The sequence below is a fragment of the Apteryx rowi genome, unplaced genomic scaffold, assembly GCF_003343035.1.
Source record: "Apteryx rowi isolate R43461 unplaced genomic scaffold, aptRow1 scaffold_1096, whole genome shotgun sequence".
Classification (NCBI taxonomy): Eukaryota; Metazoa; Chordata; class Aves; order Apterygiformes; family Apterygidae; genus Apteryx; species Apteryx rowi.
Genome location: NW_020447304.1, coordinates 20,993 through 80,405, shown reverse-complemented (window position 1 = coordinate 80,405; position 59,413 = coordinate 20,993). Strand labels below are relative to the sequence as shown.

General features: G+C 44.3%; 1 protein-coding gene across 6 annotated transcripts; it reads right to left on the bottom strand.

The window, feature by feature from the left end:
* Positions 1 to 16,011: 16,011 nt before the first annotated feature.
* TRA2B (transformer 2 beta homolog) lies at positions 16,012 to 40,387 on the bottom strand. 6 transcript variants are annotated; one of them, XM_026073141.1, is made up of 10 exons: positions 40,269 to 40,377; positions 32,909 to 33,186; positions 32,520 to 32,653; positions 27,763 to 27,925; positions 26,341 to 26,529; positions 24,481 to 24,596; positions 23,128 to 23,211; positions 18,194 to 18,256; positions 17,316 to 17,389; positions 16,012 to 16,424 (listed from the first exon to the last, which is right to left on the bottom strand). In XM_026073141.1, exons 4-10 carry the CDS (start codon positions 27,793 to 27,795, stop codon positions 16,414 to 16,416), a joined length of 570 nt encoding a protein of 189 aa, XP_025928926.1. In that variant the 5' UTR covers positions 27,796 to 27,925; positions 32,520 to 32,653; positions 32,909 to 33,186; positions 40,269 to 40,377; the 3' UTR covers positions 16,012 to 16,413. The 6 variants fall into 6 exon arrangements, with proteins under 6 accessions (XP_025928926.1, XP_025928910.1, XP_025928936.1 ...); XM_026073125.1 differs by lacking the exon at positions 32,909 to 33,186 and having other exon boundaries at positions 40,269 to 40,387; XM_026073151.1 differs by lacking the exon at positions 40,269 to 40,377 and adding an exon at positions 39,977 to 40,259 and having other exon boundaries at positions 32,520 to 33,186.
* Positions 40,388 to 59,413: the final 19,026 nt, after the last annotated feature.

Here is a 59,413-nt window from a genome sequence, read left to right as displayed (position 1 = left end):
CCCTCGGTGCCCGCGGGCGCCGCGGCGGGGCCGTGCCGTGCCCCGCAGGTGAGGGCGCGGCGGGCGAGGTTTTCCCCTTCCCGAGCGGCCCCGGCCCTTCTGCCCAGGCACGTGGGAGCCCGTTTTCAGCCGAGCGCCCGCGGCTCGTCCGGGCGGCAGCACTTCCACGGAGCCGCGCTGCCCCGCGCGGGCCGAGCTCCCCGGAGCGGAGCGGAGCCCCAGGCGCGGCGGTAGCGCGTCTTTGTGGCGCCGGCGGCGATTTCACGGCGGCGACTCATCCCGCTGCTCGCCCGTCCCGAGAAGCGCGCACTTTCGCTCAAAGGTTTCAGGCGCGTTTGGCCTGAACGGGGGGGTCAGGGGAGCCACGATCCCCCCCCCCGATGTGACCCCCCCCCCAAAAAAAGTGGGGCTCAAAAGGGCAGGCACAGTGATTTCAGGTCGTTTCTTTGTAGTGGAGCAGAGCATGTGCTCTAGGAGGACCAGCGCTCTCCGCCGGGGGCATCTGCTCTCCGAGCAGCGGCAGTGTGCTCTCTTCCTCCACAGCCCCAGCACCTTTGCTTTTAAACTCATCACACCTCATTCCAGCGGGACCTCGCCTTGCTGTGGTGCGCTGCTGTCAGATCGTGCTCTGTCCCCGTGGGCTACAGCCGGAGGAGTTCCTCCTGGGAGAGGGAAACGGTCTTGCTCGGGAACCAAGGTGAAGAAGGAGCAAAAGTCTGTGTTCAGTGTGCTTTTTCGGAAAGTGAAAGTACTCCAACCTGCCTTCACGGAGGACTGCTTTGCCTTTCTTTGCGTGAGTTTTGGGAGGGAGTCCTCCCACTCGCATGGATTTTGGCCCACATCTCCTGCTTGGGGGGGGGGGGGGTCCCGCTGTGCCCGTGTCAAACCGGGGAGAGAAGGAATCCGTGTTTCCCTGGGGCTGGTAGCGCTCCTGGAGACGCCAGCACTGCTGCTGGCCATTTGCTGCTGAGCCAGAGGGACACAGGCAAATTAAGAGAAGAACTTAAGCAACAGAACCGAGCCCGTCATCCAGAAGGCTTCTCTTTATTGCATGCAGCTGCGGCCATTGAAGAACTCCTGAGCCAGTGCTACTCGGACATTTTAGCAATGAGTTTTGCATGTTCTCAGCCATGAGTACTTCTAGCCACATGGTACAGGACTGCTGTATTTAGCTTTTTTTAGGCATGCCGCTCATGGTGGCTCTGCTTAAGGGTATCTCAAAGAAGCAAGTGACCAAGAGTTTGTGCCATATGTCTGCCTCATCCCAGTCATTCCTGTTAGCGCTGGATGCTGCAGGTTAAACAAAATAGTGAATCTCATGCAGTCAGCCTTGCTCTGTGTCACTTCTAGGGTCAGTGAGTTTTATTAGGACGTGGTCGTTCTTTCCCCTTCTCCCTCACACTGTGGGAGAATGGATCATGAAATATGCCTTGATTTTTTTTAAGGTCAATGCCAGACCTTTCTCTTTCTTGAGAAGACAAAGATAAATGTTCATGGAAGTGTGTCAGGAGTATGACTGGAGGCTAAAATAAGGTGCACAAGTAATATTGGACCAGTGGGAAGGGATCAAGTATTCTTGGAATGGGGTATTGTGCCCTGTGCTCTTGAAGAGCCAGTAATCCTGGCAGGGGATTAAGGGAGATAATCTAATTCCCCAGATTTTAAGATGCATTGCAGGACAATTAAGAGCAAAAATCCCTTCTCCTGCACTCAGTTTCACAGCTGCTGTTCCCATGCTGTTGCAGGCTGTCATGTGAAGGTGCCGATGCGCTGGATGGAGTAGGAATAGCAGTGACGGGTGCTTGATACCATGCACATAGCAAAAATAGATGTGGTTGGACTGCAATGATGCAAAGCGAGAAGAATCCTTTCTCCTCCAATTTCTTCTTCTTTGCTTTCACTGCAACTTCTGCTGGGCTGCCATTTAGCAGCAAGAATGGAGGTGCATCTGTCCCCAGCCACAGGCTGCACTTTTTTGGGGTGCTTCTGGGGTTGAAAGTGGCCCAACACATCTGGTACATCCCTCTCTCCTGTCTTCTCCTCCTTTTGTGTTGAAGCTGGTGTGGCAGGACTTGGAGACAGGAGGAGGAGGTCTTGCGGAAACAGTGTTTAATATTGTAAGAGTCAACTATTGCTTTTTAAGGGTGTCATACAATCACAGAGCTTTTGGATGTAAAAGCCAGTTCTGTCACGGCTCATGCTAACCTAGCATCACAATTCTAGTGCATTTATTAAACTGGAAAAAAAATATGTTAAATACATATTTTTAGATTGTCCAGCCCAAATACTTACTGCATAACAAGCTCACATCTGTTTTATTCCAGGAATAACGCATTACCTCAACATGTTGATAGTGACCCTTTAAACAAATTGTTGCCCTAATTCAGGTCATTAATTACTCTTCCTCAGTGACAAGCTATTGACAGTAACAGGGCAGAGAGCTACTGTTCTTTTCACTGAGTGAGATCATTTCTACTGGGAAGTAGCAGAGGAATTACCAGAGGTTTATTGAGTAATTAGTGTCCACAGATTGCAGTATTCATTTACGACTTTTATCTCAGTCTTCTGTAGTAGCAAGATGTAACCATTATGGGAAGTCATTGCATCCCACTCACTATCTCCAGCAATTACATATGTGATCTCCTCCACATCTCCCACCATTTTTGGTTTTGCAGGAGGAACTGGATATCTTTCTTCAGATTTTCTTCCGTCCTCACAAATCCATTCCTTCCTCTCTTTTCTAGAGTTTTTGTGGACCTTGCAAAGTCCAGATTGATGAGATGCTGTTAAATAAAAACCAAGTAAGTATGTGGTTTGAGCAGCAGGATTTAAAAGCACTGATAGTTGGTGAGGCAGCAGCTGCATAGGAAAGGCTCAGGGTAAATGATCCCAAAGCCAGTGTAGGACACAGCAGGAAAGGCAGGTCTTCTTCTGGGATGTGTTAAGGGCAGCGCTTAGATAGGATGTGCAATGCGATCATTCCTCTCTACTCAGTGAAAAGATGTAAAGATGTAGACACATAACAAGGCCAGGAGGCAGCAGCAAGAATGATAAAAAGAGCAAAAAACGTGCAAGCAAGGGAAGGTTGAAGGAGAGTTTGTTTAGTCTAGAAAAGAGATGGCTGAGGAGGACAAGATAACAAGCATGTTGTCTATGTGTCTGAAGGGCTGCTTCAAAAAGGCAATTAGTCTGGATATTAGGAAAAAACTAACTGTTTGGTTGATCAAACACTGGAACAGAAGGAAGTGGTGAAATTCCTTTGCAAGAGGTTTTGGGAGTAGGTTAGACAAATGTCTGGTGTGGGATTACAAAAGCTACCCTGGTGGAGGGGGCTGGCTTGAGAGATCTCCTGAGGTCCTCTGCAGGTTGCATTTTGGGGACTGTGGGCACAGGGACACGTCTGTCAGGGTGGCTGGAGGTAGACATTCACCCTCAGAAACACCTCTGGGCCACGTGCCTTGTTTCTGGCATTAGAGAAGGTGAAGGGAGGCCAGATTGATCCCTCAGGGAAATGAATAAAGCAAAAGCCTAGGAGAGAAAAGGACTAGCAAACTAAAGAATACTTGTATGCTCTTGCTTTCCAGCCCTTCTTACTATCAGTTAAACCGCTTTATGTTGAGCCCGTATAAATATGGGTTTCCTTTGCAAGACTGTCTTGCAGTGGGCAGGTTGAGGGCAATCAGTAGGTTTTGCCCTGATCCGGGACCCTTTTTTGATGGACTGGTCTTACTGGGGCCTGCAGTCAGGGTACTGATTGGGCTGCGTTTGATGAATGCTTTAGGGGGAACAGTGTCCAGGGATGGGAAATGAGGAGGGTAGAGATGAGGCACAAACAATGACTTTTGAGCTGCCTTCCACTTGCCTAATGGATATTTGTCCAGGGGTGGGCAGAGGTGAAGGTGGGTTGAAGACAGTTGTCTCATGGAAAGAGCTGGGGTTACAGCATCTGACAGGCAGGGAAGTCAGGGTATGAGGCGGGCAAAGAACAAGTGCCTGATTGGGAGGGCTCTGGAGAGGCTGGAGGGCCTGGGGGAACAGGGCGTACGGTGAGCTAGGGGCAGAATTTAGCATGGGTATGAGTTTTGCAGAGAGAGGATAAGCTTTTATGGGCAAAATTTGTCTTGTGGGGTTTTGTGTTAAAGCAGCATCAGAAAGGAAGTTAGGTTGGGGCAAGATGAGCAGTGCAGCTCATAGACCTGGCAAAGTTTGGGGCTGTGAGGGGCTGAGGCCAGGCTGTGCAGCACAGAGGTGCCAGCTGCATTGGAAGCCCATGTGCTCCGGGGGTCTGGCTGGGGCTGTGGTCAGAGCATTGAACCCAGCTTACAGAAATGGTGTTTTGGCAGGCTTATTTCACTGTAGTTAAGAAGCGTGCAGTAAATGTGCACCAGACAGCAGTCTACACACTCACTACTGACTGGTGGGGGGATAGAGTGGGGTTGGAAGTGAAGCGTGGAAGTGACTGCGAGCTGGATTGCATGGTGTGAGTAATTAGTTGATAATGAAATGAATGAGGTTTTGGGGAGACTAGTCTTCTCCTGATGGCTAGTCATCTCACAGAGGCAGCAATGTTGAAAAAAACTGCTCGGAGAGGGTGGGGGAGAGTAGCTTAAGGTATGACATCCAGTTTGGGGGACCACCCTTCAGGAAAGATGGGGACCAAATGGAGTGTCAAAAAGGGAGAACTAAAATGATCAGAAGTTGTTTTGACTACAGAAAAGAAATGGAGAGTGCTGTCGCCTAGAGGAAGGGATTGATCTGCTTACCTTGCCCTCACCTGATGAGGTGAGAAGTGATGGACATAACATGGAAATTTGTTTGGGGATCCCACACTGGATCCCTGAACTGGAGCATCCATCCCCAGAGGGTGCTGTGAATAGGTCAGAGAAACGTCTGCCAGGAACAGTGGGGATGGTTGATATTGCCTCAGGACAGAGAGAAGGTCAAGGTGAAACTGCAAGGCCTGGAGGGCTGGGGAGGGAGGCTGGCTCAGCCCCCTGACCTTAGGGCACAAGTAAGCTGTGGAGCTCCTTGCCAGCAACACTGTGGATGCTGAATATCTACTCGGGTTACAGCCTCCAAACCAGCTTTTCTGAAGGAAATCCTAATCTGTTAATTGTTGGAGGCTGCAAGCATTGCTTGGGAGAGGCCCAGCTCTATCCCTGACCTGCTGCTGGCCAGCGATAGAGACACTGGTGGGGGAAGCAGGCTAACTCACACTGTTAGATCAGGCCGAAAAGACAATCTGATAAACTGATCCTGGCCTCAATTTCATAAACTAACCTGGCTTTTCATAAGCCATCCGTCACATTTCCATCCGTGGAGGATCTCCAGAAATTGTAGTGCGCTTGGCAGGGATGGCAGCTATCCCAGCTCTGGGGAGAACTGCAACCAGGGATTTCCTCTGAGAGCCATCATGGCAGGATCAGAGAGGTCCACAGTGAGAATCCTTCACACCTGGAGAGGATGTAAAAATATTCATGGAAAGATGAATGGGAAAGTTGGGAACTCACTATTGCTTCTAAAAGTGTCATCGGTAGTTACTCTCTTGTCTCCTAGAGTATCTGGCTCCTGGTGTCCTGGCACCCCTGCTGTAGGTGGTCAGCCATAGCATATAGCCATATAACTGAATCTTATAACATAGCATATAGCATATAGCCATATAACTGAACCTTAGCTGCATCCAGTGCTTGCAATACAGCCTGCCTTTGCCCAGGTTCAGATATCTTCTGCTTTGCCTGTGTTGAAAAGATACGTGTGTAGGTATACTCAGGCCTGAAAACTGCTGTGCTTCAGCACCATAACGGCAAGAATTACAGGTGCTGGTCACAGGGTGAATTCACCATTAGCTCGCCCAAATCAGTGCAGAGCTGATGTTTTACCTTTCCAGGCAGTCAACAGCCACAAGCATTAAGAGATCGCCTTGGGATTCACCCGCAGGTGCTAGTATAGAGTATAGTCTGTCCAGTCTATTGGTAAAACCCACAGGGGTGAAAAGCATGGCTTTTCTGCTGATAGACAAGGGGAACAACATATGTCTGGTTGGTCATCACCCAGAAAAGCGGCACTACATTGCTGTGCAGCAGTGCTTGTGTTTAGCCCCAAATCAGGTCGGATAAAACCAGCAAACTTCAGGCTCCGAAAGGTGCCAATGCAACACGCAAAGCTCAGACACCTAAATCAACCACTGCTGTGTGGGGACACCAAAGGGAGCTATAAACCCCCCAGCTGTCCTTCCAAAAAATCAATCACATTATATTAAATCAGCTTTCGAAAGCACCAAGAGTCTTAGTCACCATGGTATATTCCTTGCCTGTGAATGAGGCAGGGTTGTAAGTAAGGGCATGCAACCCAGGGGTGCTGGACAAATGGACTGTTTGGTGGGCTGAAAGTTGTCTGGACTGCCAGGCACAAGGGGCAGAAATCAATAGCTCGACCTCCAGCTGGTGGATGGTAAGGAACAGAGTGCCCTGAGAGTCAATAGTGGGGCCCCTGCTGCTGAACATCTTTATCACTGACCCAGATAATGACACTAAATTAGGGGGATTGGCTGACGCAAGGAACGACATAGTCCTGCACCTGGAGTACAGTAATCCACGCATCCAGATACAGAACCACCTGGCGGAGCAACAGCGCTCTGGAAAGGACCTGAGAGTGATGGTGGGCACTGAGTTGAACACAAGCTGGTAGGGTCCTCTCATTTCAAATTTGGCAAAGGTAACAGGGCTGCATTAGGAGTGGTGCCAGAAGCTCAAGGAAAGCTGTTAACCCCTGTGCTTGGTGCTGGGGAGGCCACCCCTGGAGTCCGTATTTGGTTTTGGGCTCCAGTTGCAAGAGGGAGACAGGAAAACTGGAGAGGGGCTGCAGAGGGCTGCTGAGATGGGCTGGAGCTGAGGCCATAGGGTCTCTGAGGAGACGGGAGGGAGCTGGGCTGCTTTGGCTGGCAAAGTGGAGGCAAAGGGGAATCTAGCAGCAGCCACAGCTAGTTCTTCCCACAGTATTTTAACCAAGTCTCTAAAGGCTGTTGCCTTTAGAGGCAAATTGGTCCTCAAAATCATTTGTTGGAAGTTTCGGTGACTGTACTGGACTCCTGAGATGATTTTGACTGATCCCACTGAACCAGGGAAAGCTGTCATGTCATGTCACCTGTGAGGTTGTGGGCTGGGTGGCCCAGCTTTGCTCACCCAGGCGTGCCGTGGCTGTGAGTATCTCCAGTTATGAGCTCTAGTGGGATCCTTGATTCCCCAGAGCTCCTAATCCTAAGTGGTGGAGCTGAGCCCTTGCAGCTCTGGGGCAAAATTATTCTCAGCCAGCAAAGTGAGCTGGCATCATGACAGCTCCTCTTTGGGCTGCAAACCTTCTGGTTTACGAGCCAAAGGGCTCTAAAACCCACAGACAGGTTTCAATTTTACCTTGGAAACCAAGGAAAGACAAGGGACAGCAGCAGGGCAATAGTATCATGGCCCCCACACATCTCCTAATGTCCCAAATGACTGCTTTGGTCTTGGCCATTGAAGTTGGGCACTAGCAGCCAAGAGGATGGTACACATCAACCCCTTACATATCTTGCTTAGGAGGAACATGCCTTGTATCTCTGAACAGCCCAGCTGAGCCATCCCCTGGCCTGAATCATTAAGGACATCCTTTTTTCACTCATTTGTCACACAGGAGAAATCTCTGCAGAGCTGCATCTAATCACTGTCAGTCTCAACTGTGCTTGTTTTCAGTTGCAAGATGTGAAGCAGTGACTTGTCCTTCTGTGCTGGGATGTGCCTCTGAAATCGGAACTGTGGATGAGCCATTGCCTGAGCGGCAGTGTCAAAAAAAGCCAAAAATAAACTCCAAATCACTTTTTCTACCCCCAGGTTCTGACACTCTTCCTGAAGCAAAAGACCTCCAAAAACCCCGAGCCAGGAACTCACTGCCAGGGAAGAGGCACCCTCAGTTCCCACACTGAGATGTGGAGGCTGAAGAAGGCAAGGGGAGTGAGGCAGAGGTCTGGGAACAGCCTTGCAAAGTGATCTGGGGACTCATGTCCAAGTGACCAGATCTGAGCCATCTCTCCTCCAGGCTCATTCATTTCCCCGGACAGCAACCTATTGTGTTTGTGCAGCACTTCCCAAATGAAAAGGTCCAAAGTTTCTTTACGAAATGACTTTTTTTTTTTTTTTTTAGTTTTGACAAAGTCACAGAAGTGACTTCAGGTGCCAAGAAGCACTACAGAGAGAAATCTGTGTTTGCAGGGCAGCTCTAGCCTGCTGAAGGAACGACAGTTAGGTTTGCTTTGTCTGAAGATGGCTTTATTCCATATATTTATCCCAAGTAAAACATGTGCCTGAGGAACAGTATCTAGGACCTGCAGGCTCAAGATACAGGGAATCCAACATAGCCAGGAATAGAGTTTGAGTAACTTGGCTTTGATTTTATATTCTAAAAACTACTGCTGCTGTAACTGCCCGAGTGTGTAACGAGGGATGTTTTTTGGAAGTAGTGATAAAAACGTCTCTTTCTCCCCCCCTCCTCCCAAAGCTTTGTGTATTTTTAGTTGAGTTATATAATTTCAAGGATCATGACGGTGACAGTTACTGCGCTGGTAACACTCCACTGAGTCAAGATGCAGCTCAAAGGAAAACAAAGCTTTGCCCATCTCATGCTGAACAGGGATGTGATTTTGTAAGGATTAGAGACAGCGACAACTCTGGGAGACTTCCCGGGGTTCGTGCTGCTGCGTTCTTTCACTTGCTGCGTGTTGGAGATGAGGCAATGCACCACTGGGATGGCCCGGAGACATCGTCCCACTGTTGTTCTTAGGAGCTTCCTTGAAACAGTATTCTGACTTTTACAGACTTCCTAGCAACAAAACCAAGCAGCTGCTACAGAAATGATAGAAAAGCATCACAAAATTAGCTAAGGTCATCAGTAACAGTGCACTTGATTGTGACTGTAAACTAAGTAGTATTTTTCTCAAAGCTTCATTATAGTTGAAGCAATCCATCTTAGCAGGATGGACCTATACATCACAAACAGCATATTAGTTCCTCTTTGAGAAGAGGACACTGTTTGAGAACACTGTTTGCTATGACACAAGTGAAAATCTATTAAATCACTTTCAAGGCTGCAATAAAGCAATATTTACGATATTTGAAATCAAAGAAGTGGTGTACATAGAAATTCAAACCAAGGTGGTTTGAACACAGTGTGTCATGATTTAGAGCTGATGTCTGCAAGCAAACAGCACACGAAAATGGGCTTCCTCCTATTTGCTCCACCCCAGCATGCGTTGCACACTAGAGCATGCTGCAGATAAGGCATCACTTAATTTCGAAGGTTGCGTAGCAAGATTTTCTAATCAGTTTTCCTTATCTGCCTGAAGCTTTTCAGATGGCTTTCGTGTCATCAGCATTTAATACTTAGGAATGCTGAGGTGGAGGATAATCATCTTGGCCCTGTAGCTTAAAGAATAACTGGTTTCCACTGATTACAAGTCACATTTGTACAGTAGCTGAGCGCTACTGAAACATAACTTTTAAGCTTTTTGAAGATGGGAATGATGGACAGAGACTAGCAGTGATGATGTACTAATAGTTCTTTCATAACATGTTCAAAGTTTTGATGGCTATTCTAATACTAATACATGGGGCCAGCAGCCAGCATGCCCAAGAACTGCAGCTGAGTTACCCTGAGGGCATCGAGTAGAGGGGGTGGGTGTGGATAGGAGCCATAAATACATTTGTACCATAAAGGTCACAGCAATTTTAGGGCAGATCAGAACACCACATCAGACCATTTCCCACCTCATGTCCACTTTTGGGTCACATCAGAGCTCTGTCTGTAGCTGGGCAGGGCAGCAATCTGCCCAGACCCAGATATTGGTAGGTCCAGACAGTTCTTAGGGGATGACTTCAGGCTGGTCAGCCTCACCTTGATCCATGGGACAGTGATGGAGTAACTAATGCTGGAAACCATTTCCAGGTACATGAAGGACAGGAAGGTGATTGGGCGTAGTCAGCATGGTTTCACAAAGGGGAAAACATGCTTAACCAACCCTGTCGCCTTCTGACTGGCTTGGTAGAGGAGGGGAGAGCAGTGGATGTTTTCTACCTTGGCTTCAGGAAGGCTTTTGACACTGTCTCCCGTAACATCCTCATGGGCAAGCTGAGAATATATGAGCTAGATGAGCTGACAGGGAGGTGGATTGAAAGCTGCCTGAATGACAGAGCTCAGAGGGTTGTGATGAGTGGCACAAAGTCTAGTTGCAGGCCAGTCAGTAGTGATGTACCCCGGGGTCAATACTGGCTCCAATCCTGTTCAATTTATTAATCGAAGAAATGGGCAGATAGGAAACTCTTGAAGTTCAATAAAGAAAAGCGCAGAGTCCTGCACCTAGGGAGGAATAACGTCATGTGCCAGTACAGGCTGAGGGCTGACCTGCTGGAAAGCAGCTCTGCAGAGAAGGACTTGGGAATCCTGGTGGACAACCAGTTGACCATGGACTGCATTAGGAAGAGTGTTGCCAGCAGGTTGAGGGAGGTGACAGGACAGGAGGCAACGGGCACAAACTGAAACACAGAAAGTTCCGTCTGAATATGAGGAAAAACTTCTTCCCTGTGAGGGTGACAGCGCACTGGAACAGGTTGCCCAGAGAGGTTGTGGAGTCTCCTTCTCTGGAGATATTCAAAACCTGCCTGGACGCGATCCTGTGCAACGTGCTCTAGGTGAGCCTGCTTGAGCAGGGGGGGTTGGACTAGATGATCTCCAGAGGTCCCTTCCAACCTCAACCATTCTGTGATTCTGTGATTCTGATCCTTCCCCTCTCCTCAGGCCTGCTGAGGCCAGCCCTAGAGTATTGTGTCCAGTGCTGGGCTCTGCAGTACACTAGAGATATGAAGGTACTGGAGTGAGTCCAGCAAAGAGCCACTAAGATCTTTAAGGGACTGGAGCATCTCTCCTGTGAGGAAAGGCTGCGAGAGCTGGGCCTCTTGAGCCTGGAGAGGTGAAGACTGATGGGGGGGAATCATCAATGCCGATAAGTATCTGAGGGGAAGGTGCAAAGAGGATGGCGGCAGACTCTTTTCAGTGGTGCCCAGTGATAGGATGAGAGGCAACGGGCACCAACCGAAACACAGGAAGTTGTGTCTGAACAGAAGGAACAACTGTTCTCGTGTGAGGGTGACAGAGCACTGCAACAGGTTGCCCAGAGCGGTTGTGGAGTCTCCATCCTTGGAGTTATTGCAAAGCCGTGTGGACAGGGTGCTGGGTAAGCTGTTCTAGGTGAGCATGCTTGAGGAGGAAGGTTGCACTAGAGAATCTCCGGAGGTCCCTTCCAACCTCAACCATTCTGTGATTCTGTGACTCAGGGTGACTAGGCCTGGCAGAAGCCAGAGCAATGTACAGGGGCGAGGAGAGGCTGGTGCCCTTGTTGGCACTCTTGCCAAGGGCAGTAATTGCTCTTTATTGGGGAGGGAGAAGCTTGTCGTTCTGTGGTATCTGCTCTGCCCTCAAAGAGGGGTCCTCTCTGTTGGACAGTTTCTGCTTAGCCTGTTTGCAGCAGGATGCCAGTCCCGCTGCAGCCATTGAAGGAGCTGTTCTGACACTTCTGGTGGTCCCAGTGCTGTGGCCAACGTGGGGAGGCCCCAGTGTGGAGGCCATGGGTTAGTGGGTGGAGAGCTCTCTTTTGCTTGTGTTGACATGTGGTTATGGTGTAGGGTCTATATGGAAGAGGACCTAGGGAAAAGTCCTCCTGGTCTGAGGAGACCAGCACTGACTTGTTGTGGAAGCACAGCGTTAACCATGAGTTTTCCTCCAGCTAGTGAGTCCTTGGAGCAATGGCCTTTACTCGGAGCCCTTTCCCCACCTTTTCTGGATGTCTGCCCTAAATCCAGAAGCCCAGGAAATAAAGTTGCTGCAGACAGGGCAAGGCTGAATTCCAGAAAAGTCAAGTGTGGCTGGTTCAAGTCACACTGTTGGTCTATAGAACAGCCACACTGAAGAGTGATCAAGGACTCAACTGGGCTTGTACTGATAGGACACCCTCATTAAATCTTGTGTGCAGAGGCCCCTACAGCACAATTCTCAGCAGCTATCTCAAGCTATGCCATCCCAGACAGAGATCCCAATCCCTTCTTGTGCAACCTGCAATGTTGCATTTGCCAGGAGTATTCTTAAAATGTCTGGCAGACAGGTTCATTTTCAGACTGAGGAAGTCAAAGAACAATTCAAGAAATCCCTCCACTGTGGCCACCTCATCATGGGAGTTGAGGTTAGAGGAAGGTGGAGAAGGCCTCTGTGAAAATGGGACTCCTGAAATATGTTTCTACAAGCAAATGCTGATTCCTGTTCCCCCCTCACCTACCTCATGTCCTGTGACTAGTACAGAGTCTAGCATAGTGCACGTGACTGAGAGTCGAAGGGTGCAGCCATGCTGATGAAGTGGGTGTGATATGAGGAGATACAAGCACAGACTGCTACTGGGATATGCCCCCAAACCCCAACCATTGGCAGAAGCGTGGCTGCAGAGCCACGAGATAACGGCTGAATGGAATCCCTTGCTACCTCACTATGAGCAAGTTATACTGGGTAACCTGGAGCAGCACCTGCACTGCTGCAAGGGAAAGACACTTTGCTGCACTCAAATAAGTAAATTTCGCTGCAAAGACCAGGATTCATTAAGACTGGTTTTCCGCTGGTGTATGTCCCAGGTCACCAACCACCCTCTGCTTGCTTTCCCATGGTTTTAGGAGTTGAGTATCTTTGAAATCTGACACTTTGGTCAAATGGGGCTGAAATTGGCCAATGGATTCTGATACTCCTGTGGAGACTGGTGGTGCAATTGCAAAAGCCTTGCCTAGTTGCTTTAGTAGCCAAAAACATGTTGGTAGGGACTCCTCACCCAGCTGACACCTTGGCTTCCATCATGGCTCTACAGGTCTTAATCCATTCCCAAAGCAGCTCTTGACCTGCACAGCTAGAACTACACTCTTAGTTTTTTTTATGTAACCTTTCAATTGTTTTGTTTCCACTTGCTTTTAAAATTTTCTGTTTGTTTTAGTCTTCACAAGAAAGAGGGTCAGCAAGGGCCACAGTATTTCATATCCACCCTAACGGATGTAGCTTTGATTGCTCTGCAGCACAGGGAACTGCAGCTCAGAGGTGTAACCCAATGAACATTGCTCCAGGGGCTCACATTTGTATCACCACCAGCACTTACAGAACAGCAGCTGAATGTATTTTCTCATCAAATCATACAGAAGCTCATGGCTGCACTCCTACCATTGCAAGAGCACAGACCTAGCAGCATCCATCCTCCAGTTTTGGCTGAATCTATTTGACGAGCTGCCTTTCCGTGGGCATATGTCAGCAGAACAATTCCTGAAACAGTCTCCAATTTCTTCAGGCATTCTTCTTGGCCTTGTTCTCTGCAAATTCCAGCTGATAGCAGTGTGTCAGACAGCATTTAACAAAATTACAAAAGATGCGGATGACCTTCCCACCACAAACCATCAGACTCTGGCCTACCTCTTGAGCCTGTTGAGAGCACAACCAGTTAACTACATCCACACTTTCAGTCAATTATTTCATTAATCTGTCAGTGAAAAGTAAAAGTAAAGTAAAAGATTTCTCTGTGCTATTCATAATTCCGCCCAGGGAATTTCTACTTCAGATTGCCTCTGTTGGTAAGAAGAATGAAGCTTAGCCTCCTTTATGTAGTTTCCTTTATTTCAGACTGCTTTTGCAGCAAAGGCCAGTGCTGAATCCCACACAATGTGAATTGTGTTTCTGTCTGTGACTTTTCCTATACAGATTCTACAGTCTGGGCTCATTCACAAATACTTCGCTGAAATTTGTATGGTTTCTCTGTAAGTTAAGGATATGCTTCTTTTGCATCTATGAATTTCAGTGGCAGACTATCAGGACATCCAGCAGTGATTCAGACATGTTTTGGAGGTGTATCATATACCACAATAATCTATCATTTCTGTTTAACAGGGTAACATTAAACACAGCGGGGTATCATCTGACTAGCAAGCGTTTCTAGACTTCATAAACACTTAGAAGGATTCAGCAGTAGGAAACACCCAGATGAAGCTCTCCTAGTTTATGGCTAGGGCAGTACTGGGTCCTACATTTTTAGGAAACGTAGCTAAATCCCAGATATGCCTTGAAAACAAATTTTACAAATAGCCAAGGAACAATACAAATACACCACCTCTGTTCTTCTAAAAAGAAGAAATCACCTTTTGATTGCAAACATTCTAACCCTTAGGAGAAGCTGTGGTTATTTAGGTTAATGTTCTGCTGTCACTTCTTGCAAACTGGTAGCATATATCCCTGGAAAACTGCATGGGGCTTAAGCCATGCCCTGAGAAAAGCAGAAGGCTTTTTCTTCAATTTAGCTTCTTATTCTATAATCATGTTACATAATGAAGACATATTGTATGACCTGCATCAACATATTGCAGTTGCCTTCTGTACTCTTTGCTGAAGAAAAACTTCCTTTCATACATAATACAGTTCCACAGCACTCAGTGAACCAATTTAACAACCTGACAAAAAAAGTCCTCTCTTGGCCCATGTTCTTCCAGCTTAACTGACATTGGTACTAGCAGTCACTGGACTTCTCTACGACCTGCTTTCATTTGCAGAAAGGCAGATGCTAACCCAGCAAGAGAAGCTCATGTGGCTCTCACAGCACATGGATCCATCCTTGCATGGATCTGATAGGTACCACAGCAGGTATAATGAGGTGAGGGCAGGAGTAGGAAGGATGCAAGCCCTCTCTCTTTTGGCAGCAAAAAGCCATTAGATGAACTCAGCTGCCAGGAACAGCACCACAGATTGTGAAATACTGATTTTCCTAAAATCTGAAGTTGCTCGCCAGAGGACACATGTTCTTGAGTCTACATTTGTCAAATCCTCTTTAATGAGTCAAAGGAAGTATAAGATCATGACTAACAGAATGTGGTAAAAGAATTAACAGATCCCCCACCATACACAAAGGGGGAAAGGTCAGTTCTACTCAGTGATTCCAGGCTGCTTGGGGAAGAATTTATCTGCATGCTAATAATGCAAAATGCAGCAACACAGCCCTAGAACAGAAAGAAAGTTGCACTGAACAGGGAACACGCACAGTGACTGAGTTGTAATGGATAAATGACTGAACATGAAAACAGGCAAAGTCCTACAAGCTCCACAGGGTCAGATGAAAGTTTAAATGGGAAGACAAAGTTGGATAGGGAGAAGATATTACTCCTGATTGCTGTTAAACATACCTACTGCTAAAATCCTGTTGTCAGTTCTTACATTCACAGAGTAAAAAGAGGCATGGATTACAACACAGTAGTCACGGTCTGCAAGAACTTTTCTTAGCAATATTATGGCATATTGATGTTGTTAGTCTTCTCTCTGTGCAGCTAAAGCAGGTCCAAAACAAGGTGCTTTGCAGGCAAGGTTAAGCCGTGAAAATGCTTGCCACAGGATCCTTTGACTGCTATTAAGTTATAGGGCAACCACAGAGGTTTATTGCCTTCAGCATTTTACTCATGTATGCAGAGAAAGATGTACTTTTTAAAAAGAAGGGTTTGTTTGAGGAAATAAGAAAAAAGCAAGTAGCCTAAGTGTTATTTTGTTGCCTTCTGTAAGCGTGTGGATACCTAAATGAAGTCCTCTCCCACTTCTAAGCTCTCCCCACCTTAGTCAGGTGATGCAATGTGTTAAAGCTCATAAATCTCAAACACCACAAGCCTGCACAACATTACCAAGAGTTTAGTCTTGCTCCAGTATTGCTGAATGATGTTTCTTGTTCCTGCTACCGTACAAGTTACATATGGATGTCTCCAAACACTGGGTTACTATACCTGAAGGCACTACATTTATAAAACAATTACCAAAATCACAGCAATACAAAGTTAATTTGTGTGAATTTTATTTCTGGGCTTCATGCTATGCCTTCTGGAATACTGTGTAAAAAGGTAGTGTTGTAGAACTTTTACAACCCACATTTATACTTGGCAAAGGTAAAGTAGGAAAAAAAAATTTTTTTATTTTTTTCAACTTTTTGAAAGTGTTTTACACAGGTTTTGATCTTCAGAATACCTTGGAATCAGTAGAAAAAAAACTAACTGAAGTTTGTTTTTACAATAGAAACCTTTCAGGAGTCAAAATGGAGACTAAAAAAATACATGCAAAACATACTCTTCAAAACACAAATTGAAACAAAGCACCAAACTACACAAATATGCAGAATGAAACAGCATTTAACATCACAGAAAGAGTAGTCTTCATAAAAGGTGTAAAAGTCACCTATTCACTAGGCACTGTTCACTTGTTTTTAAACAGAAGAGACAATAAAAATATTGTCCACAAACTTGCAATTTCAACTCAAAGGCTGCAGCTAGAAATTCCTCTACATGTCATGCTTTAATAGCGACCTGAAAGAAAAAAGATATACACACCTATTAGATTTCCAAGTATTGACAGATTTTAAAAGTTGTGTGAATTCACTGATATACCTCAAACCTGCAACAACAAATTCAAGAGCCTAATGACTTGTCTACAACAAAATGCAACAGTACAATTCTACCAGTAAGTTCCTTTGTGTAGAAAAACCCCAAGACATCTCATATGCACAGGGCTGATACTTCAGCATATGAAGAAAAGAATTTACATTCTAACTTTCTGCCAGTGGCCGAGGTTGGTTTCTCTATTTATCAGCAAAAGCAGTTGCACTTGTTTTCATTTGAACACACAGAATAAACATGAGAATACCACCTATCCATTATACAAATAGCTTTAAACCATGTAACCATTACAAAGGAAATACATTATGAATGTTGTACTTTGCACTTCATTAACTTTTGCTATCAAAATACAGCTTTATATTCTATGCAGATAAGCAATTTGGAAAAAGTAGTACTGTATGGACCTCAGATTAAGTTAGCCTCCTCTTTAGCAAGTTAAAGTTGGGAAATTTACTTCCAGCACTAGAACATGCAGAGCTTGACAATTTGATATTGCGGTCTTAGACTTAAGCACACTGTCAACATGCTATAAAAAGTGCTGTTGTAACTTAGTTCCCAAGAGAGATATAGCTTCAAACTTTTAAAGTGACACTACCTAGTTTAGTTTTTGCAAACTTGCTGCTCTGTCCTCAAGGTAGCCATTTGCTCAGAGAAACACATTAAAGGAAACTGTTGTTAAAAACACCCTCCCCTCCCCCTGAAGTCAGAATAGTTTTTAATGCAGACAAAAGTTCAAGGAAGAACTTCAGACAAAGAAAAAGTTTACTTTTTATTTGCTAGCTCTAAGATAAGATTACTCACGAGGTGAATAGGACCGAGATCTGGATCGAGATCTGTAGCCCCCTCGGCTGTAGTATGGGGATGGCGATCTTCTCCTGTGAAAGAGGACAAACACAATCATTTTCTTTGTTAATGCCTATAGCAGACAAGTGGCAGCAGCTTTATATGGATACCTCTCTCTATCCCAATCCTGGTATCAACGAGTACACTCGCGAAAGCTAGCAGAGCACATAAAGAGCTGATAATATTTCTACTGGATAACAAGGAAAACATTTGAATTTTCTTAATATTCTTTTCATGAGCAACTAGTCACAGTAATATTACTTTGGACTAGTAAAAGAAATAAGCTCTTGCATTCAATTTGACTACATGAAGGTTAAAGTCAACAGCATCCCAAGCAAGCAGAATAAATGAAGTCTTACCTTAACTCTGAATTTAGATATTTATTCTCAGATGGAGAGTTGATCTGAACAGCACTCTGCTACATCCAAACCCATYCCCCAAGCCCTAGGAATCCCCTCCCATCTAGGCACTCCAAGTTTTGTTTTCCTTGTCTAGTTCCACTAAAGTTTCCCTTAATAGTAATTCAACCTCCCCCCAACCCACCCCCACACATTCAGCATATTAACTTCTTGAGGGAACCCCCCCACCACCACAACCACAGGTTTTCCTTGTGCAAAGCTGCATTAATCTGTCCCTATACTAACCTCACACCTTTACATAATGAGGGAGCCTTAAGGTGAATCACACTGCTCGCTGAAGAGCTGCATATATTCAGCACCCACCCCATTTCTGTTAACGTATCTGAAGATATCCTAGACCTGTTTCATTAAATGCTCATAACCACATACAGAAATACTTCCACTGTTGTCCAGAAATTGAAACCTTTCCCATCATACCTGTAAAACTGATCCCTGTCTTGGACAGCTCTCCACCCTCCTCCTCCACCTCCTCCGCCCCCTCTGTGAAGACAAAAGAATTCTGACTTTAAAAAATTTTCAAAATAAAGTAACAAAAAATAATAAAATCATACGAACAAAATGCATCATCAAGCATAAGAAAATGATTCAGAGACAAGAAACCATCTAGTTCCTACACTGGATAACATTAACTTACTTTCTCATTACAGTTAGTTTTACATCTTCTTGGAAGAAGTTGGCTTAAACACAGCATCAAGAAGCAGTTAGAGAATTCATATTCCAGTTGATCAGTATTGCATTTTACAATGTCATACTCTCCAAAGAGCAGCAATCTGCGATTGGTCCATAGCCTTCACTTCAAAGACTGTTTTCGTTCTCAGATGCTTACACACTTGAGGCAAGCTTCCCCCCCCCCCCCCCCCCTTTTAAAGTATCAAGGTAAGTTCACCGTCCTGAGGAAACATGAGCATGTAGATTCTGTGGCTGAGGCAGGAAAAACACCCTTATGTTTTAACACTTAGTGACCATCTAAAGAGCATCTTTAGAACAAGAGTGGTACAACTTGTCCTTATAGAAAAGCTGTTTAGAACTGAAACAGTTGATTACAACATTTTAACAGTATCCAGCAGCTAGTCTGGCACTTCCACGTACTAAATTGTCAAGGTGCAGGTCAAGGGCTTTGCTCTAAAAGAATAAAGAATGGGAACAGCTGAAGTACAGAAGAAAGAGTATAGTAAGAATCTCCTCCCTAGATATTTCATTATACAACATGCCTACAACAATTTACCGGGTTCTGCTTAGCCATGTAGTTGCTAGACTGCTGTTTGTCTACTTTCCTCTGTTTTTTTTAAACACAGCTTATCACAGCACTTACTTGTGAGACACAGGAGGCCATCTCACCGCTAACCTAAAAAGTTTCAAGGCTGGGATTCAGAGCCTGCCCAAAGTGCCCAAATACTTAAGAGAGTAAGTTGAAGTGATCACTGCCCATCCTTGTMGAATTTATTATTTGTTGCCAGGAGCTTTTGCAGTCAGTGTTACAGGGAGAAGACTGAATTAAGTTTGAATTACTGAGTATAGGTGACTACTATAGCTCTCTTGCAGCAGTTCTCAAGGGCTGCAATCATATGAAGGAAAAAGGGGACTTGTTGATCAGAAAGGCAGTGGGGTTTTTTTTGTTTGTTTGTTTGTTTTTTAAGTCTTCTCCTTTAGGTAGATACCCTGCATGTAAATTCAGATTATCCTGTTTACAGCCACTCTTTTCCAGACAAAAATAAACATTCCATGGCAATATGGAGAAATTAAGTTTTAACCTGACAATTCCCATCTGAACTTTTATTTTCCTTAAGGCTTTATTGCACGGAAGGCAAGAAAGGAAAAATGCAAGTAATTGTTACTATTTTCTAGAGCGGTGGACTAGGATGCAGTGTTCTACTGCATCTTTGAAGGGCTTGAAGCCCCCCCTTTTAAAGTAAGGGAATGGAAAACAACCTCCCTGGAACTGTCAATACTCTTAGTATTTCTATCCTAAAGCCCTAATCCACATAACAAACTTAGGAGAGTGTGCAGGAAAGTCAGAACATTGCCTAGAGCCTGACCATCTGGAAGAGCTGAACCGAAGCATGGTCCTTAATTCTGATATGCTACTATGCAAACTGCTCCACTAACTGAAGTAGTGGTTCATCTTCTCACATCACTTCTTACTAGTCTGTTTTTCCTTTTCTAATCCACGGATTCTTCTTTATGTCCAGTCACTATCACAGTCTTTGCAACTATTCTCACTAGTGCAAACAGAGCTGAAACAACTTCCAGCTTCTGATAATGTCTTACAAAGATCTGAGTTACAATTCACCATCAGGAAGGACAAAAGTAACATTTAAGTGAAGACTTACACACATCATAACTTAAACAAGGAAATTCCTTATATACAGGAATTTTAAAGCACATTTTAAGAACACAAAAGCAATAACAGATTTCAAGAAGGACAACCAGTACACCCTGACCTACCCACTACGAGAGAAGGAAACCTCTTCCATAAAGAAGCAACAGAAGAAAGTCTTACCAAACACTGCACAGCCCCAAATCTTTTGCTGGTCCTTATATATGCCCCCTCCATTTGACAGGCCTACATTAGAACCACAAGCAAAACAAAACGGAAGATGGGAAAACACAAGTAGCACCGCTTCACAGACTGCCCGACACACTATGTTACAAGACTTTTCAGTTTCCAAACCTTTGACAAACACCTTCAATCAATTTACCTACTAGATGTGACTTTCTTATCTTTACAAGAAGAGGTGAGAAGAGGCTATGGTAACTGTCCTGGAAATGTTGTACTGTGTGCTCTGAAACGAACTGGAAATTTAGTCAGGGAGCTGCTTTTGGGTCACATCTCCCTCTTACTGTCACTATAAAAGCCCACATACAATTGTGGGCAAGATGAAAACCAACACATCTTGGTTCTTGCATATCCAGTCTCAACTTAAGATTTTAGTTAGAATACCTTCTCTAAAGACTGTGTCCCAGAAAGAAGTAGGACATTTTTGTCTCCTGTATCCACTGTAATTTATCAGGAGCACCTTCACTCCCATCCTGCAGCACTAGAAGCTTTGTAGAAGTAAGGCACTTAGTTTACCAGTCAATGATAAAGTGGGAAAAGCAGATGGGAAGCAATGGCAACAGCCTGGGAAAGAGAAAGACTAAAGGTAGTAGGAAACAGAAAAGGAGAAGAGAGCTGGCATCACATCCTGACAATGACCATATGAGTATCAATAAAATACACAGAAGATTTTTTTTTCCTTTGTATTTAGAAAGTAACAGAAAAGTACCCTGAAAGCTAACTAATATCACAGTATTTAGCATTTATATTCATCCCTGAGCTACAAGGTGATAATGCAACTTCAATTCATGTACTTCCCATATCACATTAGGCAACAATATATCCACCCAGTGCRGATGCATTAAAGCCAGGAAAACAGCTCAGGAAGTACTATATGATTCTGCAACCATATACACATTTAGTAATTATAGATAGAAAAGATTAAGTCTGTTACCCTTACACCTAACTGAACAGTGTCCCAGACAAATGCATTTTACAAGGGGCAGGAGCTGCTGGCAGTCTTAACATTAAACATTCACAGCTCGTGTCTTTTCTGAAGTTAACTACTGTGGTGTTGAACACAAAAGTGTAGATTGAAGACAGACAGGAATAGGAGGCGTGAATTTCCAAAAAGAACAAACAGGTCAAACCTGACAGAGGATCAGGCAAATGTCAATCCAGAAGACACAGGAATAACAGAAGCAGTACTGAATCTTTTATGTCTGAGAAGAAAATAGTTTAAGTGGAAACTGCTACAGAAAACCAGAACAATGGAAAAGTTAAGTCCCTCCTACCCCAAATAAGAGAAGTTTGAGTAAAGTTAAAACAGAAAATGTTATTTGATGCACCGAAATCTGTTTTAGTGTAACAGAAGCAGACTGATATGCACTTTCATCTCTCTCTTTTTTCTTTTTTTTTTTAAAAGAAAGACTGAATACATACTTAAAAGGGAGGATGAAACTAGATTAGTTTAAGATAAGCATCTCTATGCATGAAAAGCAAAATTTAAACTACCAGATTACGACAGCTTGTGAACACACAAATCACTTCAGGAAACAGTGACTGCTGGACAGCATTAAGAGGGGGCTTCCTCATTATCCTGGTTAAGCAGAAAGCTAGATTTTGTGGTGAGATTCAGTCACCCCTTATCATTCTGACACACGAGTCAAACTATTTTACTGCTGTAAACCCTCTCTGGAAAAATGTCTGCTCGCAGTATTTTCTCATTCATGCTTATCTAATAACAAGGTGGAAGATGTTTAGAAACAATTARCTATGACCTTCTAGAATGTAAAATACCATCACTCCCGCCCCTCCCCCCTTAAATCAGACAGAAATTTGGCAGGATGGTTAAGGTCTATTGAACACTGCAGCTTTGTCCTTGTATACTGAAGAGACCTGGACTCTGCCAGATTCTAAGAAATGCTAGCCGCAACTCAGAATTAAACTCTGCACATACCTTACAGCAGAATCTGTTAAGTCTACTAAGAAGCATGGTTTTTCAGTTTCTCCTCTAGTTTTTCCATTTAAACTTGTGATTTCCTACTACTAGCTTATGCAGGTGTTGTTCATCAGGCATCATGACAAGGAAATCCCAGTTATGGGTGCCAAGGAGTTAACTGACACACTGCCCAGTGGAAGGTAATCCCCTTTCCAGCTCCATGCAACAATTTAGCTACTTTGTTACTGGACAATTAAGCTTTGTGTGTGGTTTTGTAACACTGTTTACTTTATATACAATTAAGTTACCAGTATGTTAAAAAAGCCTTTTCACATAAGTGCCCAGTACAGACAAGTTTAGTCTTTCAATTTCTGATTCCTCATTTCTGGCAATAGTTGAGAGGCCACAGTTATTAATAAGGGATATTGGCAACCACTGGTATCTCCTACTCTCTACAATCTGATTCCACTCCAAATACAATTTGGCATTATAAGACAAATTCAAGCATTAGGTCTGCACCTCTGTTCCCACCGCTTTATTGCTAATAGAGATGAACCAATGAAAATTTAGTATGACAGTATAAAGAATGTACTTCGTTTTCCAAAATTTAATACAGACTAAAAAAGCATTATGAATCAACTCAGACCACAATTAAATATTCCATTCAAAGTATTTATCAGCCTCGCCAGCACATGGATTTGTATTGAGCAGTTATTTTGATAAAGATTTTGTAGTAAGATTCCAGAACAAGAGTGAGTAAAAGAACATTCTAAAATACATCTCTAAGATAAACTGGCAACACTTAGATAGGTAGAAGTGGAGGTGAAAAAGCACAGTTTAAGAAGCAGGCTAGTATTACAAGTGTTGGTTCACCTGTATGATCTGCTGTAATAGTCACGATCATCATATCCTCTATCATACCCTCTGTCATAGTAATCTCGTCGTCGTGAGCTGCCACTACAAACAGTAAAACAGAATTACATTTAATAAAATATAAAACACTACATATTGTCCATAGTGCTTCACAGTAGGCATAAAGTCAGAAAGCACACATTATAGCAAACTGTATCATCAGGTAAGTGGGAGTGTTAGCATTATTACCACCCATCCTCACAGTTGAAGTGACTGCATGAGCACTCCTCCTTCCCCATCAATGCTTAAATCATTGCTTTTTAAAGTGCTTGAACTTTAAAACAACTATCAGCTTTCCTCCTTGGTCTGAAAGCTCTTAACCTTTTGATATTGCAGACACAAGAGGAATTCCATTCTGTGCCAACCTTTCATTCACTTTTAACTCTCAAAGCTCCTTTTGGAAGAATTTCCCCATTAAAAGAGTAACTTACAACCTCAGTATTAAATCAGGTACACCATCACCAGTACCATCAGTTGAAAGCTTTTAAACTTGGGAAAACAATTCACATTCTTGTTAACTTTAAACTAAACRTATACTCTTTGGATAGGGAAAACAGACACAAAGCTGCACAACTAGTATTTGCTATTGTACTCTGTTCTTCCTAAAAACTATGGCTTACAAAGCCATTAATGTTTGAAGGCACATAGGAGACCACCCATTAATCATAAGCAACTTAGTATCATTTAGAAAACATCTGAAATTCTCACTGTAAACTTTAAATGTTTAGACAATTCATGTCTGGGCAGCATAAGCAATGAACACGGGCTTCTGCTCACTGACCCTGGATCAGTCACTGACAAGTACTATATAAATGAACCTGCTATTTAAAGGACTGGAAAGATAAGCATTACTACTGACAGTTGTCCACATATGTAGTTTTTGTTTGTTTTTTTTAATTTGCAGAGCCTCCTTAATCAGTCAAGTTTGTAACTTTCTGAAACTTTGCTAGATAACCACATCAGTGTTAGCACACCTAAGTGTGCCTAAGTGACCTAAAAGTCATCTGAGAGTGTTGTTTTTTTTTTAAACATAATTAGGCATCAACAGTGATTTTTGTATTTTAGTTCCCAGTACTGAAATGTCCACATTGGAGCATACAATTCAGAAGTAAGGAAATATATTCATTTTAGGCCTAAATACCAAACTACACATACAGGCTGGCTTTCAGAACAGCGCATTAAAGTATAAGCCTGTTAAAAAATGAAAAGCACACAGAAGCAGGACTCTTGGGGGGGATGCTGAACAATATGAATAAAATACAGCACACTGTATGAATCTTATCCCTTACTGTTACAAAAAATCAGGTCACTTACTAAGTGGGTCTTCCCATGTAGATACCAGGGGTAGGTGTGTGAGGTCTTTTTGTTATGGAGAAGTCTACCCGGATCCTTCTTCCATCCAGCTCCATTCCATTGGCACGTTCTTTAGCCTATGCAGAGTGATAAAACACAATCAGCTGTAGGTTTAAACTTTAATACCAACAAAAGTTTCTAACCACTGTCTCAAATACTAAGTCTTAAAATCGCTCAATTAAGATTCAAGTCTAAATTTCACTTATGCCTGGTACATAACACTGAACTTGCACTTCAAGGATTTCTAGGACAACCGGAAGTAAGCTTCAGTAAGTGTTTAAAATATGACTTATATAGTATGAAATGCCTGAAAGGAACATGATTTAAACAGTAATTTTAATAAGTCTGTATCTTACACGATAAGAGACACCTGTGCATACGAGGGGAGGTATAACTACTCCACGGAACATGAAGCACAACATTTATAAGTTATCAGATTAGTGCTGTATGTCAACTAAGTTTTTTCCTCAAATACATCCTCAAATTYTACTGTGACCTTGGCTGTGATCATATTTGAATCATAAATAAAATGCATATCAAGAAAAAAAGCCATTGTTTTTTCTGCCAGGTAGCAGGACCTACATACAAAGCTTCAACCTAACAGGCCTTCATGCCAAATTTGATAAAAGACATTGCAGTTCATAAGAGACTGAATTCATGCAGAATGTAAGCCTGATTACAACCCATCAGCCCAATGTCTTTCAAGAGCAGGCTCAAGTGCCGAATTCTACGGCTAGTGAGTTCCCTTCCCTGTTCACTCCATTTTACTTGTAAACACAAAATCCCCAAACTTCTTATGCAGTATTGATATTATTTAAATTTATCTGATGCTTTAGTGTTTCCAAAAATCACTTGCAGAGACACTGGCACTGAAGTATTTTGCCTGGCCTTTCAGAAAANCCCCCCCAGACTTCTCTGAAGCACCAGAAGTCATCAGAATGCACACTGATGCTCCTACAGTGCACTTGAGCACGTGAGAAACTCGCACACCAGTGTGGTGCACTCTGAACATGCTCAACATTAAAAAGATCACCACACACGAGGTTAGGAAGGAATTTTCATCTCACAGTTAAACTGGAGGGAACCAGTGTCTCTATTTTCTTCTTCCTGTTGACATAGTTTGCACTATGGCTAGGCTGAAGTTTGCTTTGGTGAATTATACAACAACTCAGCCTGCACAGGGACCGGTGTCCATGCCCTTACACTTTTTCCTCTGGTACACAGTAGACTTTGATCACTTGAATTAAGATTCTGAAGTTTATGGTAAGGTGCTGAAGACATTTTAGGCCCTGAGAAGGCAGGGAAGAGAAAGTAGTGGCCTGGAACATGTGTTCTTGAACACAGTTTTCAAGACAGCCTCTACCATGTTCTATGTATTTGCTTTCCACCCAGATTTAGGAATCTGGAGAAACTGCTGACAAAGGGCACTTTTTTAATCTCAAAGAATCCCACAATTTATCCATGTGCACTATCACCACAGTGAAAGTTATCAGTGAAGAGAGGAATTTTAAGTAAAAGTAACCGGGAAAACAAAAAATGTTTCTGCAAGTGATCCCTTTGCACACAAGAAAAACTACATCTGCTATCGACACACTACTTGAAATAATGCTTAGATAAGTAGATCCTTCCTTTTCAGGTGACAGAAGTTCGCTTAGCATTAGTTTGCATTATGATTACGTCAAACATTTAAAAGGGATGAATACAAAAAGATTCTTATACCGTTTCAAAGGTTGAACAGTGAGCTTCCCAGGCTACATCCTGTTACATCCCAGCAACTGAAAACACAGTAAATAAAGACATTCTTTCTCTACTCCAACCTACTTCCTTAGCATCCTCGACGTTTTCAAAGTACACAAATGCAAATCCTCTTGAACGCCGAGACTGCTGATCATACACAATGGAAACATCAGCAATTGGACCATACTTGGAGAAAACTTCTCTCAGATCCCTTTCTGTGGTGTACAGACTCAATCCAAACACACCAAGACAACAGTTTGGGTCAGGATTTGCCTAAAGAAAGAGATATCTATTAGAATAAAATTGCTTAATTTGCAATACAAAAAATGTTTCACAAATTTGAGTCCGCCAACAATTCAAGACAGAATAAAAAAACACACTGCAGCAATTTGTTAGTTTAATTTGCAAGTAGACACTTTTATGAGAAAAATATACAGATATACAACCTCCTTTCACAGAAATACCTTTCATTTCTTAGCATACTGTAGCAACTATAGCGACAGAACAAAAAGGGTATGCTATTTATTTTTATAATATACATACAAAATAAAAAAAAATAAAAACCACACCCACACACCACACTTTTCCCACACTAGCTGGTGACTGTTGCACATGATGGATGGGCCTAGATCACCTCTTCATTTGTATTATTTATCACTCTCCCCTCCCCAACTTAAGTGATCCATGCTGCTTTGTCACCCGCAGCTGTAAGCAGCTAAAAGTTGGCTTGCATGCATTCATTTAGTTAAAATCTGTCTTGGTGGTGTCTTTATTAAATGTTTTAATTTTCTAGTCTTCCTAATCAAGGAACAATAAACATTTCTCCCTCCTTTCTAAAGGCATTTGGGGGGAAAAACAAACAAACAAAAGCCACCCACACACAAAACAATAACAAAAACCACACAACCCACACAAAAACCCCAAACACAAAACAACCCCCACCTCCCCTCTCCCACCCCCCCCCAATCTTAAATTCTACAGACATTGCTAATTAATGGAGATCCAAGGTATATCAAAACCAAAATGACAATCTCAACCATAAATAGAACTTAATTTTAAAGTATTTTTAAATAGGTAAATAGACCTTAATTTTCCTACTAGAGCTTTCTTAAGGTTTACTGTAGTAGATAAAAATAAAGTTCCCCAATTTTGTTTTTCAAGCTATAAAATTAAATAGGATCAATTCAGTACCTGAAGAGTCAAACTTAATACTTATTCTGCTATACCAACAAAGCACAGGAGATGAAAAACAGTCAAACCGCATACAGGTTCTTAAGTTTACAGAAAGATTTTCAGAATAAGGATACATGTCTTCTGTAACTGCATTTTACTACCATTCACTAGTTTACCAGGAAAGTAGTTTTACTTTGCAATTAAAAGTTGAGATAAATGACTTAATTTCTTAAGAGCAGAATGTTTTTCTGGAAAACCCTGATGACTGAATTTAGCAATTTTAAGATGCATTCAAGACTAGGGATTAATCACCTACTTTTGTAACAGACCTACCCTGTTTCCAATATGACGTCTGCGAGTAGACATGGGTGAATGGCTGTGACTGTGTCGTCGCCGATAATCCCGACTGTAAGACCTACTTCTGGATCTCCTATGAGAGCGGGAACGAGAGCGTGATCTTGTGTAGTGTCTACGAGAACTTCTCCTCGATCTAGATCTGCAAGAAGGATTTACAATAAATAAAGCTACAGGTTTTTTGAACCTTTCAAAAAAAGCAAAAAAAGTCAGACATTCAAAAACAAAAGCCCAAACCATTTTCTAAGAACTTGCAGTACCACCTGATTAAGTTGTATTCCAGAAGACAAAGGTAACCAATTTTTATCAGTCACCTTTACAGTTAGATTACTGCAGATGCTCTCAGAGCATTTCTATTAATGAAAAAAGAAAAAAAAGGGGGGGGGGAAGGAACCTCAACTTTCATTATAATTAGCTTTTAACTCCCCAATAGTTTCTAATTTTCTCTAATAAGGTTATCTGGGCTTGAAACAGCATACGCTTAGAATAATCACAGCATTTACAGTAGCATTTAAGCAAAAATAAAATAGCTGCGGTGGCTATCTCAAAGTCCTAGCAGAGAAAGGGAACAGGAATAAATTGTAAGTGTGTCTTCATATAGAACATCCATGATTGCAGAGGTGCTTATTCTAGCACTCAGAATAACACAGCTCTTAATGAAACTGAAAGACAAATATACTTTTTATGTAGTACATAACTTAAAGCACAGAAGCTTGCGAAATATCTCCAAAACAGAGTTCATCAGCATTCAAGAGATTAAACCTTTATAACAAAGTGGTAGTAGGTTTATCCACATTCCGGTATTTCAACAGTTACTTAACATCAGCTGCATGTGTAAGCTAGTTTTACACATTCAGACTTGTAGTGTATTTAGGCAAAGGTGCAACAGCTCGATAATTTCAGCCTACTTCTCTTCAGAAGGGTTCCAGAAATGTTTTCCCGACAGCACTAGGTCTGTGGAGACGAGGTCATGAAACACTTCAATTACTTCCACTAAGTCTTCAGCCCTTCAAAATACAGTTGATCCTTAGTTGAGAAGCTGAGCAGGTAGAACACTTACAATGTAGTAACATTCCTGACTTTGCCTGCTGCTCACGCTCACTGAACAACTTGCATGCTACACAACATTTACAAAGACAATTACTGCAAGGCTAAGAAGTGCATTTAACAATGCAATATTTGGGGAGGGGGGCAGGGGGGGAAATGCTCTTAGTCACAAATTGTTAGCCTTCAGACTCTCACTGGTGCCTTAAATAGCCTCTGCAAAGTAGAAGGACAAGGGAACAAGTATTACTGAGATTAGAAGCTACTATCACTGCAGAATCATGTTTCAGAGTAACCAACTGCTACACTGGCATGATGGAAGTTCTTAACCTGAACTGGTTTTTACTCTCCTGAGTATTTAATAGCTCCTGTTGTCAGGATTTCTCACTAGGTGTCCACCAGACTGCCAAACTGCATGACATATTCAAGTTGAAAGCCTCCTTAAAAAATTACGTCTCCAGCCCTTTCAGGAGTGAGCCAGCTAGTCCCGTCTTCCTCAACTGGAAGCATATACACGTGTTTTAGGAAGAGAGACTAACTCCTGTTCAACTCATCTCATTACAACACTTACCTATAACAATGTATTTAGAAAGAACAAGCCTTATGATTTTTGGCAACAGAAAGGAGAAGAAAGTGATTGAACTCCCAAATGAGGCAGGAAAGGCAGTGCAGAAAGACAATGAAATGCCAAACATATATGAAGCTCAGCACCTGCATATGGCCACATTTTATCCTTTGAAAAAGCTCATCTGAAGACAAACACAGAACTGATGTTCCAGGTTTTAAAATGTATCCATCCCAAAGAACAAGAACTGAACACTTAAACTAGACAAACTGCTATCTGAAAGAACAATACTTATTTCAAACAGGCATTGCTTATATATGGTACCTTAAATGCTGAGTGTTACTCCTGTTGCTCTCCTTTGCTGCCAAACCACCACAGGTGAAAACCCTATTCCTCTGTTGAAAAGTGTTTAGACTTTAAGAACATACAGAACCAGCCAAAAAAAAAAAAAAAAAAGTAATAACAAAAAAATGCTTGCAGAGGGTTTCCCCTATACTACTGAGGAAGCTTCAATAAAAAGCAGCTTTGAATTTCTTAATCAAATATGCCCAAGCTCCAACTGATAAATATAAAAGGACACAGATCTGTTCCCAAATCAAAATTTATAATACTAGTGACCCAAAAATGCATTTGCAACAGAAACCACCAAGAAATATGAAAGTTCTCACAACATTACTTCTCCATAATTTACACGACCAAGATTTACACGACCTGCTCATGATCACATCCAAACGTGTGACGGCACTGAAAACAGACCTAAGTATGTTGATTCTAAATGTGTGCCTCGACACAAGACTACAATTCTACTCAAAATCACTAATGAATCCATTCTAACTGCAATATACTTCCAGTATTTTCAGCCATAGGCATTTTCAGGATGGCTGTTAGATGCTCAGGAAACCATGGCAGTCATAAGCTTTTCCTGCTGTTCATCAAGAAAACCACTGAACCTGCAGCTGCAAGGATATTATTTAAAGGGCAATTTCTTGTAAGAGCTAGCAGTTTACCCAGTTTGTTTAAAAAATATATACTACAGTGCCAGGACTTTGGATTTCCAGATCTTGTGTTTGCTTCTTTCAGCATTGTATACAACCTGTGTCCGCATTCTTACATAATAACCTGGGTATTTTGTGAGTGAAACACAAGGCTTTAAAAGAAGAGAATTAAAACCCTGGAGATTATGAATTAAGGTGCCTAGAACATGCTGGGCTAGGCCCTGACATGCTTGTGGTTTTAGAAAGCAAAAGGCTGCCCAAAGAGGTTGTGTAGTCTCCATCGTTAGAGGTTTTCAAAAGCCAGCTGCATAAAGCAACATGGTCTGAGCCCAGAGCTGACTGCTTTGAGCAAGGTTTTAGTCCTCTTGAACTATCCCATGCATCTCTCACTACTAGCAGTTCCCTTAGGTCACTCCAGTTTCATACCAAGTAAAGCAATATTTATTATAAATATTTAAATTAGAATCATTAAATAATATAAATTATTTTAAATTATATTTTTTAAAATAAAAATACCAAGTATTTAGTTTGACATTTTCATTCTTCTACTATAGGAATTAAGTGCATAACTTGACAATTATGACTGAGCCTGAAGTACAGAGGAAAAAACATGCCCATTCCTCTGTCAAAACTCCCAACTATTTACCTTCTCATAAAAAGCCCTTCATACTGTACATAGTTATGCTTAACTTCATTAGCTCCCCAAACTGCAGCACTGCTGTACTCTGAGCCTGCAATACTGACTGCAGGATCAACTGGAATATCTTGCAGCTGTGTCCCTGCCACTGCACCCAGTTTTCACCTAAAGGAAAACCAGGTGTGCAGAGGTGGCCAGAGAAGGTGGAATAATCTGTATCAGCTCTCATCTCAACATGCAGTCAGGCTACATTTGTGATACGCTCCCTGGCTCCTGGTAGATTAATTCTAATCTTGCAAGCAGACCAAAACACAGTACTTGATAGTATTTTCTATCATGGGTTATTGCTAAAGGAATAATGTCTTTCAAAGTTGTCCTCTGTCCCCCACCCTGATCCTAGCCTTATTTTGGTAAGCCTAATTCAGTGTTTATACACAAAAACATATTGTGAACAGCTCAACAGGAAAACCCACTACTGAAATCTGATTTTTTTTCTTCCTCTGAATGCTTACAAATGAGCAAAGGAACACTCATTTCCTTGTTTAGTCAGCACTGAACTATCTAGGTTCTTAATACAAACGACGTCATTCACCCATTTACAGGTTTTGTTGCCTTTCCATTCACTCTTTTTAAATAGATACTAAGCATGCACCTCTTAGAGGACATATCTAGTAAATTCAATGTTAAGTGGCTAGCACAATGATGTTTGTTGATTATCTTATTTTTAGACTATGAGCATAGCTTATTGCTCAGTGTGAAGTTCCTTAACACTTTCAAGAAGTATTCTGTAGAAGAATCCTGTATGTACAGCTTATTTGGCAGATAAATAAAAGGACTGTTAATACAGTCAAAAATGCATTTTCATAGTGTCCATTTGTGTTGCCTTGTAACAAATACAAAAAGCTACTTTCTCCACAACTTTTGAGCACAGGAAAATGCTCCAGTTTTTCAGTCTATTAATTTTCAGATGAATATATATTTTAAAGGTAAGAAAGAGGTCTGTTGCAATTCACATTCATGTCTATTGCCTCTTTTTTTGGCAGAAATATACGAGCTACTACTTTGAAAACATTATTGCTTGCAGTAAAAAAATCCGTAACATTACCGTGGCCTGTAAAGGAGAAATCTGTGGATGCACTAGTTTCTTTTAATGCACAGAAAGATCTAGAGCACCTAACGCTTCATACCCAAGAAACCAGCCATTATTTTAAGGCTTAAACTTAAAAGGCAGGTCTCCTACAAACTATATCAGTAAAGATGCAAGCCTATGTAGCACACAACTTCTCAAAAAAAGTCCTCAAAAAGACGACCTAACTTGACGATTCAGCTTTTCAATACAGAAACCACATGTGCCCCTTTGTATTCAATGTTCATAGATCACCAATTACCTTCGGCAACAGAATGGGCTAAATTAGACTTCAGTTCATCTCTGCCATAATAATCCAAAGACATCTGACTTGCGAAGAGGAGGAAGAGGTAAAAGAAGTAAACTCACCTGGATTCAGACCTGGATCTAGATTTTGACCTGGAACGCCTTGAGTCCTCCTTAGATCGAGATCTTGCAGGAGTGTGCCTCCCCGACTTGCCAGACCCATGAGCACTTCCGCTTCTGGAAGCAGAACGGGATTCCTGCACGCAGATATTGAAAGCCTAATTTGTACACAATTTCTGGTTTACCTAAAGTCTGTAAACAAGCTCCAGTGAAATAAATGGTAAAAAATCATATCTATGTGTCCGGGCAGTTGGAATTAGAACTGCCTAGATTTTTAAGAAGTTTTTCCCTGGTAGACACTTCTTTACCCTGCATATAGTTTTGCTATTAAACAGATAATGCATGCATGTTTAGCAAAATATACAGGGACACATAAACAGACTAGTAATTACTTAGCGTAGTGCTTTCAGATTCCAGATTACTTCTTATCTTAACTTCATTTTTATTCCTTTTCTTCATTCTTCCGTTTCAAATTCTGACTTCTTTCATCTTCCCCACTTCACACAAATTGCTCAATATTCTATAAGTGGGACTTCTGGTCTGATAATTAGCATGCATTCACTTTCTTTTTTTTCAAATTTCAGCTTCACTTATTCCTGAGCTTCAAATAATTCTCATTTATAAAACTTGTCAAATGGCGACTTCCGCATTTTCCTTCTTCAACATTAACCTTAATAGAAAAAGAACAGGATGAAGAATATTTAAAAACTCCAGGATAAAATCTAGTGCCAAAACTGAAACTAGAAAAAAAAAGTTTTGTGGACTTTGACTATATATGCAGTTCAAGAATTGAATCTACCGACTTTCCTACAATTTTATAAACAGATTCAGTCAATTCAATTTAACTTAGTACTAAGTAACTGAATTCACTATTTATGCCTACATTTAATATCAAGTGTACAATGGACCAACTAAAGACTTACTCATCAGTGCTGGCATTAAGAAATTCAAGTATTTTGTAATTCATCAGCCACATACTTAAGACAAAATCAGCAAGAAATGACTTGGTAAAATAAGTCCCTGCTATGGTCAGAGGCTAACTGATGTGCTTTTTGAATGCAGAAAGCACAGAGTAGTTTTCATTCATTGACTTATGATTGCGTTACTGTTTTGGGACGTTCTCACAGTTTAGAAGGCCTAGTTTTAAAACTCACATCTACTTTGCCTGCACAAGTGTGATTACACATGCAGGGTTCACACTTCCAAGTAAAATATGATTTTCCACAGAATGAAAATACAGAACTGTATTTTCTGTAACACATTTTATTTCTGTGTATTTCTGTAAACACAAGTATTGCTCTGGAAAAGCATCCCATCTCCTTTATTATTTACTTGTAATCTATTTTGGTAATGACATAACCTAACTATCCCTTTCAATTTTTGTATTTTTAATCAATACAATGCTAAATTCAGTCACATGGCTTCAACTTTTAGTTTGAACACACCGGAAGGTATTATTTACATCAAGATATTAGAGGAAATTTAAAATTTAGCAAAAATCTCACCTATTTGGCCATATCTCTTTAGAAAGAGACTAAGTTCTAAATCGTGGGTCAAGTCTTGACAATGCTCACTAAACAGAGTAGCAGAATTTGTTCAAAACTATTTATCTAGGTAATGTTTCTTAGAATTTGAATACAACCTCTTTTGAAATTCTCACTAATAGAAAGAGTACCAATAGTACCACTAATAGAAAAAGTACCAAACATTTAAAAATCTATTTGCTAAATCAAATTTTAGTTTTGCTTGAACCACTTCTATACCATTCAGAATGAAGTCTAGCTATTTACAATTGCCCGCCATATACACCTGGGGGAGGAGGAGGAGGAGAAAGTACTTGCAGGATGAAGCAGATTTTCAATTAATACTGAGAGCCACAGAAATAAAACAAAGTTGGTCATGGCCATATTCTTTGTCAAAATGTGTGATCAGTTCCATTAAACTATAAACACCTCATTACTACACCTGCAAAGTAGTGCAAGTACTGAGAACTAATTTGTCACAAATACCAAATTTATCCTAAGCTCATTACTATATTATAAAAATCCTGAGATGAGTTCTGAAGTCTCATATATTAATTTAACCACAAGTAGTATTTCAAAATATTTTTAGACTTTATAAAAAACAAGATTTGAAGGAATGATAAAACCAAAACTAAGGCTGTTCTRTATTTGAGAAAAATACTTAATTCCTAAAACATTATACTCTTGACAAATTCAGTCTAAACAGAAGGAGTAAGGTCCAGAGACAGAATATCTAATATTGAAGAAAACAGAAAGAATGTATGATGCTTTGGGAGTGGGAAGGAAGCAGCAGGGAGGAAGACCTTGCCCAGAAACATACTCCAAAGCCATTGCACCCCCCTCCCCGACCTTAGTTTTTAGAAACACTAGGCTTTGAAGAAATTATAGAAGTGGCACTAGAATAAGCAAATGATCTAAGTCTTCATCTATTTGACACACTTTTAGGATGATCTTTGCTCTTTTATACTGATGGAAGCCTACAAAAAATAAAAACCTGAAGACAACTGCATGATAACTACATCCGAAAATTAGGCAACTGGTTTATTTTCATATAGCTTCTTTGGATTTCACAACATTTTGCTGTTTTTAAACCTACAACATTTTTCCTGGATCATCCTCTTCCAAAGCTTAAACTTAACTTGACCATATTTTACAGTATTATGTCACTTCTTTCTTGTTCCAAGTCTCAGAGGAACTAATTGCACCTCATCTGCTCAAGGTATTACTAAGACTGGTAATAATCTCTAGAATTGAAAAGCTATTACCCTTCCTCACCTAAGGGAATTCTCCCTACCTAAATTAGGGCTTTTCAAACATCACTAGCCAGCAGAACTCCAAACTTAGTTTATGCCCCATTATACCATCTCCTGTTGAGGGTTTACACAAGCCATTCCCCCCCATAGYTCACTTAAATTTGACAGTTTCTGCTATCTGCTTTTCTTATTCTTAATACAACGTTCTCTTTTTCTACCTTTTGCTAAATAAGATGAAGCAAGCTCCTTGCTCATGACACATGGAAGAACAGAGATAGAGGAAAAACTAGCTTGTTTCTCCTACCTATTTTTAAACATTGCAGGTAAGCAGATCAAGGCTGTGTTCACTGTTAAATTTTAAACACTTCCAGATTCCCAAATAACCACTCCAAATAATCATTCCAAAATAACCATTTTTCTAACCTTGAATTTCTGAACCGCAGATTTTAAAAGGCACCAGGTCACTTGATCTGTACCTACAAATCCTACCTATTTCCACTTGAATGCCAATAATACATGATGGAGGGGAAGACCTTAAGTTGTGGTTTCTGAATTATCCTTCAAACATACTTCAAACATAATCAAATGACATGTAATTCTGTTGAGGCTTTTTGGTTTTTTACACCTCTAAGTACATTCATAAAGATTGCTACATTCATCTACTCTGACAGTACGGAATATCACAAAAGCAGAACTATTCTGGGGACACAGTAGTTTAAGAAAACTTCCATTGACAGAAGCAGCTATAATGTATGTAAGCTAGGATCATGTGCTTTTTGTACTTCAGAGATCCAGTTTTTCCTCACAGGAATTAATTATAATAAGTAATAATTTAAGTTATTTAACAATTTAAAATATAGCCAGTCAAGCAAAATTTTAGTATTATTTATACTAAATCCCTATAAACTTATGTATTTCCACCTGCTTTCCAAAAGGTGGAGCGTCACATTGTTTCACCAAATCTGACAGCACAATTACACCTTTAACAGATTTGCAAACTGCACACTCCTTCAACCTCTTTACTGCCGAATCCAGAGAAATAACAGCTTCTACCTCTGTTCCCACATTTGTTTTCCAGCGGTTCAGTGAATTGATCCTGACCCACTCTGAAGCCACCCCATCACCACATCACTGGTGGGGGCTGGGAATCCCCTATCAAGAGGGAAAGCAGCCTGCAGCAGCTTGCAGAACATACTCACTTCTAGCATTTTCCTTCCAAGACCTTGTTAAAGCAAATTTATAAAACAATGAAGGTACTAACACAAGGTAAATTCAGAGATGTAACATTTTCTTTCCAAAAGATTCTAACCAAAGCCTAAATATTTCAATTTAGTCAACAGCTTCCAAAGAGCACACACACAAAAAAGAGACTGATTTAAAAGGCTGAGCTCTTGATCTAACAGTTCAACAGCACCAAAACCTAGCTTCCTTCCACTATGTCTGCCATTCACTCTGACCTCAGTTAGCTGACCTCAGTACACTAAGCTAGGAGGAAACTAATCCAACAACAAAAAGCAAATGATTTTCGGGTGGCTTAGAGTACTGAATCACCAAGAGGTCAGATCAAGTGCCAGACAGTGAAGGAGAAGAAAGGAGAATGACCCATACTTTTGGTGGCAGCAAGCTATTCGATCGTTTCTGACCATCTCAGACTGCTTCCTTAGAACTTCTTCCACAATTTATTTCTGAGAGATGATATAATATTCTCAAAAACACTGACTTTACCTTTTAAGTAATCTATAACCATTCAAGGTATTTTGACAGTAAAAAGAGAAATCTGGCTATCAGATTAAACTTTTTTTTACCCTGATCAGACACATACCAAGTAATCATAGTCAATATTAGCTAACTCACTATTTGGAGGTTCCAAATATTCAGAGAATAAAGGAAGCAAGACTTTTCCTAACCAGCTTTCTTTCCAAGCCTTCTGTGCACAAACTGCACATGCATCTCAGGAGTGAACAAAATTTCCATGAAAGAATACAAAATAGAAGTGACTTGGAAGAAAGCGGCAATCTGTCTCACCGCATGCTGTCAGAAGTCAAACATCTGAAATACTGGTAACATTTAATCATTTATCATCTCTTCAATTTAAAAAAAAGATTTCAGAGTTTCATATCACTATGAAGCATAAGGTACATGAAACAATTTGACAAGGAATCAATATTAGGATAGTCATGACATAAACCAATTTAAGTTTCAGTTGCCACTGAGATAGCAAGTCCCACTACTTCCACCAGCACAGAGTAGTTCTTCTCCACTGACCCTAAGGCTCATGTGGCTATACAGTCAGTCAAGTCTGTGAACCAATGCAGCTGGAAATTGAATCAGGAAATAAATTTCAGCTGATTCAGTTCCCAGATCTGACCTGACTACAGCCACTAGCACTGGTAGAAGGGAAGGAGCAGGAACACAATTTCAGAAGAGTAATTCTTGTTGGCAGCATYGGCTTGGAACAGTTTAACAGCCAGCTGTAAAGCCATATCCTAGATTATTTATCCAAACAACGTTCCTACTTTGTGAAGTGGAGACTTCAGAGCCCAGCTTGAAGAAGTAGAAAGCCAATGATTTGGTAAAATACAAGCCTTAAGCAAGCAAAGGATATCTGTAAGTAACACTGGCATAGCATTAGAAAAGCCAATGTCTGATCTAGTCTACAACAGTAGGCTTGAAGCTAAATTATTGTACTTTTTACTTTTACAAGCATATATATCATGCAGGACTTACCTATAAGTGAGTCACAAAAGTTCATTTACATAGAAATAATGTTATTCTTCTGAACAAGCTCTAATGGGACATAACTCATCTTAAGCCTTCTTTACAGTAGAGATTGCCTGAACATGATTTATTTTTTTAAGAAGTCCAGAAGAGATAAAATAGAAAAATGGGCATGGGGAAAAAGCACAACAGCACAGCAACTGCTGTCCTATCACACCCTTCACCAATTGTTTCAAAAAGACTTCACAACAATATTTTTTAACATTTCCATTCATGCTAAATAAAGATAGTACAGTTTGTCAGGGTAACCTACCTTCTAAAATTAAGCTATCATCTTAAATTGGTTTTCAATCTGACTTGCACTGTAGTAATTAGTTCTCATATTTAACTAACATGCAGTAATCCATTTGAGCAAGTCAGAAGCAATACTCCATTGCAGAAAAGCTACTGGTTGTAATATGAAAACATTAGTGAAAAACAATGATGGGGGGAAAGGGGCGTAGAAGTCTATTCTTTAGTCCCTGTCTTTCATTGTTCAAAATCATCTACCATTTTTACCTTCCAGGAGATCAGCTTTTTCTAACATTTCTAACCTGCCTTGAAGAAGAAACACTCACATACTAATAATGCTTATTAGAGTAAATCCGAATATGAAAACCCATATTAACCAAAGAGAGGCATTGCAAGAATACCATTTCCTGCCCAGCATTATTAAATTCGCTTTAAAAAAAAGTTTTCTGAAATCTCCAGGGCAAGTTTAAAATCTAAACTACCAATCATCTAAACAACTCCCTCTGATGCTGCAATAAGTTAAGAAGTTAGACTTATGTTGAAAATAGAACAAAATACAATACTGATTGATTCCTGTATTGCACTTCTTTGTGGCAGCAAAAGATCCCAAAAGGAAAACAACGCTGTTTCCCTACCCCCCCAAAAACCCCCCACCCCCCAACCAACTACATGTACTTTTGAAGTACAGATTAAACTCCAATGTGAACTGTTGCAAGTGATCTGCAACTTTAGTGAAATTCACCCAGCCAGTAATATTTTGCAGTAGCTTGTTTAAAGATACCTTCTACTGTATTGCAAGTTTCACAATGCAAGCATAGAAAATACTGCCTTAGCACTATGAGAGTTCACTGAGGTTTACTATCCAACTACTGCAGTCACATTTAAATTAAGTTAGAGACCAAGCCACGTGGATGCAAAGCTGCAACTCCATCAGTAAGCAAAATTAATATTTTACAAGCAAGCACAAAGAGCAGCAAGTCAGAGTTCAGCTTATTAAGTAATTCACCAAAAGCAAATTGCAATGCAGTTTTGGAGAGAGTACAATGAAGGATACAACTACTACCTTTTCGCATTGTCCCTTTCTATTCTGTTAAGTCACAAGGCTAAGGGATACAGGACACAGGCTACAAAGACAGCAGAAGTACGGACGGTCACCACGCCACCAGCCTAGATAGCCGCAGAGCAGCCTCCTCTCACCCCACGGCGAGCTCGGAGGAGCTCGCGACGCCCCCGATCACACGTCCGGAGCCCGCAGACCTAAACAGGGGCGGCGGGAGCGGACGTGGGCCAAGAGCCTGGCGGGAGGCGATCAGGAGCACACGGGGCGGGGGGCGGGACAACGGGGGAGCAGGGCGCTTTCTCCCCGCCCGCCTGGCAGAGCCGCCTTAAAAATTGGCGGCGACCGCCCGGCCCCACCACCAGGACACAGAAAGCAGCCAGGGACTCTGCTTCCTCGCGGGCCTCCCAGAGCCCGACCACCCTCGTGGCACGACAAATGTAACAGCCTGTTGCGGACGTGCTATACAGCCGCGCTAGGCCGAGGGAGAGCCTGGCCTCCGCGCTGCGGGGGGCACGGCCACGGGTCCCGGGACGCGCAACTCGGCCGCTCTCGGCCATTTTGTCCCTCTCCCGGAGCGCCTGGTCACCAGCCCAAGATGGCGTCGGGAAGACTCACCATGGAGCGCGCGGGCGGGCGGGCAGCTAGAGCGTCCTCGCCCCGCGCCCCCATTTCCTTTCACGACCGGGCCGGCGGCCATTTTCCCGCGCCAAAACCCAGCCCAGCTTGGCCTCCCCGCAGGCTTCGCCGAGGTTTCCTCGCACGCCGCGCTGCGGCGGTCCCTCCTTTAGCTGCTCAACTGCCCTCTCCGCACAGGGCCGCAGAACGGGGACACCGGGAGCGGCCGCACCGCCCGAAGAAGGGCGACGTGAGGCCCGGCCGGGCTGCACACTCAGGCTCCGTGTATTACCCGCTCGCCGTAGTTCTGCTCCCCGCTGTCGCTCATCGTCCCTCCTCACAGGCTCCCAGCAACCGCTGCCCCGACCCGACCGTCCCCGGCGCGAACGCTGTCCGCACAGGAAGTGACGCACGCCGCGCGCGTGCCAGGCCCCGCCCCTGACAGCGCGCTGCGACGCACGCGCCGTCGCCCCGCGCTCCGCCCTAGCGCGGGGGGGAGGAGCTCGAGTGCGCGCGTGCCCCCTCAGCCGGGGGGGAGGGGCGCGGGGAGGGGCGCGGGGCGGGGCGGCGGGAAACGGCCGCTCGCGGGAAGCCGTGCGAGTCTCAAATTCAGTAACGAGCGAGGGGCGAGAGAAGGGCTGGGGTCGGGATTTCGTTCACCGCTTACGCCTTCAGCTAAAACACTGAGCAGACTTGTGCAGTTGATTCGTGGGAAATGCCCGCCATAGAGTAGCAGCAGGGGCTAAAGCGGGTAAAAATCGGCTGACAAATAATTTTCAGTGGGAGAGTGTCACCAGCTGGGGGAAAAGTAACAGTTTTCGTCAGGAACCGGTATTAGACCCAGTGTTATTTCATAAATAAATTGTCAGTAAAAGTAGAACTATTGCTTATGAAGTTGGGTGGTAAACGAGGGATGATGATCTGGACAGGCCTGTAGAGCATTCTGGATCATGAGTTAAAGTGCTTTCTTTGAAAAATACATTTTAATACAGTCAGAAGTAAAACTGGGGCTTTTCAGCTTCTGAGAGAAAAATATAAGAGGAACCAGCAGTGGAAGTTGATGCAATTCAAAATGAAAAATAAAGCACATAATTCAGGTACTCTCTGGGCCTGACGAACAAACCATTCAAGCAAACCATGACTTTTTTCCTTTGTTTCTGTCTTTAAACTAGGCGTTTTCCCAGACTGTATGCTTTAGTCACACACAACTCAGTGGATTGGATTCTTGTTTTCATCTTTTGATTTTTGGGGCCTAATTTTTCATTTTTTAATGGTAGCATTGGCAGTACAGAGACTAAAATAAACCTTCTGACCCACTCCTAAGGACTCCACCTAAGCATATTGGGTAATAATTTTCTACAAGTGAGGCTGATGTAACTAATGAGGACAGGGGTCATCCAAGAAATGCTTATGAGAATGTGTAATGTCTGTAACTGGTTTTAATACGCAGCGTATTATATATCCAGTGAGGCTGGTTCATTGTACTATATTTGGCTTTTCAAGAAGGCCTTCACAGAAGATTCTTGAAGACAATAAATCTGGCAAAGGATCAGAGAGAGGCACTCATTAATTTTTCTGAGTTAATCTTCTGGTGAAAAGATTGGAGACAAGATATGGGAATAAAGTAGAATTTTTCCTTAATGGAAGGAGATTTTTTTCTCCTGTGACCCGTGCTATTCAACGTCTTCTTCAATGATATGGAAAATAGATTATTGTGCGGTGATAAAGTTTGCAGGTGGTGGAATATTATTCAAGTTAGTCGAAACTGAAGCTGAGAAACAACAGCAACCATAACCCTGGGAGACTGTGTGATACAAGGGCACGTGAAATACAGTTGGTCACTGGGATGCAATGCATGTAGGCTTCTTTTTTTCCAAGTTACACTTGCACAACTGAAGGGCTCTTAACTAGCCATTTCCATTCAGTAGCAATATCTCGGAATTACCAGGAATTGTGTTTTGAAAAAGTTTGGAGCTCGTCAAAAAGGCACAATGACTGATAGGAATTGCAGAAAGGGAACAGGACATGAAATGGAAACCATCATATTGCCATTGTACCCTTATTACAAACACCAGATGTAGTTGTCATCGCCCCATTTCAAGCAGAAGGAACAAGACTTGGAAAGGTTCAGAAAAGGAGACAAAAATGATGCATGGATGCATTCCAGAAGGAAAAAGGGTCTCTTCATTTGGGAGAGAGGTGATGGAGGCATAGACATATGTCATGCCTGGGTTTCCCCAGACATCCTCTGGAAATTCTTTCTGAGTGTATGGATATCTGGCAGGCTACTTTAGGAAAAATACCTCCCAGTTGGGTTTTCTGTGCCTGCTCCCTTCTCCTTCCTTGGTCTGCTGGCTTTAACCACTGGCCATGTCTTTAGGCTTAAGGAAGAGGCAAATGTTCACTTCGTGACCGGCCTTTTACATTTGTTTTGTTTTGTACTATCATCCCTGCCATGCTGTGGAGAATATCAATACATCTGGGTCTGAAATTCCCTACCAACTATGCAATGTCAGTAAATGGCTGGCTCAGTTTGACTCAGCTGGTGGTGGAGAGAACAGTCCTTGAGTCCTGTCCAAGCAGGACACCTGAGCAGCAGTGTCTTTCTGCAACTAGTCTCTGTTGGCTCAGAAGTGTGATTCCCAACAGGGCTGTGTTTACAGCCTGGCTAGCAATAGCTGCCAGGAGGGTATTTAACTGCAGGGTGAACTGGTAGTCACATACTTCTGCCTCCAGAATTGGGGAGAGTGACTCAGGCAGAGGCATTGCTAATCTGGTGGGGTGGTGGGACTGAGGGGGGAAGGCAGGGGATGGAGAGATTTCATCCCTCACTGAGTCCTCCCTGTAGCTGGTGGTGGAAGGGGTGGCCTGGGGACTGTGGCTGACACAATTTTATTCCTGTTTACTCATGAGGGTCTTTTTTCCCTGCAGGCAATACTGTGTCCTTGCAATGAGAAGCACCCAGTAAGGAGCACAGTCCTGCCAATACTGGGAGTGTGGGAAGATCCAGGGGTGGGAGGAAGCGTTGGGTAAGTGCCTCAAAGTGGCAAGTGACCAAAGCTAAACCTTGCTAGGTCCTTGTTGATGTGGAATAACTGGTATTTTGCTTCTTGCCCACCCTTCTACCAGCTGGTTGGGGCCACCTTTTGAGACTCCAGCTGGACCTGGAAATAGTAAGTGACAAGAGATCTTGGTTTCCAGCAATGCTGTCTGAAGGAGCAGGAACTAGATTTTGCCATATTTGCTTACCCTCAAGGAGCGGCTGCAGAAGGAAGTAGGCCTGCATTTGCTGGCTTGCCCTGCTCCTTGCCGTGGAAAGATCTGAGTAGAAATTGGGCATGGTGGCTCTAAGCTGGCTTGGTTTTGCTCCTGGAAATAAAAATTGGAGGTTTCCACAACTGACACAAAGTGACATTTGGTTTATTCAATACCTGATTTATTTAATCCCTGATAACAGCTTTCAGAAGGATGCCTCACCCCTTGCCCCCAGCCTTGGCTCGTCCAAATTCAATACCTTACTAACCATTTCCATTAAAGGGATGGTAGAAGGCAATTACTCAGGGAAGGGCTGAAGGAAGCAGGGCTGAAGGAAGACAGGGGCAGCCCCAGCTTGAATAAAAGCCCAAGCCCTGGCTGCTCCTATGTCTGGGTGGGGGGAGGCAACGAAGTAGCGCTCACTCCAGAAACTATGTCCTGAGGAGCTTTTTTGTCTCCGCACAACTCAGGCTCTGTGGCGTGATCATGCCCACTTCTGCACTTGAAGCCTTTCACTTAAAGTCTTCATGTAACAAGTGTGAGGTTTTAAGTGCAGAAGTGGGCGGCAGGGGCAAGGACCTGACTTGAATGTCTGCCAGAGGGAGTGGTGGGGAAGACAAGGCCCAACCAGAGAGGTTGTCGGACAGGGCCTGACTGCCCCACAGAGCCTAAGCGAGTTGTGTGGGACAAAAAAGCCCCTCTGGATTTTTGCTGTGTGGCATGAAGGGGCACCTATGATAGGTGCCAGGTACTTGCCGCTGGTCTGGTTCCGCCCTGGCCATGCTGGAACATCTTCTCCCTGTTGGGGCTGGAGGCAGAGAAAGGCCCCAGTGTTCAGGAGCAGTTCTCTCCGTGTGCCAAGGGCAGCACGTTCCTGTCTAGTAAGGGCATGTGAACCATGCTGGGGGTGTCCTGCTCAGCCACGAGCAGGACACCAGCAATGAGCACCCATCTGCACCACAGGGCCAAACATCCCCCTGCCCCCATTTAGCGGTGGTAAAGCCAGCACAGACTGCCTCTGACAAGGGACCCTAGCAGCCCCGGGAAGGGCACACTAAGGGAATGGCTGCTGCTGCAGCTGTCTGAGGCACTAGAAGCCCTGCAGAGCAGCGCTGCCTCTATGCCAGGCTTTTAACTAAACCTTTTACTTCATGGTGAAAAGATTTTTAACTACAGTTTTGCGCTATATTTACAAGGTTAACACCACCTACCTTGCTGCAGTGATAAACCCTCCATGACAGAGCAGCCCCACACACAGAGGGAAAACAGCTGGCCCTAGGGCTCACCAAAAGGGAAACAGAGGGCTCTGGACTGCAGTGAGAGACACATAGGAGTCCTGAGGACAATGAAGGGCAAATGGAGGGTTTAGGGGTGCACTGAAAGGTAGACCATAGATCCTTGAAGGGGCCAAGGGGCAAATATAGAGCTGCTGAAAAACACACAGATGTCTCCAGGAGGGACTGAAAGGCATACGAAGGGTTTCTGAGGGGACCAGAGGGCTGGGTCTATGCCCCACTACCTTTTACTTTGTAGTGAAAACATTTTTGACTACAGCTTTACTGCTGTATGCTTTTGACTAGGCATTTAACAAGGCCAGTACCAGCTACCTCACTGCGATGTAAAATCCTGCATGACAGAGCAGCCTCACAGATGGTCTCTGGGATGAATTCTGCTCCCTCTCTACCTGCTCATAACCTACCTGGTCATCAGCAGGCCTGTTCCTCCCCTTCTGCTTCAGACCAGTTGTCTAGCAAATGACTTCAAAGGCCTGTTGCCCATTGGGGCAGACTGTGTTCCCTGCTCTGCTACAGGTTGCCTGCAAGGCCTTGGGTCCCTTCCCTTGCCTCTCTGCTTTGGCTCCTCACTCACACAGTGACCCCTGATAACAACTCTTTTGGTTAGGTACTTCTGCTTGCAAACCCTCTCAAGCACTGAACTCCCTGCTGTGACCACGAGAAGGGAAAAGATGGAAAAAATGCAAAACAAACCAATAAGTGTTTACAAATCCCAGTTCTCAGATGGTGCTGTGGAAGAGCAGGTGTTGACACACAGGAGCCACAGCTGGACCCTCCTAGCCTTGACGTTCCTTCTATTTAATCCTGACTCTGCTGTCCTATTTCCCCACCTAGCAGCCTTAGCTCTACTTAGTGTTTGGTCTTTTTTTTGCATGAGGTCCCTCCTTTGGGCTGCACTGGCTGGTGACCACCTGAGCTTGGAAGATTCTCTGTCCTGTGGGGTCAAATATCCTTGGGAGAGGGCAAGGCAGAGGTGTAGAGCCTGACAAGTGACCCTTTCAGAGCTCCATAGTACTTGCTGTGACCTCAACTGGAGACAGGACTGAGATAGGCCAATGTGTGTGGGAAGGCTCCACTGGTGCAGGCACACAACATTTCTGTAGGACACCAGCAACGATTCAAGGAGGAGAGAGAAGTCCCATGAGATGCCGATGTAAGACCTTGTTCTTTTCTTAGGCAATTTCAACACAGAGCCTACCATCTGTTCACTGTGGTGGCAAGACTAAGGGCCACAGAGAGTTGGGCAGAGATATCACAGACCTTCTTCATCCATCATCTTTGATTCATCATGACAATACAACAGGAACTATGTTACCCAAACAAACATTTGAGCACTGTGCCTGCTGACCTGCTCATAAGGAAAGATGCCGGGAGCATCAGGGCCATCATTAAACTCTTGACCAGAGCAAAAAACCTGCAAATTACTTTATACCTTGATTTGCTTTCATGGCCAGAGCCATGAAAATGGCCACTGTTCCTAGAAACAGTTTTACTCATCACTCGTATTCAGAGCAACTGATTTGACATTGTTGGAGGACCACATGGGAAGGAGCTCACACCTCTGTCTTCCTCACCTGTTTTTGCTCAAAATTTTCAGCATCAATCAATGCCAAGTAGAGCAAACAACTCCTCTTTCCCCTCACCACAGCATGTCATTCGGAAAGTGGCTGTGGCATTGAATAACACTACCAACACTGCTTTGGCTTCCCTCCTTTGGTTCCTTTAAGGTTTACATTATACTTGCACTGCTTTGTCCCTACACCATTTTGTGCACTGTGAGCACTGGGCAGTTGTACTGGGGAACATACTTACCCTAACGTATCCACTGAACAGGTTAGCAAAACACCAAGCCACAGCATTTACATTTTGGGAAATAAGCACTATAGGACCACAACCAAGTCTGTGGATGTGAGACAAATGCAGACTGTAGGCGCTTGGCCAACGGGTTTATACAAGATTCTGGTGTTGGGCTGTCTATGTATGCTTGCCTTCAAAAGCCACTCAAGGATTTAAAGGCTACTGAAATTTTTGCAATCACAGGTGTGAATTAAAAGGCAGCATACAGGAGCACCAAGTCAGCCCTCGGAACACTTCCTGACAGGCTGGCTGTCTTTAAATTTATTTTACACACGTAGACAGAAACTGTATTTTGTAATGTTCCCACACCAGGAGGAAGAAATGAAAAGTCTGGCAGAGCCAGTATCAGAAGCACCATGACACTGAATAGCATCCAGCCGAGGTCCAAGAGATGTGGCAATCTGAATATGACTGACAGCTATGCACAAGTGAGGAGCTGCTATTATCTCTGCTTTGCAAGATGACAAATTTTGCCATAGACTGGAGATGGCACTTACTGCTGTCTTTCTCAATCAATTAAAGTAAATCCACCTTTCAAAGTTCGAGTTTTACTAGGAAGAGGTTAAAAAAAGAATCACTGTGATTGCAAGGGTCTTTCTTGGAGCAAATGCCCAAGAATAGAAAAGAATTAACTTCATACACACTGTCATTGAAAATTGGGACATTTCTAAAAAGTCCACTTGAGGGCAGCGTAGCACCACTATTATATAGTCATCGTTGATGATGTACTGGAATTGTTTCTTCATGAAACATGTACCAATGATGAATCTTGCAAATGCACCTCTACAGAGTAACACATACACCTTTTTTCTCCATCAAAAGCACACCAGCTGTCACTGACTGTCGTCACAAACTGAACAACACAAGCTGACTGTAAAGCACCATCATCCACAGAGGGGTAACATGGCTCCATACCTGTGCATGTATTAAACAAAGAGATCTGTTCTTCAAAAATTACGTGGATTCAAGGATAGAAGTAAAAGTAGATCCAGGCAAATCTTGTTGGCTTTTGTCAAGATTCAGATTCACTTATGTTGTTTTAGTTCTCCCCTTCTCTCTACCAACCAGATAAACAAGCAGCCTGAATTTGCAAGCCTCCATAATTAAAAATAAATAAATAAAACAATCTGTAAGCTTCATGAAGAAGTCAGTGATAGTATAGGCAAGAGCAAAGATTTTTGCATCTTTTCTCCTTTCTTTTTTTCTTTAAAGCAACTTATCTTCCTTGCACTGCTGATAAAGAAAACATATGCATTTTGTATGGCATCACTTAACACTTTTATCAGCTCCAGTTCCCACAGCAAATTGAGTGAACTGAAGTGACTTAAAAGTACATCCCTCCAATTTAAGCAAAGCATTGATGGATTCAGGATTCTTGAAGTCAGAGGAATTGTGCAGGGTTTAAGTGTTAAGATAAAAGGGGTCACACCCAGGTGGCAAATACCAGTGCACACCTCAAACACTTTAAACAATGTGAGGATCTGGGAATCAATACTTGGGCATGACTGAGAGGAGTTAAAAAAAGTTATTGCTGAACAGAGCACACCAAGATGAGAAGAGCTGTCAGATCAAGGGGACCAGCTTGCAGTAAGTATCATAGAAGTCACTACTGTGCTTATTGAATCATCAGAGAACTCAAGCTCAGAAAAAAACACCTACAGTATATGTACACAAATGCACACAACCTGGGACACAAGGATGAGGAACTAGATCTCCATGTGGGGTCACAGAACTATGACATATTTGGCATAACATATTTGGTGGGCCAGCTTGCACAACTGGAGTGCTTGTGATGAACAGATACACGTGTTAGGAGAGATAGACAGGTAAGCCAAGGAGTTAGGATTGCTCTCTATGTGCAGGAGCAGCTCAAAGGGAGCTCTTCTATGGAACAGATGACAGGCTGGCAGAGAGCTTGTGGGTCAGGAAAGGAGAAGCCTCTGTATCACAGATCCTGGTTCTCATGGGAAGCTTCAACCTCTCTGATATCTCCTGGAAGGGCAACATGGTGGGACACAAGCAGTCCTGTTGATACAGGTACCGGTGGGGCCAGGCAGGGGTGATGCACAGCTGTGCTGGATCTGCTGTTCACTAACAAAGAAGAACTGGTTCAGGACAAAATAATCAATGGCAGCCTGGGCTTTTGCAACAATGAAACAGTGGGGCTCAAGATCGTGAGGGCAGTGAGTGTCAGAGTCCAATACTCTCTGACCAGGTTCCTTTAGATATTCCACACATGGAGGGTGTAATGTTTAATATCAAAATTTACTTCTTTGAAGACATTTGATACACGGGATTTTTGACTTAGCAAGTGATACCACAATATACTGAAATCTAAATACAGGTGTAAGTTACACTTAGCAAAATACAGCAATTGCAATATACAGTTCAATCACAACACCAATGTGATTACCATCACCAGTCTCTATAATATGCTCACCATCATGACACTGAGCATCCCCAGTCACTGGGAAGGAATACATGGGTTGAAGCCAGCTCAAGCCTGTTGCTCTTGACGAGTGAGTGAAGAGTTAACAGTACTGAAGAAGTTTGCCAATTGATACGCGCAAGAACTGATATGCGCAAGGCTGTGGAATAGAAGAATTAACAAGACTGAAGAAGTCTGCCACCTGGAATCTGCATGGACCCCCAGGGAGGGAAGAAGCGATATGGAGGTACTGTGGTCTTGCCTTGCTAGCAGGGTCTTTCCAAGCAGACAAACAAACAGTCCTGTTGTTACCAAAGGCCCCAGGCAAGAAAGAGTCTCAAAGGGGGGGGGGGGAATTGTGGGAACTGTTACCAGCTCGGACAAGAAGGAGTCTCAACAGGAGCCTCAGACAAACATACCCAAGGACACAGGTGCAGCTGGGACTGATACATCCTGAGAAAGTTTCGGTGACACTGTGATTGTGAAACTCGCAAAAGTCAGCAAAAGCATTGTTTGCCCAGAGCCCCAGCCTTATAAAAAGAGACTTGGAAGCTAAGAGAGTTTGAGCAGGGGACTGGAACATGACCTGATCATCCTCTCCAGCTGGACCGTGAGTATTCCCACCCCTCCCTCCCCTTTTCCTGGGACACTGGGTTAAGGTAACTCCTTGAGGCTGAGAGTCCTCTCAATAGGAGAGTGAACAAGAAAGCTTTCAAGTAGGGATAAGCAGTGCTTCCAATTAATAGCGCAGTAATAGACAGTTTGGGGTTATCCTTCCTAAATTAGTAATCGCATTATTTTAATGGATGTTACTAATCCGAGAGCTTGCGTGAGGAAATAAACATTTTTTTTATTATGTTACTGTCTCAGTCGTTACTATCGAACCTTTATAGCATGACAGCTCTCTTTGAAATTCTTTTGTTAGTTGTTCAGTTTTTATACTCTATTTTGGGCTGAGCCACATATACACTTCCCCCCCATGCTGGTCTGGCTAACAGGGAGATATTCACACTCTTTTGATGAACTCAGGGAGAAACATTTACACCAGTTGATCTACTCAACTGGGATGTAGTCAGTTGATCCACTCTACTGACATAGCTGTTTATCTAAAGCAAAGGCCACACTCCAGTCAGTTTTCTGTGCAACCGCTGTGGTCAGTCACACCCTACATTATTCCTGAGCTTCAGTCACACCCTACATTATTCCTGAGCTTCGTGGGTCCCCCACCCTTGCCAGTCTCCTCTGAGCCTTCTTCCATTGTAGGGGTTTATTGGTTGGTCACAGTGAGAAAGGAGAGTAGCAAAGTTCAGACCCTGGTCTTCAGAAAAGCAAATTTTGGCTTATTCAGGGAATTTGTAGTTGGGGTCCCTTGGGAAGCAGCTCTGAAGGTCGAAAGAGTTCAGGAAAGCTAGTAGGCCTTTAAGGACATTGTCAGCTGATACTCAGGAAGACAAGTACATGTATCAGGAGACTGGCTTTGCTAAGCAGGAAACTCATGACGGAGCTGTGATGCAAAAAAGGCATCATACAGGAGGTGGAGGCAGGGACAGGCTGCAAAGCAGGGATTTAGAAGCATTGCCCGGGCATGTAGGCATGGTGCCAGGAAAGCCAAAGCTCACCTGGAGTTGACACTTGCAGGGGAAGTCAAGGGCAAGAAGAGCTTCTATTATAACAGTAGTAATAGTAAAAGGCTGAACAAGAAAAATGTGAGCCCATTGCTGAGGAGGTTGGGGGGTAACTTTTTGACAGAGGACACAGATAAGGCTGAGTTACTCAATGCCTTCTTTGCCTCAGTCTTCCCCAACAGGGTCTTCCAGGCTTCTGTGCTTAGCGAAAGGGTTCAAGGAGGAGATGAACTACCAACAGTGGATGAGGAATGAGGCAGGGGTGACTTGCGAGGACTTGACCCATACATGGATCTTGAGGGGCTGTGTCCAGGGGTGCTGAGTGAGCTGGCTGAGGCCCATGCAAGCCCAATGCCTATCATCTTTTAAAGGCTGTGGAGATTGGGGAAGGTCCTTGCCGACTGGAGAAAGGTAAACGTCACATGCATCTTCAATACTGGCCAAAAGCACATCCTGGGGAAAAACAGGCCAGTGAGACTCACTTTGGTCCTTGGGAAAGCCATGGAACAAGTCCTCTTGGAGCACATATCTAGGTATACAAAGGAGAAGGGGTTGATTGGGAACAGTCAGTATGGATTGATCAAGGGTAAATCATGCCTGACCAAACTGATTGTCTTCTACAATCAAATGACTGAATTTGTGGGCAAGGGGAGAGTAGTGGGTGTCATTTACCTCAACTTGAGCAAGGCTTTTGACACTGACTCCCACAATATTCAGGTATCCAAGTTAGGTTGTTGTGGTCTCGATGGGTGGGCAACCAGATAATTAAAAACTGGTTGGATGATCAGGTTTTGAGGGTAGTAGTTGTACTCTACCAGTAGCCAGTGAGAAGGCAAATATGGCAGGGTTCTATCCTGGGTTCTGTCCTGTTTAACATCTCTGTCAATGACCTGGAGGAGACAATGGAATGCCTTTGTGTCAAACTTACAGATGAACCCAAACTAGGGGAACGGTTGGTACACTTGAGAGCAGGGCTGCCACCCTGAGGGACCTAGACAGGCTGGTCCCTCAGGGGACCTGGAGGACAGGGGACAGCCTGGAGAAATGGGCTGACAGGAATATCATGATATTCAGCAAGGACAAAAACAGAGTCCTGCACTTGGGAAGGAACAACTGCTGTAAACTTACAGCCTGGGCACACAGGCTGGGGATTACATGGTGCCAGGGATCAGCCAGAGCAGTGCTGCTCCACAAGGGAGGATGAGCTGGGAGCTGTGCGTGACCACAGCACAGGCAGTGCCCTCACCAACCTGGGTGCAACCCCACAGGGTCTGAAGAGGATGGGCAGAGCCTTGTGCTGGTAACAGTGTCCATTGACAGCCCTAGACAAGGCAAGGGAATGAATCAGGTCCAGGGAGTCCAGTCAGGAACAGGAGACAGGGCTGGAGACAAGGCTACAGTGTGGGTCTAAGGTCTCTCCAGGAGATATGGCTGGAGAAAAGACTAAATCAGAGGTCCAAGGTCCGGCCAGGACGGGGTCCAGAGACACAACTGGAGACAAGGCTACAATGTAGGTCCGAGGTCCTTCTAGGAGACAGGGCTGGGAACAAGGCTACCACATAGGCCTGAGGTCCATCCAGTAGACATAATCACAGACAAATACACCTACAACATAGCTCAGGAAAGGAAGGGGTGCTCAGATCCAAGATAAAATGGAGTTCCTTGGTCCATGGGCAAAGGATGTGTGGGTGGGAGTCCCTGGTAAGGGTGTTCAGGTCAGTTGAGGACTATTAGCGCCCTTAGAGCCCTGACAAATGGCTGGGGAGCAGTGCCGTGGAAAAAGCCCAAAGCAGCAAGCTGAACATAAGCCACCAGTGTACCCTGGCAGCAAAGAAGGCCAGCAGCCCTCTGAGCTGTATGGAAGTGACTATCTTCCTTTAGTCAGCACTTGTTAGGCCACATTTGGAGTACTGCATTGAGTTTTGAGCTGCCAGTACAGGCAAGATGTCAACAAACTGGAACAAGTTCAATGGAGGGCCTCCTAGATGTGGAAGAAGCTAAGGAATCTGGGATGAAATGTGAGCTGCTTCCAAGGCAAGCATGGCACCATTTCCCCATCTATGAGTCCTTGCGATGGGAGCCATCCGCCTCAGTGTTGCACATTTCCAGTGTTGCCATCTGCATCTCAGCCAGTGATTCTGGTCACTTTGCTGTTCAGTGGAGGCTCATGACTCGAGATGGCTGCCTACATGCATGTAGGTGTGTGCTACAATTTGAGACAGCCTTGGGTATCACAGATGTCCGGAGAATGTCTGGCAGATAGTGTTGAGGACAAAAAGTGGTCTACAGGGGAAAGGGAAGCAAATGGAGGGCAGGAGGAAAGGTGAAGTCATCTGAAAAGACTTCCAGCCCCACATGTGGCCAGCAGCACTCATGCCTGTGGCTAGGGGCTTCAGGGTAAGCCCGGCTGTGATTCAGCCCACCCTGAGGTCAGTGCCTAACACAGGTCACATGCAGTGTGTCTTCAAAGCACCACATTCTCTCCATGGTGTATCCAGGGGGTCTGGGACATCAGCAAAGTGGAGACAGCTTCTTGGTTGGTCTGTTGCCTTGGTGGGGAGAAGACCATCTTTATTTGATCTCCTCAGAAAGTAGTGTGTAGTTGAATCCTTAGATGGGAAAATACTGACATGCATCTTCAATGAACAGAAAGCTGTCAAAATGGCTTCTTAGGGGAAAATTCTGTTTCCATCTTACTAGAGACATTTGTCCTTGTAGCTAAGGACTGCACATACATTTTGTAGTTCAGTCAATGAAAGTTGCATTGTTACCTTGGTACTTCATCACCTGCACTTCACTCAGTCATGCTGCTCCCATCCACATTACAACACGGTTTGTCTTGAGCTGTTAGGTGCTAACATGCAAATTCGGAATGTGACAATGTTTAGTCTAAACAAGATGAATAATTTTACTGCAGAGCACTTTAAAGAGGATCTTGACATTAGTCATCTCTGGCCTTGAGAGTACATCACTGCTTTAAGCCTTGCTTGTATGGGCTGGACCTGAAGAATCTGTATTAGCTACATGAATTGCTGGCTTGTCCATGTCATGCTTACCAGATAAAGCATTCTATTTAAAGAGGAGAAGGCAAGGGGTTGGACCTGAATGGTAATGACCGTCCTGATGGTGAAAGCCATCCCCAGAAGGATGTCCCTGCCCAGGCCAGCTGTCTGTGTGAGCACACTGAAACCTGCCCTGTGAACTCTCAGCAACCCTACAGCACTTCCACTTTCACTGATCAGGGATTTGGTGTGAGCCTTTGCCCAGTTTCTCCTCCTCGTATGCTGTGGGATAAAGATGCTAGTCTGTGGCATCGTGGGTGGAAAGTCAAGCCAGGAAGCCCCTGCCACTCAGGAGCCCCAAGGGCAATGTCAGGGAAGAGCATACCTGCAAACAGCCTTCCTTGTGCTCCTTGCATTTGTGTGTGGGCACAGGGTAGTCACAGGCTGCCCTGCCTTGGCACGGGGGCGCTACAGGCTTTCCTCAACCTTCTCAGGCCCCAGAACTATGGTTTGGTCACTAGATCAGATCCAAGAGTTTGCTGACGTCCCTTTCCCAGTGCCCAGTGCCTGTTAGCACCCGTGGGGAAAGGTGGCCAGGGAAAACCTTCCAAAGGAAACCTGCCCACAGGCTTGGGGATCAGTGTGCACACAGTGACCTAACAACTCTGAGGAAAGCAGCTTTTAAGAAGGGAAGATAATGAAGAGAGAGGCTCCTTTCTCCCCTCCAAGGACTGAATCTGGCCCCAGACTTTTCCATCTGTTATCTGCCAATGGTGATATTCCTACCAAGTTGAAGGTTCAGATGATCCATTTGGGAATGCTCATAGACCAACATTTCCTCGCAGAAAGCATCCCAAGGACACCTGCACCAGTCCTGGCTCTGGTCCCCAGTGTGTCTGGAGCTGGGGCCTGTGCAGGCAGTGCGGGCAGATAGGGTTTCTCCTGTCAGCCACATTGAGCTGCATGGCATGCCTTATGGACCCTTGGGTGTGGACCAAGGCCCTTCATTTATATTTTGGTGTGCCCCAGACTGCTCTATTTGCCCTTTGATGCCCTCAAGACCCCTGAATTCACATTTTGGGTTGCCCCCTAGCCCTCTTGTGTGCCTTTCAGTGTGTCCCAGGGACCTCTGCTTGTCTTGCAGTGTACCACAAAATTTCGCTTTCTCCGCTGTCCCAGAGTTTTCCAGGTGGTTTTTGGTGTGCTCCAGAGTCATCTGTTTTCCTTTACGTGTGCCCCAGGGCCCTCCTTTTGCCTTTCTGTGCTCCCAGAGTCCCATTTGCCCTGTCACCCCCTCCTGTTCTTTTTTTTTCCTTTTGTTTCCTGAGCTCTCCCTTTAGCCTTCAGCAAGTTGCTCCCAGGAGCTGAGGCACACCTCTGCTCTTCAAGTGAAGCACCTGGGCCATGTAGGAGCACCCGGAGGAAGTGGCAAGTGATAATAGTGGGTGACTCCCTGCTGTGGGAGACAGAGGCATCCATCTGCTGACCAGACCTGTCACCTAGAGAGGTTAGCTGCCTGCTGGGGGCTCAGATCTGGGCTGTTGTGGAGACTCTGCCAAGGCTTGTCCAACCTTCTGACTATCTGACAGCAGGGAGTGCTGCTCTTCCATGTGGGCACCAATGATACTGCCAAGGGCAACTTGGGAAGTATCAAACCTGATTCCAGAGCTCTGGGGACAGTGTTCAGAGGTATGGGGGCCCAGGTAGTTTTCTCCTCTCTCCTGCCAGTGAGAAGCAAGGGCATGAGGAGGAGTGGACAGATACTGCGAGTCAACAATTGGCTGCGCAGCTGGCGTTGGCAACAGGCTTTTGGTTTCTGTGACCATGGGACCCTGTTAAAAGATCCCTGTCTACTTGGGAGAGATGGGATCCACCTAACTAAGTGGGGTAAAAGCATCTTTGTCAACAGCCTGGCTAGCCTGGTAAGGAGGGCTTTAAAATAGGAATGATGTGGGAGCGAGAGTTACAGGGAGCACACAATCAACATGCAGGCAAGGAAGTACCTACTAGACAAAACTATGGGGAAACCTCTCATACCCTTTCCGGGAAATCAGCAGGCTTTGGTGCCTCTCTGAAGTGCCTGTATACAAATGCATAAAACATGGGGAAGAAACAGGAGGAATTAGAGATCTGTGTGCAGTTGCAGGGCTACGATCTCATTGGGATTACAGGGACGTGGTGGGATAGCTCGCATGCTGGAATGCTGCAGTGGATGGATACAGGCTCTTTAGGAGGGACAAGCCAGGAAGGGGAGGAGAGGGGAGTCGCCCGTTATGTGAGGGAGCAGCTGGAATGTATGGAGCTCTGCCTGGGGGTGGGCAATGGGCTGACTGAGAGCTTATGGGTAAGAATAAAGGGACAGACTAACATGGGTGTTTGCTATAGGCCACCTGATTGGGAAGAGGAAGTAGATGAGGCCTTCTACAGACAGCTGGAAGTAGCCTCATGTTCGCAAGCCCTGGTCCTCATGGGAAGAGTTTAAGCACCCTGATATCTGCTGGAGGGACAAAACAGCAGGGCACAAGCAATCTAGGAGGTTTCAGGAAAGCATCGAGGACAACTTCCTGATACAGGTGACAGAGAAGCCAACGAGGAGAGGTGTTCTGCTGTACGTCATACTTACGAACAAGGAAGGATTGGTTGGGGACGTGAGGGTTGGAGGCAGCCTTGGCTGCAGTGACCATGAGATGGTGGAGTTCAGGATGCTGTGAGGAGGGAGCAGGACTAAAAGCAGGATCACAAGCCTGGACTTCAGGGGAGCAGGCTTTGGCCTCTTCAGAGACCTGCTTGGAAGAATCCCATGGGATAGGGCCCTAGAAGGAAGAGGGATCCAAGAAAGCTGGTTGATCTTCAAGGATCACCTCCTTCAAGCTCAAGAACAATCCATCCCAAGGAGCAAGAAGTCAAGCAAAGGGGGCAGCAGACCTGCATGCATGAACAAGGAACTCCTGGCAAAACTCAAACAGAAGAAGGCAGTCCACAGAAGGTGGAAACAGAGACAAGTAACCTCTGAGGAATATGGGGATGTTGTCTAAGTATGCAGGGATGTGACCAGGAATGCCAAGGTCCATCTGGAGTGCAATCTGGCAAGGGATGTCAAGGATAACAAGAAGGGCTTCTATAAATACATCACCAGCAAAAGGAAGACTAGAGGAAATGTAGACCCACTGCTGAATGGGGCAGGGACCTTGGTGATAAAGGATACAGAAAAGGCAGAGATCTTGAATGCCACCTTTGCCTCAGTCTTTCCTGGTAAGACCGGCCCTCAGCAATCCCAGGCCCTGGAGACTAGAGAGAAAGTCTGGAGAAAGGAAGACTTGCTCTTGGTGGAGGAGAATCGGCTTAGGGATCACATAAGCAAACGACATACACAAATTCATGGGCACTGATGGGATGCACCCATGGGGGCTGAGGGAGCGGGAGGATGTCACTGCAAGGCCACTCTCAATCATTGTTGAAAGGTCATGGCAATCAGGAGAGGTGCCTGAGGACTGGAAGAAAGCAAATGTCACTCCAGTCTTCAAAAAGGGCAAGGAGGAGAACCCAGGTCAGCCTCCCCTCGATCCCTGGAAAGGTAATGGAGCGCTAATCCTGGAAACAATCTCCAGGCACATAAAGGACAAGAAGGGGATGAGGAGTAGTCAGCATGGAATCACCAAGGGGAAATCAAGCTTAATCAAGCTCATAGCCTTCTATGATGGAATGACTGGCTGGGTAGATGAGGGGAGAGCAGTGACTGTTGTCTCCCTTGACTTCAGGAGGGTTTTTGACACTGTCTGCCATCCTGTCTTCACAGGTAAGATCAGCAAGTGTGGGACAGATGAGTGGACAGTGAGGTAGACTGAAAACTGGCTGAATGACAGAGCTCAGAGGGATGGGATCAGTGGTGCAAAGTGTAGTTAAAGGCCAGTAATGAGCAGCGTACCTTGGGGGTCAATACTGGCTTCAGTCCTGTTCAACTCATTCATCAAAGACCTGGATGAAGGGACAGAGTGCACCCTCAGCAAGTTTGCTGATGATACACAACTGGGAGGAGTAGCTGATGCAGCTGAGGGCTGTGCTGCCATTCAGAGGGACCTCAACAGGCTGGAGAAATAGGCAGAGAGGAACCTGTTGAAGTTCACTCAAGGGAAGCGCCGAGTCCTGCACCTAGGGAGGACTAACCCTATGCATCAGTAGAGACTGAGGGCCAACCTCCTGGAAAGCAGCTCTGCAGAGAAGGACCTGGGAGTCCTGGTGGACAACAAGTTGACCATGAGCTAGCAAGGTGCCCTTGCGGCAAAGGTGGCCAATGGCATCCTGGGCTGCATTAGGAAGAGCAGAGCCTTGCCAGCAGGTCGAGGGAGGTGATCTGCTCTCCTCAGCTCTGCTGAGGCCAGCCCTGGCGTACTGTGTCCAGTTTGGAGGTCCACAATACAAGACAGACAGGGAGCTAGCGGAATGAGTGCAGCGAAGGGCTCCGAAGATGAGGAGGGGACTGGAGCATCTCTCCTGTGAGGAAGGGCTGCGAGAGCTGGGCCTCTTGAGCCTGGAGAAGCGAAGACTGATGGGAGGGAATCTTATCAATGCCGATAAGTATCTGAGGGGAGGGTGCAAAGAGGATGGCGGCAGACTCTTTTCAGTGGTRCCCAGTGATAGGATGAGAGGCAACAGGCACCAACTGAAACACAGGAAGTTGCGTCTGAACGGAAGGAACAAATGTTCTCGAGTGAGGGTGACAGAGTGTTACCAAAAGGCCCCAGACAAGAAAGAGTCTCAAAGGAGGGGGGAATGGGGGAACTGTTACCAGCTCGGACAAGAAGGAGTCTCAACAGGAGCCTCAGACAAACATACCCAAGGACACAGGTGCAGCTGCGACTGATACACCCTGAGAAAGTACAGATAAACCAGCAGAAGCCAGTTGGAGCCAAGATTAGAACCAAGACAGCTTTTCTCAAACAAGGAAGCAAGCCAAGTTGAGACCATGTATGGAAAAGTAGAGCAAAGTTCATGGCAAGACGCTGAGTGACACCTCTTCTGACACCACTAGGGACCACCAGAGACCCCCGCAGAAGACCCCCAGAGACTCAGACCTCATGCGTAATGATTATGTAAATGTAGTAATTAGTTCTAGGAAATAGAATGAATATGTATAATCATGCCTGGAAATTTAATGCATATGTATATGATAGAGCAATATAAACTTTAGATGATGTGGCACACAGTGTACACATTGGGTGGAGCTATCCCCTGTGCACTCGGCGCCATAATAAAGAGAATGCCTGCTTCCTACTGCTACACTGGTGTTAAGGAGTTTTTCTCCTGATTTTGGTGACAAGAGCACTGCAACAGGTTGCCCAGAGCGTTTGTGGAGTCTCCATTCTTGGAGCTATTGCAAAACCGTGTGGACATGGTGCTGGGTAACCTGCCCTAGGTGAACCTGCTTGAGCAGGGAGGCTGGACTACAGGATCTCCAGAGGTCCCTTCCAACCCCATCCATTCTGCGATTTGGTGATCCTGTGGTTTGCCAAAGCATCTCAGGGGGGATGGACAGCACAAGGGATTTCCCTGAGACTGACCCACCCTGGAGCTCAGATGTAACTGGGAGTTGGCTAGGTGATCTCTGAAGGTCCCTTCCAACCTCAGCTGTTCTGTGACTCTGCTGCCCTGGCAGCCCTGGCTCTCCTGGATGGGGTTGATGGTGATGGCCCCCGGATTCCCCATGGGCTTTAGCTCTGGGCCATGGGACTGGGGGGACAAGCCCCAGCTACACTCAGCAAAGCTGATGATGACCGCGGCCCTGCTTTACCTAAAGAGCTGCGGCTGGGGGCCACAGGGCAGTTGGGACTGGCTGGGCTGCCCGGGGCAGCCGCTCGCTGCAGCCACTCCGGCACAGAGCAGCGGCCATCGAGCACTGCCGGCTGGGCCTCGGGCCTGGTGCAGCCACGGAGAAGGCGAGCAGGGCCGGGGCCCGTGCTCAGGGCTGCGCATCCCGC

Bases quoted from the DNA above. Each gene is read 5' to 3' on its own strand.
- TRA2B (XM_026073125.1), bottom strand. From the start codon at position 40,304: ATGAGCGACAGCGGGGAGCAGAACTACGGCGAGCGG. The intron at 26,530-27,762 runs GTAGGTCTGTTA...CTCTTTCTTTAG, and splicing joins GACGTCATATTGGAAACAGG to GCAAATCCTGACCCAAACTG. The intron at 18,257-23,127 runs GTGAACCAACAC...TTGTCTTCACAG, and splicing joins TATTACAGCAGATCATACAG to AGGGGGCGGAGGAGGTGGAG.